Genomic DNA, 66,751 nt, shown 5'->3' with positions numbered 1-66,751 from the left:
AGCCATCGCCAAAGGTTCAATTGCCAACGCAAATAGCAGGGGGATAGGGGGCACCCCTGCCTCGTCCCCCGGTACAGCCAAAAGTATTCCAACCTCCTCAGATTTGTGGCCACACTCGCCACCGGGGCTTCGTACAGTAACCTAACCCAACTAACGAACCCCTCCCCGAACCCAAACTTCCTCAACACTTCCCACAGGTACCCCCACTCCACCCTATCGAAGGCCTTCTCCACATCCATAGTCACCACAATTTCCGCTTCCCCCGCCACTGCAGGCATCATGATTACATTCAGGAGCCTCCGCACATAGGTGTTTAGCTGCCTTCCCTTCACAAAATCCGTCTGGTCCTCATGGATCACCCCCCGGGACACAGTCCTCAATTCTGGTAGCCAACACCTTCGCTAACAGCTTTGCATCCACGTTGAGGAGCGAGATTGGCCTATACAACCCACACTTTAAAGGGTCCTTGTCCCGCTTCAAGGTCAGCGCCCTGAAAGCTAGACAGGGGTCTAGCGGGGGGGAAGGGTTGCTGCTGCTCTGGCCGAAAGGGAATGGGACACAGAAGAGGTGGTCAGGACGGGGGTCTCCCCTCTGGGGGACTGGAGGGTGAGGGAGGCGTGGACACGGGACTGGCCCAGAAAAGGAGATGGCTAGTCGGCGGGGGGGGGGGGTTTGAGAGCCCCTCCAATCCGGCTGATAACGTGTAATGTGAGGGGCCTGAATGGGCCGGTGAAGAGGGCTCGAGTGTTCGCGCACTTAGAGGGACTGAAGGCGGACGTGGCCATGCTCCAAGAGACACACCTGAAGGTGGCGGACCAGGTCAGGCTAAGAAAGGGATGGGTAGGACAGGTATCCGCTCGGGACTGGACGCGAAGAATAGAGGGGTGGCAATATTGGTGGGAAAGCAGGTGTCATTTGAGGCCAAGACTATTGTAGCGGACAATGGAGGGCGATATGTAATGGTGAGCGGTAGGCTGCAAGGGACGAGGGTGGTGTTGGTAAACGTATATGCCCCGAACTGGGATGATGCAGGATTCATGAAGCGCATGTTGGGGCGCATTCCGGACCTGGAGATAGGGGGTCTGATAATGGGAGGGGACTTCAATACAGTGTTGGATCCAGCACTGGACCGCTCCAAATCAAGGACTGGAAAGAGGCGGCGGCGGCCAAGGTACTTAGGGGGTTTATGGATCAGATGGGGGGAGTGGACACAAGGCGGTTTGCAAGGCCGCAGGCCAGGGAATTTTCTTTCTTCTCCCATGTACACAAAGCCTACTCCCGGATAGATTTCTTTGTTCTGGGTAGGGCGCTCATCCCGAGGGTGGAGGGGACAGAGTATTCGGCTATAGCCATTTCGGACCATGCCCCGCACTGGGTGGAACTGGAGCTGGGAGAGGAGAGGGACCAACGCCCGCTGTGGCGGCTGGATGTGGGACTGCTGGCGGACGAGGTGGTGTGAGGGAAGGTGAGGGGGTGTATCGAAAGGTACTTGGAGGCCAACGACAATGGGGAGGTGCGGGTGGGGGTGGTATGGGAGGCGTTGAAGGCGGTGATCAGGGGAGAGCTAATTTCCATTAGGGCTCATAGGGAGAAGGCAGAGGGTATGGAAAAGGAGAGGTTAGTGGGGGAGATTTTGAGAGTGGACAGGAGATACGCAGAGGCCCCAGAGGAAAGATTACTTGGGGAAAGACGACGGCTCCAGACGGAGTTTGACCTGTTGACCACAGGGAAGGCGAAGGCACAATGGAGGGAAAGCGCAGGGGGCGACCTACGAGTATGGGGAAAAGGCTAGTCGGATGCTGGCACACCAGCTCCGTAAGAGGAGGGCAGCGAGGGAAATAGGGGGGAGTCAAAGATGGAAGGGGAGCCACGGTTCGGAGTGCGCCAAAAATAAACGAGGTATTTAAGGCCTTTTATGAAGAGCTGTACAGATCCCAACCCCCAGCGGGGGAAGAGGGGATGAGACGATTCCTAAATCAGCTGAGATTCCCGAGGGTGGAGGAGCAAGAGGTGGCTGGTTTGGGGGCACCAATTGGGTTGGAGGAGCTGAGCAAGGGTTTGGGGAGCATGCAGGGGGGGGAAGGCCCCGGGACCGGACGGATTCCCGGTGGAGTTCTACAGGAAGTACGCAGACCTGTTGGCCCCGCTACTGGTGAGGGACCTTTAATGAGGCAAGAGAGGAGGGGGACCCTGCCCCCGACAATGTCGGAAGCGACAATTTCTTTGATCCTAAAGCGGGACAAGGACCCACTGCAATGTGGATCGTACAGGCCGATCTCGCTCCTCAATGTGGATGCAAAGTTGCTGGCAAAAGTGCTGGCCACGAGGATCGAGGACTGTGTCCCGGGGGTAATCCACGAGGACCAGACGGGATTTGTAAAGGGCAGGCAACTAAACACCAATGTGCGGTGGCTCTTAAACGTGATAATGATGCCATCGGAGGAGGGAGAGGCGGAGATAGTGGCAGCTATGGACGCGGAGAAGGCCTTTGACCGAGTAGAGTGGGAGTACCTCTGGGAGGTGCTGCGTAGGTTTGGGTTCGGGGGTAGGGTTTATCAATTGGGTTAAGCTCCTTTACAGAGCCCCGATGGCGAGTGTAGTGACGAACCGGCGGAGGTCGGAGTACTTTCGACTGTACCGAGGGACAAGGCAGGGGTGCCCCCTGTTGTTCGCATTAGCGATCGAACCATTGGCCATGTCATTGAGGGAGTCTAATAAATGGAGGGGGGAGGTCCGAGGGGAGAAGAGCATCGGTGTCGCTATATGCGGATGACTTGTTGCTGTACGTGGCGGATCCAATGGAGGGGATGGTGGAGGTCATGCAGACTCTAAGGGAGTTTGGGGAGTTTTCGGGCTATAAGCTCAATGTAGGGAAGAGTGAGCTCTTTGTATTACAGGCAGGGGGACCAAGTAAGAGGGATAGGGGACCTACCACTGAGGAGGGCGGAGGGGAGCTTTCGGTATCTGGGGATCCAGATAGCCAGGAGGTTGGAGAACCCTACATAAACTGAATCTGACGAGGTTGGTGGAGCAAATGGTCAAAATGGTGGTCCTTCCGAGGTTTCTGTTTGTGTTTCAGTGCCTTCCCATCGTCATCACTAAGGCCTTTTTTAAGAGAGTAGGTAGGAGTATTATGGGGTTTGGGTGGGCGAATAAGACCCCGAGGGTAAGGAGAGGGTTCCTGGAACGCAGTAGGGACCGAGGAGGGTTGGCGCTGCCAAACCTGGGGAGCTACTACTGGGCAGCAAATATGTCGATGATCCGCAAGTGGGTTATGGAGGGAGAGGGGGCGGCATGGAAGAGGATGGAGATGGCGTCCTGTAAAGGAACGAGCCTGGGGGCGTTGGTGACGGCACCGCTGCCGCTCTCGCCGACAAAGTATACCACGAGCCCGGTGGTGGCGGCACGCTAAGGATCTGGGGCCAGTGGAGACGGCACCGGGGTGCAATGGGAGCATCGGTGTGGTCCCCGATCAGGGTAACCACCGGTTTGTCCCGGGGAAGATGGACGGGGGGGTTCCAAAGCTGGCATCGGGCGGGGATTGGAAGAATGGGGGACCTGTTCATCGACGGGACATTTGCATGCCTAGGGGCACTGGAGGAGAAGTTAGAGTTACCCCTGGGAAATGCCTTTAGATATATGCAGGTGAGGGCTTTTGTGAGGCGACAGGTGAGGGAATTCCCGTTGCTCCCGGCACAAGAAGTTCAAGATAGGGTGATCTCGGGTGTATGGGTCGGGGAGGGCAAGGTGTCAGAAATACACCAGGAGTTGAAAGAGGGGGAAGCGCTGGTAGAAGAGTTGAAGGGTAAATGGGAGGAGCTGGGGGAGGAGATCGAGGAAGGTCTGTGGGCTGATGCCCTCGGTAGGGTTAATTCCTCCTCCTCATGTGCCAGGCTCAGCCTGATACAATTTAAGGTGGTCCACAGAGCGCACTTGACGGGGGCGAGGTTGAGTAGGTTCTTTGGGGTGGAGGACAGATGTGGAAGGTGCTCAGGGAGCCCGGCGAACCATGTCCATATGTTTTGGTCATGCCCGGCACTGGAGGGGTTCTGGAGAGGAGTGGCGGGAGCAATATCTCAGGTGGTGAAAGTCCGGGTCAAGCCAAGCTGAAGGCTAGCAATATTTGGAGTAGTGGACGAACCAGGAGTGCAGGAGGCGAAAGAGGCCGGCATTCTGGCTTTTGCGTCCCTAGTAGCCCGGCAAAGGATCTTGCTAATGTGGAAGGAGGCGAAGCCCCCCAGCCTGGATAAATTATATGGCTGGGTTCATAAAGTTGGAGAGGATTAAGTTCGCCTTGAGAGGGTCTGCGCAGGGGTTCTACAGGCGGTGGCAACCGTTCCTAGACTATCTCACGGAGCGTCAGAGGAAGGTCGGTCAGCAGCAGCAACCTGGGAGGGGGGGGGACTGCCTGGGAGGGTGGATGAGCAAGAGATAACATGAAGGGTTGGGGAAACTGGCACGTACGGGTGAGGGCCAGTGTACAATGCTGTGTAAATATATCATTTTGCCATGTATATATCTTGCTCTGCGGGATTTCTCGTTTTTTTTTGTTACGGGGGGGGGGGGGGGGGGGGGGGGGAGTTATTGTTTGTAAGGGAGAAAAATTGTGTTAAAAATCTTTAATAAATATATATTTTTTTTAAAGATCAGCGCCCTGGACACCGTCCAGGGTAGGACCCCCCTCCCCCCGCCTCATTGAAAGTCCTCACTAGTATTGGGCCCAACAGGTCCATGTACTTCCTGTAAAATTCCACCGGGAACCCATCTGGCCCCGGTGCCTTCCCCGCCTGCATACTCCCCAGCCCCTTAGTCACCTCCTCCAGCCCTACCGGTGCCCCAAGCCCCGCCACCTGCCCCTCCTCTACCCTCAGGAACCTCAAGCCGGTCCAGAAAAGGACACATCCCCCCCCCCTCCGTCGGGGGCTCAAGACCTATACAGCCCCTCATAGAAGTCTCTAAATACTGTTGGCTTTTTAACACATTTGTGGCATTGTGCTATGCCATCTGGGGTAATGTGCTGCGCGCTTTTTTATGTGTTTTCTAAAATTCCCGCAAGCATACATCTAAACATTGGCTTGCTATTTGTAAATCCTGCATTTGTTAGTTTGTCGTGCAGTGCTTTGGGATGTCGCTGGGACAGGAATAATTCTGTCGTGAACACATTAGAATAAGTTTGGAATATTCTGTTGTGCCTACAAGGAAAGTGCTCTATGACATGCAATAGTCATTAATATTAAAGGTCAAGGAAGTGGGAGTCTTGCAGGCTTTGAGAATGCCTTGTGGCTTGCTAGCTCCTTGCTTGAAATTGGAAGAATTGAATTGAGACAATTAGGAAAATGCCATTTCTTGCAGCCAGCTTATTAACTTTACCTGCATGAATACTGGCCACTGTCTGCAGCCTAAGAGGTCACCAATTAATTTGAGGTGTCCGGTATACTCGATAGAACTTTTGATCTGTTTAGTTTGGAGTTGTGTGCTCACACACATGAGATTGGTCAGCTGCGCATTTCCTAAGCTGAAAATGCATGGAGTAATTTTCTCATTGTATTGTAAATATTGTATGTGGCTTGTTGCCCTGCCCTGACTGTATCTTGTCCACTGGTGATATTATGAGAAGCTGGAGCAAAACAATTTTCTCCCTTGTGATCCTGCCTTCATACTGCACCATGTGTGTGCTGTTTTGTTACTTTCTTGAAAATAAACTTTGGTTACACAAAAAATTGTTTTAAAAACAAAAAAATTGTTTTGACTGCGCAATGCAACTCAACGGAGCATCACTACAAGAGTTCCTCAAGAAGCATCCGGAGCCCAACCATTTTGGTAGCTTCTTCAATGACCTTCCATCAGGTATAATATCAGGAGAGAGCTCCTTGCTGCTGATTCCAATGTTTAGCTCCATTCACAACTTATCAGTTAATAAGACAGCCTATGCTCATCTATAGCAGGACATGAATAAAATTTAGGCTTGACAAGTAACATTCGTGCCATGTCGGTACCAGGTAATGATAATTTTAAACAAGAGAAAGCCGATAAATCACCCCTCCACTGGTTAAGGAGCTTCTGCCACTGGAAGCAGTTTCTCTTTATTTACTTCATCATAATCCTTCACGATTTTGAATACCATTAAAATCTCTCCAGCTTCTCTCGTCTTTATGTAGTTGAAGTCCCACATCCCACCATTAAAGTAAATCTCCCATGCACTCATTAAGGCCTCACACATCCTTCCTAAAGTGTGGTACTCAGAATTGGTCAAAATATTCCAGTTAGGCCCCAATGATTCATCAAAGGTTTAGCATAAATTCCTTGCTTTTGTATTCTACGCTTGTTCATAAAGCCAAAGATCCCACACATTTTTAAAAAGTCTTCCCAACTGTCACCTTCAAACATTTGTGTATGCACACCCCCACATTGTGAAAACTTTGTTTATTGCTTCCATTATCTTGAAACCTGCCTGCTTTCCTGAGCACGCATTGTGTTTGCGCATGCAAATTAAGATGGTCTTCTAAAACAACTTTTCTTTGAATGCGGTGTACTGATCTGGTCATGGTAACTCAGGAGGCAGCAAGAGGAAAAACAATTAGGCAGAATTGCAGAAGGGATCAAATCAGTAATTTGTTTTGATGTAGAATTTTTATATACTTTCCGAAACTAAGCACAATGCACACTTCTTCCAACTTTTTCTACAGTGCATAAAAAGTTAAAGCCACATTCAACGTCACCAGGATTCAAAGACTTTTGGAATTAAGCATCACATTCAGTTTCTATAACAGTTAACCTCAGCTCTTCCACTTGATTACATTCACAATTATTGCACAGTCAGTATAACATTCAAGTCTAGATCATACACAAATAAATGTTCTCAGTCGAAAGGAAATGGGTAATTTGATCCTCACCCTTTCATTCAACCTATAATTCCCATGCCCCATCACAGCATCGACAAAGAAATCATAAACATGTTGTTATACTGATTTACTAGAAGGGGAACATTTTACTTAAGAAAACCTCAATTGAAAATTTATAATATCCTGGAAAATCTCAGCAGGTCCGGCAGCATCTGTAGGGAGAAAAGAGCTAACGTTTCGAGTCCAGTGGACCCTTTGTCAAAGCTTAGCTGAGCTTTGACAAAGGGTCACCTGAACTCGAAACGTTAGCTCTTTTCTCTCCCTACAGATGCTGCCAGACCTGCCGAGACTTTCCAACATTTTCTTTTGGCTTCAGATTCGAGCGTCTGCAGTAATTTGCTTTTATCTATAATATCCTATTTGGACTTGACACGTTAAGTCTGATTAATGAAACAGCAAATGTGGATTTTCTTCAAGTTTCCCCTAATTTATAGCAATTTCTAAATAGTTAATACAAAGGTACAAGTGTTTAATTTGCCATGCTCATATCGTTTACTTAATGTATAAAATTAAATGCCACCATCTGCAAACTCGTTTATTGCAGGTCCGAGACATGTATTTGGTCCACTGACTGACTTGCATCCAATAGTGGCACAATGTTCAAGTCCACAGAATATGGTTAATAATTTGCAGATACAGTACTTAATTTATATTTAAAAAGATCACTAATATTCTGCCGAAGTTCCAGCAGCCTCATGTCAAAAATAAATTTTGCAATACTAATTTTTAGAAATGTGTCAGCCATAAACTGAATTTTTGGAGGTCGGAAATCTCAGGTCAACATAGTTTGAATCCTATGATGTTAAAAATGTTGTGAACATTTAAAACAGCTCACCTTTTAATGAGGCTAAGGTTCTGTTATATTGCTAAATTTTAATATTCATACATTTTAATATTCATTTTAAGAAAGACTCAGTGTTTTGGCTATAAACTGTTTCCTGTCGATTCTTTCACCATTATTGCAGGGGTTGGTCCAACACGGGTCCAGATATATCCTTTCTCAGGTCTGGTTGGAATAACTGGAAACGGAGTAGATCGTGATTTGAAGTATTCTGAAGGTGCATGACAGATAAATTCAAAATGCTCCATTTTTCTTGGTAGGTCTTCTTCTGGTCCTGAAGTGAAAGCATAACAATTTTAAAAATAAAACCTAAACACATGTTTTCCAACTAATACTGAACACTCAAAGAAAACTCAAATACTGGGATCAACCTGTTTAAAAAGGTACAGAAAATGCTGGAAAATCTCAGCAATTGTAATTTGTTAATTCTCAAATTGCCGTCACACATATTAGGGTCATTATACCTGTTACAGTATGCTGTAGATCAGTTTTCAAAAATAATAGGTGGCGAATGTTGATATAAAACAATTTATTTTTAGGAGAATGCTGCAATGCCAGCAAACTGTCCTTTTATACTTTTCATCTTGGAGTGCCTACTTCAAAATTAGCATAGTGATGGAAACAATTTCATTTTGGAGTAGATCGATTTTAAATTTAACATTTGGCGTTACATCAGTTTTGAATCGGTCTCAAGACGGGAATGGCCGTGGCGCAGCGGAGTTCATCCTAGTCGCAGGTGAGCATTGCCAGAACGCTGCAGAGCATGGTCCAATCACCGAGGAGCATTCGAGCCAGGGCTTGAACCAGCTGCCCCTCCGCCCCGAGGTGAATCCCAGGGCCCTATGGGCACCCAAGCAGGAGAGGGTGCTGGGTACCAAACCGGATTTGTCGCATGGAGTTGGGATGGTGGCCATAAGCTCCCCAGAGTTCCACTTCTCTGATGAGGTTGCGTCTGGAAGTCAGCACACGGACAGGGGAGCATGGCTGTGCATGTGCCGCCAAGTGCGCCGGGGCAGATCACGGAGGGCACCGGGGGGGGGTGAGAAAGAGAGTGAGGGTGTAGCCACCTGAGTTGGCCACTTCCCGACTTAAAATGGAGAACAGCAAAGGCTGAAGGAAAATTAACCCTTTGTGTACTTACAGTGATGTATATCACCAGAGTAGTGAGCAGTCAGGCCACCATTAGTGTACTGGCCCTTGGCTGAACTCCCACCCAGACAGGCTGGGGTTGGGAGCAAAAACTAGCAGGTGCAAGTTCACTGTATATTAGACTTTGCAAAAACCCAGACAGCATCGATACAAGCAGCCATCTGCATAGTAATGTAGCAGCCATCTACATAGTAATGAGCGATCCCCGTGAACAATCGAAACATTTGAGGTAAACAAGGCCAAGCCAAACTCCTCGGCGCCAGCAGGAGCCAACACAAGAGGTTAATGGACACTTAAAGACCGCCCAACGATCAGGGAACAGCTCCAGTATTGGAGAAATCAAACCAAGCGATTGGAACGAAGTCCAATCACTTGAAACCAAGTACGAGGTCCGCCCCGAAAGGCGGGAAGCCCCTGGGGACTATAAAGTAAAGCCCCCCAGTTCAAATCGTCCTTCTTGACAGGGTCACTCAGCAACGCGAAGCAACCCTTGACAGTGACCTGTCCGGCGGCCTCCAAGAACGTAAGTTTCAAGTCAACGCTCGCTACGAGATAGGTGCTCCTAGCTACCAGTCCATACCAGCTTTTGAATCTCGCAGACTCAGAACCCGAACGAAAGGCCATTTGTTCCCCTGACCTGGTGGGCCAGTCCGAAGCTAAGTATCGGCCTGTTCGTGATAGAAATAGCTTAGAAAGTAGAATTTATGCATGAGTAGCGATTTACTGTGTACTAATTGGTGTATTGAGTTATTGATCATTACTTGAACCTCGTGGCAGTATCATAAACATACCTGGCGACTCTAGAGCAAAGGTTATAAAACAGAGCCAACTGAACCAACCAAAGTTAGCAACAAGGGAGGGAGAGGGAGAGGGGACAGGACCATCGGCAGAGTACAGCATTGTTCAACACCAGTGACACAATAAACACCCTTGATCACAAGCACAATGACGCCTCTGTCACTTTCTTCTGTAATGCAGCTCGACCTCATAGTCATAGATGTTTACAGCATGAAAACAGGCCCATCGGCCCAGCTGGCCCATGCCGCCCAGTTTCTATCACTAAGCTAGTCCCCACTTGCCTGCATTTGGTCCATATCCCTTGATACCGACCCTGCCATGTAACTGTCTAACTACTTTTTAAAGGACAAAATTGTACCCACCTCTACCACTGCCTCTGGCAGCCCGTTCCAGATGCTCACCACCCTGTGTGTGAAGACATTTCCCCTCTGGTCTCTTTTGTATCTCTCTCCTCACCGTAAACCTATGTCCTCTAGTTCTAGACTCCTCTACCTTTGGGAAAAGATGTCAACTATCTAGCTTATCGATGCTCCTCATTATTTTACAGACCTCTATAAGATCACCCCTAAGCATCCTGCGCTCCAGGAAAAAAAGACCCAGCCTATCCAGCCTCTCCTTATAACTCAGATCATCAAGTCCTGGTAACCTTTGCCTGGTAACCTCTGAAACTGTTGCCCATCTCTCCAGGCATCTCCCCCCCCCCCCCCCACTCCTCCGAGCACTCACCCACCCTCAGGTCGTAGATATGTCCCCGGAGCTGTGCCCCATCCCCTGGGTGTTCAAATATTGGCTACTGCATGTGTGATGTTGCCTCCCGCAGTGTTCAAGCACAGTGTCCATGCATCAAGGTGTGTTTGGGATGCTAGGCAATGGCTCCCACATGCTACATGGCCCACCCACCCACAGGAATCCATTTGGGTTGTGTGAAGTGCTCACATAACCATGAATGCCGATTCCCTATTAGCAATAGCCTTCAGCCGCACGGCCAGAGGCCTCAGCAGTCTGTGGGCTTATGGGTGATCTGTGGGGTAGACTGGCAGGGGCTAGTGTTGCCCCTGAAATGGGTACACATGATCCAGGGGTTGGCATGCTGGTGCCGTGTCTCTTCTCCCCCCCACCCCCCCAGCCGAATGTCTCCCACCATCCCCTGCAGAGCACTGGGGCTCTTTGCCTGTGATCATAAATGGCTACTCACCTCCTCGGATCCCCGCAGAAGCCCTTCCGCCAGGTTCACTTTTTCAAAAGAAGTACTAATTGCCGCCAGCATGAGCACTTTCTGGGGAAACCGATGAATGCAGGGAGGCCACTGGAATGGGGTCGCTCCTGTTAATTGTATGGAAATAGGGCTTATGAAGTGATAATTGGTCTCTCGCCACCCTATGGCAAGATCCCGATTTCACCTATGGGAGCAGGCCGGCTGCATTGCAAACTGTTTGACGACTGGCGTGGTTCTCATTTTAGGCCTCTCCCGCTATTCACTGGCCTTGTTTTGCTTGAGCGAGAGCGTAACGAGGCCGGAGAATCGTGCCCCACAGTTCATCCCTACTTTTATATTCAACTCCCTTCTAATAAAGAAAAATATTTAATTTGCCTTTCTAATCACTTGCTGCACCTGCATACTACTTCTGCGAGATTCAAGATCCAGATCTGCTGCGCTCTTTCTCCATGTTCTTCCTGGTAAAGTAGGTAAGTTCACATTTTCCCGCACTGTACTCCATTTTCCAAATTTCTGCTCACTTAACCTATCTATATCCTCTGGCAGGTTCCTTATGCCCTCTTCACAACCTATTTTCTTAGCTATCTTTATGCCATCAGCAAGCTTTGAACTATAGACAGAAACAGCTTATTACATACCAAGTATATAAGTTGCTGCATCAAAATGGTCTTTGGAGCTTCCCTGAGTTGGGATAAGCCACGTGATCACTGCACTCTTCTCGCAGTATTGATCCTGCACAAATCCTCGGATCTGAGCGTAGTAAATCTTTTCATCATCTGCATCCATAACAGAGACTATATCTCCAACTTGGTAATAGATACCCTAAAACATATTGAAAGAACGTATACCCTTAAGTAAAACAGATTTTAATGCTTTTGAAAATCCAAAGCCAAGTAAATAATGACCCAGTGGGTAAATATAATGGGGAGTCACAGATTCTGAATAGGTCCTGGGTGTGATCACTGGTTTGTGTTGTGTAATCTGATCTTGGCTGTAATATTAACATTAGAATTGGCTTTGTGCCCTTTGGAGTAGTTGAGGGTGGCAGTGGGGAAAGTAAGTTCAGCCTCCTCTTCCTGAGCACAATTCAGTGATTGCTTCAAAATGCACTCATGCAGATTCTATGAGGACAAGACCAGTTTGGTATTTATGCCATTTCATGATCAACCACACTACACCACTGGACACCAATTTACATGTGAAAACTGGTTGGCTAGCATCAGTTGAACCACATCTACTATGAGTCAATGGATTAGGAATGAAGACCAGGAATTTCAGGGAGCATCTCACCCTAAAACTACTAGAAGGACAAGTTCCCATAGGGTAAGGTGTAGGATAAACTAAGATAAAATAATGCTCAAGAAACTGGGGAAGTACACAATTTCTAGAATGCTAATTTCTGAAATTTCAGCAACATTTCAAACTAGACAAAATACATTATTTAAAGATTACAAAGTAGTAAATTGTTGATCTAAAAATTTGGAAGGAGTGGCAACTACCAAGCAGAGAAACTATAGAATTATTTATTAACAATATAACTATGTATAGAGAATGATAATAATGCTACCAATAGGGCAGCACGGTGGCTCAGTGCTTAGCACTGCAGCCTCACGGTGCCGAGGACCCGGGTTCGATCCCGGCCCCAGGTCACTGTCCGTGTGGAGTTTGCACATTCTCCACGTGTCTGTGTGGGTCTCAGCCCCAAAACCCAGAAGAGGTGGATTGGCCACACTAAATTGACCCTTAATTAGAAAACAATAATTGAGTACACTAAATGCATATTAAAAAAATACTACCGATGACTTTGGCTCGGAAAACCCACGCTCAGCCCCAGGATTCAAGCGCTGCGGCCCAATTGGCCTAACAAGTCACATGGCCCTCCCAAGAACCCTCCCCTTAAAGGGGCACACTACCAGAGTTGAGAATTAACCATTAACAATTAAATATATTGTTACGAATGGGAGGTTTAATATGATTATGCTTTGGATTGTGTTCAAGGCAAAATGGTGAATGGAGAGTCAAGTAAACTGCTACGGGTTCTGCCTGACAAATCTGTGCGGCTTGGTTACCATGGAAACCAGGGCGCCAGGTTGTATGTTAGGTTTAACACCTGAAAACAAAAGCAGATGCTGATGTTTCTGCTGGTGCAGACTTTGTCTCAGGGACTTCGAAGAGACAGAGAGATAAGGTTGCTGTGGTCTGCAGAGTAAAAAGGCTGACTTCTGAGTTAGCTACAAGGCAGAATGCTGGGGAAACATGTCCACTGGCTGAAAAGACACTGAAAGATTTGCTTTAGTGGGCAGAGAGAAGAAATTCCTGAGTGGGTCATACTGCTGAAAATTGTTTTGGGAGTGCCAAAAAGAGAGTGGACCTTCAATGATTACTGGACACTGTGACTTGGCAAAACGGGAAGGTGTGAACCCGTTGGAAACTGGGAGACACTTTAGCCTGTTTGCTGAAGACTGCAATTCTGTGGCAAGTGTGCTATGCAGTATATATGCAGCATGGACATTGTTTGTTGCAGTAAAAGTCTCAAAACTTAAATCTGATTGAGCAATTGCTTTAAGTCCTGGGAATCAAAATATTTTTTTAAACAAGTTATCGATCTCGGGATCGCAACAATGTAACTTTCCATGAATAGGTCTTGCACTAGCTGATTCATGCAAATAGTTTCCCCAAATATGCCGTAAGCATTTTCTCCAGTAGATGTTTTCCATATAGATACATAAAACAAAAAACAAAATGACATACTGCTAAAATGTTCTTACCCCGTAGAAAATTGATTCAGATGTGATTATCGTAGAGACAGATTTTGGTGCTTTAATTGGCTGCAAAATACCACAGCAGTTTCTGTAAATGAAAATTCAAACTATTCCCAACAAACATTCAAAATACTATTCTAAATTCAATAACTTTAATGGAATGAAATGTTCTAGATGCTTCACAAGTGTATTAAACAAAAGCTGACACCAAACCATAGAAATATTAGAGCAAATGAAACATAGGAACAGGAGTAGGCCATTCATCTCCTCATGCCTGGCCCGCCATTTAATGAGGTCATGGCTGATGTGGCCGAACACTGCCTTTTGGTGCCTTTGGCCCATATCCCTTAATATCTTTGCTTATCAAAAATCTATCTATCTCAGATTTAAAATTAACAACTGTTCTAGCTTCAACTGCTGTTCCTAGGAGAGAGTTCCAAATCTCTACCACCCTTTTTAAAAATTACTTTAGCAGAGTTACAAAGCCAGAGCTCAGAGTGTGGACAGAGGCAGACCCCTAATCCAGCTACTTGCCTGCTCCAAAAACCAATTCAAATTGAATCCAATTCATGGTCCCCACAACAGAGACATACCAGATCCAGGCCTTACACCTGACCTCACGCTCATCTTAGCCAAAAGGCAAAGAAGCGATATCTCTACCACCCTTTGCATGAAGAACTGCTTCCTAACATCCTAGCTTTTAGACTATGCCTCCTAGTTTTAGAATCTCCAACCAGTGGAAATAGTTTATCTCTATCTCCATTGTCTTTCCCTGTTAATGTCTTGAATACTTCGATCAGATCACCCCATAACCTTCTACATTCTGGCAAAAACAGGCCTAATTTGTGTAATCTCTCCTTGTAACGTAACCCCTGTAAATCCAGGTATTATTTTTGTAAACCAACCTTACACCACCTCCAAGTTCAAAATATCCTTCCTAAGGCATGGTGCCCAGAACTGCTCACAGTACTCCACATGGGGTGTAATCAGAGTTTTGTATAGCTGCAGGATAACTTCCGTGTCTTTATATTCCAATCCTCTAGTTATAAAGACTAGCATTCCATTAGCCTTTTTGAATCCCCAAATTTATTTGGACATCCATTGTACTTAACCACTTTCCATTTAGAAAGTACTCTGCTCTATCCTTTTTTGGTTCAAAAAGTATATCCTCACACTTGCTCACATTGAATTCCTCCTGGCATAATTTTTCACGTTCACCTAGTCTGTCAATATCTCCTTGCAATTTTATGTTATCATCTGGGCTTTCTACAATACCACCTAACTTTGTATCATCAGCAAATTTGGATATATGACTTTCTATGCCATCATCCAAGTCATTAATAAATAATGTGATAATAATAAGATGCCCTTATGTTGGTCAGAAAGGTAGGATTTTGAGAGGGAGAGAAGCAAGAGAGAGAGAGAGTGAGAGAGAGAGAGAGAGAGGAGTGAGACACCAATGGTGGATTAATTAAAATCAGGGATGCACAAGGGGGCAGAATTAGCAGAGTACAAATATCTCAAGAGGAGATTACAGACAGGGAGGACTGAGGCCATGGAGGATTTAAAACAAGGAATCAAATTTTAGGATCTTTGTCAGAGTCAATTTGGGTATCATTTGACTTTAATGAGAGCCATTTTTGTGCTATGACATTGGGGGGGGGGGGGGGGGGGTAACCTGATTGGAGGCATTCAACCATGGAATTCCAGGAATGATGGGTCTGGATTTAAGAGATGACAACACGTTCAGGAATTTGTGAGGAAAGGAACGCTGGAGATGGAGTGATAGCTTGCAAGGACTGAGGAGTCAATTCACCGTAGACTCTACATGCACGTACGTATAAGGTTACAAACAAAGAAACAAAATCTGCACATTTGTATGAAACATTCAACCAATCATGCTGATTCCCCCTCAAGAGTGCAGGAAATTTGATTTGAATTCACATTGGCTTTTTGTGTATTATCCAACCTATCAACTGTTGAGAAATGTGAAGCTGGGAATTGGAGATGGGCCATTAAAAGCCCGACAACTAAAGTTTGGGAAATGGCAATGAAGAGCCCAAAACAGGAGGGGGAAATTATTCCATGAGCAAATGACTGTGCACCCCAGACTGAGCTACAGGACCATCCATCATGCAAGTATATCAGTGCTATGGAAAATGCAATATCTAATACTCTTCTTTTACTATTCTGAAAGCCAGTAGGTCCTTTATAAATGTCAGTGCTCCAAGTCAAAACCAAATCATTGAGATTCCACAAAGCTGAATTGTTATTGCCATGTGCTTTTTACAGGAATTGCTCCATTAGTTGATGTAATGGATTTAAGAGAGAAGCATGAGTAAAACCCACTGCATCATGTCAAATGGTCCATGAGAAACAGGGTGAAATGTACTCCCCCAATAACACAATGCTAAATGATACAACGGCCATCAACTGAGAGTTTACTGGCAAGTTCAGTTCCTGGAACTGTCCAAACAAATAACTGTTGCTGTCATGGTACAAGGACCATGAGAGTAGGTTCTCACTGCAAAACTATTTTTTCTGAAGTTTTTCATCAAAAAAAGAGATTTTAATAAATCACAGGAACAGATATAGACAAGTTAGTCCTTCATACACATCCTGGTTCTTTTAAGTTCTAATTTTAATAAGGGATCCATTACTTACCAGAATGCAAAAAAAAAAATCCAATCAGCAATTCAGGATGGAGATTTACTTCAAAGAACACAAATAAGGCATCAAAAATTAATGAGTATGGCACAGAGAAAGGTTGTCAGAAAGTATTGTACATTAGATCATTTTTTCAATCTATGATGAAATGGTATAACATAGATCAAGGATAACCGCCCCATTGCTTCAAGAATTTCCCCCTCCGTCCTCCATAATTTTAAATATTCAAAATTGCATCTTTGAACCGCCTTACATTTTTCAATTTGAATATATGCCTACGTCCCTTTCCTTTAGTAGAAACTTTCTTTTCAGCAGGTGGCATGGACCTGTATTTTGTGTTCCGTAACCTTGCAGAGCGCCTGTGGATTTCTTGCTTTGCCTGTCAAAACACAAAAAATAATGAAAATGAACAAGTAACTTCAGAGTTACTCCGAAATTAATATATTTTGGGTATGCATTACTAAATACCATATTTCAACAGAATATTAAAGATAGCCCAACACAGTTAACAAATTAACTAATTAAAATAACATCTGGGCTCATTTAGTGATAAGGGCATCTCCAAGTTTGAGTTCATCTGTCGTTGCTTAGAAGGAATATGTTATTAACGTCATCTGTGCAATTAATAGAGCTCAAGAAACACCAACATAGATCAAGTAGTTTGCTGAAATCTTTTCAAGAGTGGGCTCAGCAAAAATAACTACATAGAAATACTAACAAGGTGGCTCTCAAAAAAACGAAATAGGGGACAAGACAAGTCACATTGCGTCAGGAGAGGTCCCTCAATGGGCTAAACGCTTCCCAACTTCTAAGTCCACGCTGAGTTAATTTGAACAGAAAGTGGATTAGCAGAACTTGCCACGGCCTGCAGGATGGGATTGGCAGTTGTCATTGAGCAATTTTGACTGGAAAATGTTTGATAAGAACAAGTTACCCCTGAACAATAGCTCTAATGAAACAACATAGACATGAAATGTTAACTTAGTTTCTCTCGCCACAGATGCTGCCAGACTGACTGAGCGCTTCCAGCGTTTTCTATTTTCATATCAATTATAGTTTCCTTAATGACCAAATAGCCAGTTAATACTTAACCATTGAGAATTTTAATAGCATTTCAACATCATATCGTAGGAGTTAGCAGTTTAGCTTAGTTATAATACGGAATCAAAGGATCTAACTGTTAGTGGATGATTAGATTTGGAACTATCCAATCTTTTTGACTTTAATCAATGCGGCTGTACCAACCATAACTGATGTTTAAGAATATTTTGCCTAGCCCACCTTTTAAATGCCCATGATTGTAATCCACTTTTGTTACACACACTTTGTATATATTTTTAAGTGTTAACCACTGCATAGTTCTCTGTATTAGGTCGATATTGCTTTGTTTAAAATTATAAATAGCTTTGCAATCGGTCCTAAAAGTAAAATAACCACTTTAAACACAACAGCCACAGTATCTCCCAGCAAGAGGCCTTCCAAAAAGCACAGGCATTTAAAAACTGATCTAATCAACAACACTCCCAGACACTACAAGTGCCTGATTTAATTAGAAATTCACACTAAATACACGAAGTCTGAGACAATGAGCGAATCGTGTTTCTTATCCTGAAGAATTGACATCAGGAGATGGCCATGCATCCACCGTATATGCCTCACCTAGTCAACCATAATCTAATCATGGATTACATGGACCAATCATAGTTCAGCGATACCACTGGTCAGGTTGCGGCTGTAATTTGGAAAGAGTTAATAAGACCTGCTTTTCGGTGATACCAGGCACAGAAAGAAGATACAAGTTAAAAGAAAGAAGAATATTGGAGAAAGAGAGCGACCCAGCTGACCGAGATTCAAAGTTCCACTGTGGAGTAGCTGCATCTACTATTTGGTTTGTCATTTCTGCTGTCATTTTGATAACTCAATAAATTGGTGAATCTTGTCTGAACACACTTGTATCCAGAGTGGTCTCATACTTGGTCAGGCCCAGAGTCTTACAATTAAAGTTAAATTGGATTTCTGAATCCTACAATATTGCTCATTTCTGCCCTGTCTTTCATGAATAACAAATATTTAAGTTTGAATTAAGCTCCAGCACAAAATGAGCCCATCAAGTTTGTGCTTGGTTCTATGTTACACGTTGACGCAAGTGGAAAGAGGGATGAGGTCTTGCATCAAGAATTCAGGGAGTTAGGTAGTAGACTAAAAAAGCAGGACCTCGCGGGTGGCAATCTCTGGATTACTCCCAATGTCACATACTAGCAAGTACAAAAATAGGAAATTAGCGCAGATGAATGCATGGTTTGAGAGCTGTTGCAGGAGGGAGGGTTTTAAGATTCCTGGACCATTGGGACTGTTTCTGGGGAAGGTGGGACCTGTACAAGCTGGACGGTCTACATCTGAACTTGAGCTGGACTAACATCCTTGCCGGCGGGTTTGCTAGTGCTGTTGGGAGGAGTTTAAACCAATTCGGCAGGGGAAGGGACGCAGACTGTTAGCAGAACAGGGACACAGCATAACACAGAAAGACAATCAAGTCAGAGGGAATACAGGCTATTAAGTTTCAAGGTAGTAAGCAAGGCAGTATGGCCCCTACTTTAATGCCAGGAGTATTACAGGTAAAACGGATGAGTTAAGGGCAAGGATTTACACGTGAAATTGAGATATGGTAGCCATCACGGAGACGTGGTTGAAAGAGGGGCAGGATTAGCAGCTCAACATCCCAGGATAGATAATCTTCAGGCGAGGCAGTGAAGGAGATAAAAGAGGGGGCTTGCATTATTAGTTAAGGAGTCAGTGGGCGTCATGGTGGAGCAGTGATTAGCACTGCTGCCTACGGCGCGGAGGACCCGGGTTCGATCGCGGCCCCGGGTCACTGTTTGTATGGAGTTTGCACATTCTCCCTGTGTCTGCAGAGGTTTCACCCCCACAACCTAAAGATGTGCAAGGTAGGTGGATTGGCCATGCTAAATTCCCCCTTAATTGGGAAAAGAATAATTGGGTACTCTAAATTTATTTTTAAAAGTTTAGGAGTCAGTCTTTGTAGTAAGGAGAGATATCTTGAGAGGGGACATCAAATGAAGCTTTGTGGATAGAGCTTAGGAACAAAAACTGCCACATTGCTCGGTCTACTTATTATAGACCCCCAGATAGTCAACATGAAATTGAGGAGCAAATATGTGCACAATTCGCAGAGGTGTATGAATATAATAATAGAGTAATTATATTAGGTGATTTCAACTTTCCCAACATTAATTGGGATAGTCAATGTGTTAAAGGCTTAGATGGAATGCAGTTTTTTAAAAAAATGCATACAGGAGAACCTTTTAGCTCAGTATGCAGATGGTCCAACAAGGGACGGTGCATTGCTGGACCCAATTCTGGGGAATGAAGCTGGACAGGCGGTTGATGTGATGGTGATAGCGACCACAACATGGTACAAGTTAAGTTTGTTACGGACAATGAAATGGACAAGTTGCAAAAAAAGGTTGTGGATTGGTGGAGAGCGGATTTCAGTAAAATAAGGCAGGATCTGGCCAAGATCGACTGGAAAGAGTCACTTGTGGGGAAATCTACAGAAGAGCAGTGGGGATCCCGGCTCTGGGTCACTGTCTGTGTGGAGTTTGCACATTATCCCCGTGTCTGTGTGGGTGTCACCCCCACAACCCAAAAGATCAACAAAAAGGAAGGACGGTGAAAGAGGGAAAATCAACCATGGATATCTAAGGCAATAAGGGAGAGTATCAAATTGAAGAAAAAAGCATACAAAGTGGCAAAGATCAGTGGGAGACTAGAGGACTGGGAAATCTTTAGGGGGCAAGGGAAAGCTACTAAAAAAGCTATAAAGAAGAGCAAGATAGATTATGAGAGTAATCTTGCTCAGAATATAAAAACAGATAGTAAAAGTTTCTACAAATATATAAAACAAAAAAAGAGTGGCTGAGGTAAATATTGGTCCTTTAGAGGATGAGAAGGGAGGTTTAATAATGGGAGATGAGGAAATGGCTGAGGAACTGAACAGGTTTTTTGGGTCGGTCTTCACAGTGGAAGACACAAATAATATGCCAGTGACTGAGGGAAATGAGGCTATGACAGGTGAGGACCTTGAGAGGATTGTTATCACCAAGGAGGTAGTGATGGGCAAGCTAATGGGGCTAAAGGTAGACAAGTCTCCTGGACCTGATGGAATGCATCCCAGAGTGCTAAAAGAGATGGCTAGGGAAATTGCAAATGCACTAGTGATAATTTGCCAAAATTCATTAGACTCTGGGGTGGTCCCGGCGGATTGGAAATTAGCAACCGTGACACCACTGTTTAAAAAAGGAGGTAGGCTCTTCCGGTTGCGGCGATGCGGAGCTAAGCCGCACGTTTCAGCAGCTCCCGCGACAACGGACTTTCGTGCTCTCCAGAGGAGCCCCAAAGGAGCTTTTTTCGATTTATTCCCGTGTGGGAAGGTGCAGTGAGGTCCCCCTCACAATATATGGCAGAGATCAGCGGTGAAACGACGAGGAAAGAGGCCCTGCAGCAGAGACAAAAACGAGGGGAAAACGGCAAGATGGCGGAGAGCGAGCAGCGTGGGGGCCAGACCAGCAGGAGTTCCTCAAGCGGTGTGTGGAGGAGCTGAAAAAGGAGGTGCTGGTGCCAATGCTGTTGGCGATCGAGGGGCTGAAGGAGACCCAGAAGACCCAGGCGGTGGAGCTTCGTGAGGTGAATGATAAAGTGAATACCAACGAGGACGAGATCCTGGGCCTGGCAGTAAAAATGGAGGCGCACGAGGTGGTGGGCCGAGAGAATTGAGGTCCTGGAGAACAGGTCGAGGAGGAAGAACCTCCGGATTCTGGGTCTTCACGAAGGAGTGGAGGGAGCTGATGCCGGGGCGTACATGAGTACGATGCTCCATTCGCTGATGGGTGCGGAGGCCTCTCCGACCCCCCTGGAGCTGGAAGGGGCTCACCGGGTCCTGGCGAGGAGACCCAAGGCTGATGAGCCACCAAGGGCGATAGTGGCAAGGTTCTATCGCTTCGCGGACAAAAAAAGTGTGCTGAGATGGGCCAAGAAGGTGCGGAGCAGTAGATGGGAGAACGCGGTGATCCGAGTATACCAGGATGGGAGCACGGAGGTGGCAAAGAGGAGAGCTGGCTTCAACCGGGCCAAGACGGTGCTGCATAAAAAAAAGAGTCAGGTTTGGCATGCTGCAGCCTGCGCGACTGTGGGTCACTTATCAGGACCGACACCATTATTTTGAAACGCCAGAAGAGGCTTGGACCTTTATTCAGACGGAAAAACTGGACTCGAACTGAGGGGATGTGGTTGTATATGGGGTTGTAAATATGGGTAAAGAATATTTCATGGGTGGGACGATGGATGGGGATGTGGGTAGAGTTCTGGTTAAAATTCCTAAAATTTCCTTTTTTCTTTTCTGTACACATGATGATGCTGGGGAATGTGGGCGTTGGTGCTGGAGGGAGGTGAGACTCAGGGATGAGTGAACTGGGATAATGGCCGCAACAGGAGCTGCGCCATAGGGGGCGGGGCCGGTTCAGGAAAGCGCGGGCTTTTTCCCGCGCCAAAAAGGGGGGGGGGGGGGGGGTGGAGGAAGGTAAGGAGGAGGAGAGACTCCCACACGGGGAGATCAACGGGAAGGCGGGGGAAGCCGGGGTCAGCAGAAGTCAGCTGACTCACGGAAGTAATATGGGGGGAGCAAAAGAGCTAGATGTGGATCTAGCGGGCGGGGAACTGGAGGGTGCGGGAGGCGCAAGCACGGGACTGGCCTAAGATAGGGGATGGCTAGTCGGCGGGGGGTGGGGGTGGGGGTAGGTAACCCCCCAATCCGGCTGATCACGTGGAATGTGAGAGGCCTAAATGGGCCGGTTAAGAGGGCCCGAGTGTTCGCGCACCTAAAGGGACTGAAGGCAGACGTGGTCATGCTTCAGGAGACACATCTGAAGGTGGCAGATCAGGTCAGGTTAAGGAAGGGATGGGTGGGACAGGTGTTCCATTCGGGGCTGGATGCGAAGAATAGAGGGGTGGCAATACTGGTGGGAAAGGGGGTGTCGTTTGAGGCCAAGAACATAGTAGCGGACAAGGGAGGCCGATACGTGATGGTGAGTGGTAGGTTGCAGGGGACGGAGGTGGTACTGGTGAATGTATATGCCCCAAACTGGGACGATGCTGGATTCATGAAACGGATGTTGTGGCGTATTCCGGATCTGGAGGTAGGGAGTTTGATAACGGGTGGGGATTTTAACACGGTGCTGGACCCAGCATTAGATCATTCCAGATCTAGGACAGGGAAGAGGCCGGCTGCGGCCAAGGTGCTTAGGGGGTTTATGGATCAGATGGGGGGAGTAGATCCGTGGAGATTTGCCAGGCCTTTGGCCAGATAATTTTCTTTTTTCTCCCACGTACATAAGGCCTACTCCCGGGTAGATTTTTTTGTTCTGGGCAGGGCATTGATCCCGAAAGTGGAGGGAACGGAATATTCGGCCACAGCCATTTCAGACCATGCCCGCACTGGGTGGAGCTGGAGCTGGGGGGGGGGGGGGGACCAACGCCCGTTGTGGAGGTTGGATGTGGGACTGCTGGCAGACGAGGAAGTGTGCGGAAGTGTATTGAAAGGTATCTGGAGGTTAACGACAACGGGGAGGTGCAGGTGGTAGTATGGGAGGCGCTGAAGGCGGTGGTCAGGGGAGAGTTCATCTGCATCAGGGCTCACAGGGTGAAGAGAGAGGGCAGGGAAAGGGAGAGGTTAGTGGGGGAGATTTTAAGGGTGGACAGGAGCTATGCAGAGGCTCCTGATGAGGGACTACTCAGGGAGAGACGAAGTCTCCAGACGGAGTTCGACCTGTTGACCACAGGGAAGGCAGAGGCACAGTGGAGGAAGGCACAGGGGGCGATATATGAATATGGGGAGAAGGCGAGCCGGATGCTGGCACACCAGCTCCGTAAGAGGATGGCAGCGAGGGAAATAGGTGGAGTCAAAGATGGCAGGGGAACTACGGTGCGGAGTGCAGGGAAAGTGAATGAGGCTTTTAAGGCCTTTTACAAGGAACTGTATAGGTCCCAGCCCCCAGGGGGAAAAGAGGGGATGTGGCAATTCGTGGATCAGCTGAGGTTCCCAAGGGTGGAGGTGCAGGAGGTGGCTGGTTTGGGGGCGCCAATTGGGGCGGAGGAGCTGGTTAAAGGACTGGGGAGCATGCAGGCAGGGAAGGCCCCGGCGCCGGATGGGTTCCTGGTGGAGTTCTACAGGAGGTATGTAGACCTGTTAGCCCCGCTGCTGGTAAGGACCTTCAATTAATCAAGGGAGGGGGGGACCCTGCCCCCAACAATGTCGGAGGCGACGATCTCTTTGATCTTGAAGCGGGATAAGGACCCACTGCAATGTGGGTCGTATAGACCGATCTCGCTCCTTAATGTCGCTGCTAAGTTGCTGGTAAAAATGTTGGCCATGAGGATTGAGGACTGTGTCCCAGGGGTGATTCACGGGGACCAGACGGGATTCGTAAAGGGTAGGCAGTTAGATACTAATGTGCGAAGGCTCCTAAATTTGATAATGATGCCATCGGTGGAGGGAGAAGCGGAGATAGTGACAGCCATGGACGGGGAGAAGGCCTTCGATCGGGTAGAGTGGGAGTATCTCTGGGAAGTGTTGAGGAAGTTTGGGTTCGGAGGAGGGTCTATCAGTTGGGTTAAGCTCCTGTATAAAGCCCCCGTGGCGAGTGTGGTCACGGACCAGCGGAGGTCGGAGCATTTCCGGCTGTATCGAGGGACGAGGCAGGAGTGCCCCCTGTCCCCTCTGCTGTTCGCATTAGCAATTGAACCTTTGGCCATGGCGTTAAGGGAGTTGGGGAAATGGAAGGGGGTGGTTCGAGGGGGAGTGGAACATCGAGTGTCGCTGTACGCAGACGACCTGTTGCTGTATGTGACGGATCCAGTGGAGGGGATGGTTGAGGTAATGCAGATCTTACGGGAGTTTGGAGACTTTTCAGGCTACAAGCTCAATGTGGGAAAGAGTGAGCTCTTTGTGATCCATCCGGGGGACCAGGGAAGAGGGATAGACGACCTACCGTTGAGGAGGGCGGAAAGGAGCTTTCGATACTTGGGGATTCAGGTAGCTAGGAGCTGGGGGGCACTGCACAAACTTAATTTGTCGCGGTTGGTGGAACAGATGGAGGAGGATTTTAAAAGGTGGGACATGTTGCCACTCTCGCTGGCGGGTAGCGTACAGTCGGTTAAAATGGTGGTCCTCCCGAGATTTCTTTTTGTATTCCAATGCCTCCCAATTGTGATCACCAAGGCCTTTTTTAAGAGGGTAAGCAGGAGCATTACGGGATTTGTGTGGGCGAGCAAGACCCCGCGGGTAAGGAGGGGGTTCTTGGAGCGTAGCAGGGATAGAGGAGGGTTGGCGTTGCCGAATTTGGGTGGTTATTATTGGGCAGCCAACGTGGCAATGATCCGTAAGTGGGTGATGGAGGGAGAGGGGTGAGAGGTTGGAGATGGCGTCCTGCAAAGGAACGAGCCTGGGGACGCTGGTGACGGCACCGCTGCCGCTCTTGCCGACAAGGTATACCACGAGCCCGGTGGTGGCGGCAACGCTAAAGATCTGGGGGCAGTGGAGACGGCACAGGGGTGCGACGGGAGCCTCGGTGTGGTCCCCAATCAGAGACAACCATCGGTTTGTCCCAGGAAGGATGGACTGAGGATTTCAGAGCTGGCATTGGGAAGGGATTAGAAGAATGGGGGACCTGTTCATTGACGGGACGTTTGCGAGCTTAGGGGCGCTGGAGGAGAAGTTTGGACTATCCCCAGGAAACGCTTTCAGGTACATGCAAGTGAGGGCGTTTGTGAGGTGGCAGGTGAGGGAATTTCCGTTACTCCCGGCACAGGGGATTCAAGATAGGGTGATTTCGGACGTATGGGCCGGGGGGGCAAGGTGTCGGCGATATACCAGGAGATGAAAGAAGAGGGGGAGGCTTTGTTAGAGGAGCTGAAGGGTAAATGGGAGGAGGAATTGGGGGAGGAGATTGAGGAGGGACTATGGGCTGACGCCCTAAGTAGGGTTAATTCCTCTTCCTCGTGTGCCAGGCTTAGCCTGATACAATTTAAGGTGGTTCATAGAGCGCATATGACGGGGGCGAGGCTGAGCAGGTTCTTTGGGGTGGAGGACAGATGTGGGCGGTGCTCAGGAAGTCCGGCGAACCATGTCCATATGTTTTGGTCATGCCCGGCACTGGAGGGGTTCTGGAGGGGAGTGGCGGGAACAGTATCTAAGGAGGTGAAAGTCCGGGTCAAGTCAAGTTGGGGGCACTATTTGGAGTAGTGGACGAGCCGGGAGTGCAGGAGGCAAAAGAGGCCGGCATTCTGGCCTTTGCGTCCCCAGTAGCCCGGCGAAGGATCTTGCTAATGTGGAAGGAGGCGAAGCCCCCCAGCATGGAGGCCTGGATAAATGATATGGCTGGGTTCATAAAGTTGGAAAGGATAAAGTTTGCCTTGAGAGGGTCTGCGCAGGGGTTCTACAGGCGGTGGCAACCGTTCCTAGACCATCTCGCGGAGCGTTAGATGAAGGTCGGACAGCAGCAACAGCAACCGGGGGGGGGGGGGGGGTTCCCTCTGGGGGGCAAGAAAACACATGAATGATCCGGAAACTGACATGTACGGGAAGAATCCAATGTACAAAGTTTTGTATCTTATTGACTTGTCATGTTCATGTCTTGCCACGCAAGTTCTTTTTCTTTTCTTTGTTACGGGGGGGGGGGGGGGGGGGGGGGGGGGGGGGGGTGTTGTTTGTAAGGTGGAAAATATTGTTATTGAAAAATTCTTAATGAAAACATATTTAAAAAACAAAGAGGTAGGCAGAAAGCGGGTAATTATAGGCCAGTTAGCTTAACTTCGGTAGTCGGGAAGATGCTGGAATCTATCATCAAGGAAGAAATAGCGAGGTATCTGGATGGAAATTGTCCCATTGGGCAGATGCAGCATGGGTTCGTAAAGGGCAGGTCGTGCCTAACTAATTTAGTGGAATTTCTTGAGGACATTACCAGTGCAGTAGATAACGGGGAGCCAATGGATGTCGTATATCTGGATTTCCAGGAAGCTTTTGACAAGGTGCCACACAAAAGATTGCTGCATAAGATAAAGATGCATGGCATTAAGGGTAAAGTAGTAGCATGGATAGAGGATTCGTTAATTAATAGAAAGCAAAGAGTGGGGATTCATGGGTGTTTCTCTGGTTGGCAATCAGTAGCTAGTGGTGTCCCTCAGGGACCAGTGTTGGGCCCACAATTGACATAGATTATTTGGAGTTGGGGACCAAGTGCAATGTGTCCAAGTTTGCAGACGACACGAAGATGAGTGGTAAAAAAATGCAGAGGATACTGGATGTCTGCAGAGGGATTTGGATAGGTTAAGTGACTGGGCTAGGGTCTGGCAGATGGAATACAATGTTGACAAATGTGAGGTTATCCATTTTGGTACGAATAACAGCAAAAGGGATTACTATTTAAATGATAAAATATTTTAAAATGCTGCTGCGCAGAGGGTTTGCTAGTGCATGAGTCGCAAAAAGTTGGTTTACAGGTGCAACAGGTGATTAAGAAGGCAAATGGAGTTTTGTCCTTCATTGCTAGAGGGATGGAGTTTAAGACTAGGGAGGTTATGCTGCAATTGTATAAGATGTTATTGAGGCCACACCTGGAGTATTGTGTTCAGTTTTGGTCTCCTTACTTGAGAAAGGATGTACTGGCGCTGGAGGGTGTGCAGAGGAGATTCACTAGGTTAATCCCAGAGCTGAAGGGGTTGGATTACGAGGAGAGGTGGAGTAGACTGGGACTGTACTCGTTGGAATTTAGAAGGATGCGGGGGGATCTTATAGAAACATATAAGATTATGAAGGGAATAGATAGGATAGATGCGGGCAGGTTGTTTCCACTGGCGGGTGAAAGCAGAACTAGGGGGCATAGCCTCAAAATAAAGGGAAGTAGATTTAGGACTGAGTTTAGGAGGAACTTCTTCACCCAAAGGGTTGTGAATCTATGGAATTCCTTGCCCAGTGAAGCAGTTGAGACTTCTTCATTAAATGTTTTTAAGGTAAAGACAGATAGTTTTTTGAAGAATAATGGGATTAAGGGTTATGGTGATCAGGCCGGAAAGTGGAGCTGAGTCCACAAACGATCAGCCATGATCTCATTGAATGGCGGAGCAGGCTCGAGGGGCCAGATGGCCTACTCCTGCTCCTAGTTCTTATATGCAGGTTAGGTGGATTGGCCACGCTAAATTGCCACTTAATTAGAATAAAAATAAATAATTGGGTACTCTAAATTTTTTTAAAAAGAGCAGAGGGGGGCATTCAAAAAGTAAATGGAGGACTTCCGGTTACGGCTGTGTGGAGCTAAGTCGCACATGCGGCAGCTCCCACTAAAAATGGACTTTTGGGCTCTTTTCAGGGCCCCCAACGGCATTTTTCCGACGTTTCCCGGTGTGGGAAGCAGATTGCAATAGTTCCCCCAACAGTGTATGGCTTGGACCAGGAGCGGGGCGACTAAAAAAGTGGTGGTGAACCCAAAGAAGATGCGAGGGAAGAAGAGCAAAATGGCGGCGGGCGGGACCAGGCAGCGTGGATGCAGTGGGCGCAGGAGCAGCAGGTTATCCAGCGCTGCTTCAGGGAGATTAAAGTGGACCTGCTGGAGCCGATGAAGGCTTCTATCGACAAGCTGCTGGAGACCCAGACGGCCCAGGGGGTGGCGATCCGCGAAGTCCGACTAAAGGTCTCCGACAACGAGGACGAGATCTTAGGCCTTGCGGTAAAGGTGGAGGCGCACGAGCCGCTCCACAAGAAATGGCAGGAGCGGTTCGAGGAGATGGAGAATCGGTCGAGGTGGAAGAATCTGCGGATTCTAGGCCTCCCGGAGGGGCCGGACGTGGGGGCCTATGTGGTCACCATGCTAAACTCGCTGATGGGAGCGGGGTCCTTCCAGGGGCCCCTGGAGCTGGAGGGGCCCATAGAGTGCTGGCGAGGAGGTCCAAGGCTAACGAGCCGCCGCGGGCAGTGTTGGTGCGGTTTCATCGGTTCGCTGATCGGGAGAGCGTGCTCAGGTGGGCCAAGAAGGAGAGGAGCAGTAGGTGGGAGAATGCGGAGGTTCGAATATACCAGGACTGGAGTGCGGAGGTGGCGAAGAAGAGGGCCGGGTACAATCGGGCGAAGGCGGTGCTGCACAGAGGAGGGGGGGGGGGGGGGGGGTGAAGTTTGGCATGTTGCAGCCGGCGCGAGTGTGGTTCACCTACAAGGACCAGAACCATTATTTTGAGTCTCCGGAGGAGGTGTGGGCCTTTGTCCAGGCCGAGAAACTGGACACAAACTGAGGGTCGGGATGGGTGATCTGGGATTGCTGTTGGGGTGTTACACTTTGAGGGGGGGGTTCTTTGCTCTTATTTCTGTTTGGTTCGATGAGGGTGGTTAGGGTGGGTTGGGCACTGTTTTGGTTGGGTCTGTTGGGTGGACTCTTGGAGGGGGGTAAGTAAATGGAGTAGGGGTGGATGGCCGGTAGGGGTGGATGGGGCTCCGCGGCGGAGGGTGAGGCCTGAGTCGGGGGTGAGGGGACTGGGCCTGTAAAAGGACCGGCGACAGAGGTGGCGGGGCCGGGCAGGTGGAAAGCGCGGGCCTTTTCCTGCGCTGAAGGCTGGAGGGGGCGGGGAACGAGGGCTGTTTCCCGCGCTTGGGATGGAAGGGGGAGGCAGAGAGCCTGTGGATGGGTAATGGAGGAGGAGGGTATGTCCCACAATGGGAGGAGTCAAAGGAGAGGCGGGAGTAGCCAGGGTCAGCAGGAGTCAGCTGACTTGCGGGAGTGCAATGGGGGGAGTAAAGCAGCAAGGAGGGATCCTAGCTGGGGGGTGTGGGGGGGAACCGGATTGCTGCTGCTATGGTCAAGGGGGAGCTGGAGTGAGTAGAGGGGTTTGGGACGGGGGTCTGCCGCCGTGGGGAACGGGCCGGGCGTGGAGTGCGGGTGCGTGGCTGGCCAAGGAGGGGTTATGGCTAGTCAGCAGGGAGGGGGGCGGGTAGCCCCCCGATCCGGCTGATAACCTGGAATGTAAGGGGACTGAACGGGCCAGTCAAGCGGGCCCGGGTGTTCGCGCACCTGAAGGATGCGGTCATGCTCCAGGAGACACACCTGAAGGTGGCAGACCAGGTAAGATTGAGGAAGGGGTGGGTAGGGCACTCAGGGTTGGATGCCAAAAATCGGGGGGGTGGCGATCTTGGTGGGAAAGAGGGTGTCGTTCGAGGCATCGAGCATTGTGACAGACAATGGCGGCAAGTACGTAATGGTAAGCTGCAAGGGGAGATGGTGGTGCTGGTCAATGTGCATGCCCCGAACTGGGATGATGCGGGTTTTATGCGGCGCATGTTGGGTCGGATCCCGGACATGGAAGTGGGGGGCCTGATAATGGGGGGTGACTTTGACACGGTGTTGGATCTGGCACTGGATCGCTCCAGGTCTAGGACAGGTAGGAAGCTGGCAGCGGCTAAGGTGCTGAGGGGGTTTATGGACCAGATGGGACGGGTGGACCCTTGGAGATTTGCAAGGGCGGGGGCTAGGGAATTTTCATTCTTCTCGCATGTTCATAAGGCTTATTCCCGGATCGACTTCTTTATTATTAGGGCGCTGATAGCGAGAGTAGAGGATACCGAGTACTCGGAGATAGCCATTTCGGATCACACCCCGCATTGGGTAGACCTAGAGCTGGGGGAGGAGAGGGACCAGCGCCCGCTGTGGCGCTTGGGGGTGGGGCTGTTGGCGGACGAGGTGGTGAGTGAGTGGGTCCGAGGAAGCATAGAGAGATACCTGGAGGCCAACGATAACGGGGAGATCCGAGTGGGGTTGGTATGGGAGATGCTGAAGGCGGTGGTTAAGGGAGAGCTGATCTTCATTAGGGCCCACAAGGAGAGGAGAGAGCAGAGGGAGAGGGAGAGGCTGGTGAGGGAGATGGTGAGGGTAGACTGGAGGCATGCGGAGGTGCCAGAGGAGTGACTGTTGAGGAAGAGGCGTAGTCTCCAGGCCGAATTCGACCTGTTGACCACCAAGAAGGCGGAGGTGCAGTGGAGGAAGGCCCAGAGGGCGATTTATGAGTATGGGGAAAAGGCAAGTTGGATGCTGGCGCATCAGCTTCGGAAGCGGGACGCAGCTAGAAAGATCGGGGAGTTCAGGATAGGGGAGGGAGTGTGGTACAGAGTGGGGTTGACATCAATGGGGTCTTTTATGAGGAATTGTATCGGTCGGAGCCCCCGCGTGAGGAGGGAGGGATGGACCGCTTTCTGGACCAAGTGAGGTTTCCGAAGGTGGAGGAGGGACTGGTAGCAGGATTGGGGGCCCCGATTGGGCTGGAGGAGCTGGCCAAAGGGATAGGGAGCATGCAGGCAGGGAAGGCACCGGGGCCGGACAGTTTCCCGGTCGAATTCTACAAGAAATATGTGGATCTGTTAGGCCCGTTGCTAGTTAGGACCTTGAATGAGGCAAGGGAGGGGGGGGCTTTGCCCCCGACGATGTCCCGGGCACTGATCTCCTTGATCCTGAAGCGGGACAAGGATCCCCTGCAGTGTGGGTCTTACAGGCCGATTACGTTGTTAAATGTAGAGGCCAAGGTGCTGGCAAAGGTCTTAGCCACGAGAATTGAGGATTGTTTGCCGCAGGTGATCCACGAAGACCAGACGGGATTCGTGAAGGGGGCGGGCAGTTGAACGCGAATGTGCGGAGGCTCCTGAACGTTATGATGCCGGCGAGGGAGGGGGGGCGGAGATAGTGGTGGCGATGGACGCTGAGAAGGCCTTCGATATTGTAGAGTGGGGGTACTTGTGGGAGGTGCTGAAGAGGTTTGGGGAGGGGTTTGTCAGGTGGGTTAGGTTGTTGTACGAGGTCCCGATGGCAAGTGTGGCCACGAACAAGAGGAGGTCTGAGTACTTTTGGTTGCATCGAGGGACGAGGCAGGGGTGTCCCCTGTCCCCCCTGCTCTTCGCACTGGCGATTGAGCCCCTGGCTATGGCACTGAGGGAGTCGAGGAACTGGAGGGGGTTGGGGCGGGGCATGGAGGAGTATAGGGTGTCGCTCTATGCGGACGACTTGCTGCTATATGTGGCGGACCCGGTGGGGGGGAATGGCGGAGGTAATGAGGATCCTCAGAGAGTTCGGGGATTTCTCAGGGTACAAGCTCAACATGGGGAAGAGCGAGTTGTTTGTGGTTCAGCCAGGGGACCAGGAGAGGGGGATTGGCGAGCTCCCACTAAAAAGGGCGGAGAGGAGCTTCAGGTCCTTGGGGGTCCAGGTGGCCAGGAGCTGGGGGGCCCTGCATAGACTTAATTTCACGAAGCTGGTGGAGCAAATGGAGGAGGAGTTCAAGAGGTGGGATGTGTTTTTGTTCCTGTTCCAGTGCCTCCCCATGTTTATCCCGAAGGCCTTCTTTAGGCAGGTCAATAGGAGCATAACGGGGTTTGTGTGGGCGAGAGGGACTCCGAGGGTGAGAAGGGTGTTCCTGGAGCGGAGTAGGGATAGGGGGGGGGGGCTGGCACTGCCCAACCTCTGTGGGTACTACTGGGCTGCCAATGTGGCAATGGTGAGCAAGTGGGTGATGGAGGGGGAGGGGGCTGCATGGAAGAGGCTGGAGACGGCGTCTTGTGAGGGTACAAGTCTGGAGGCGCTGGCAACGGTACCGCTGCCGCTCCCTCCAATGAGGTATACCACGAGCCCGGTAGTGGCGGCTACCCTCAAAATCTGGGGGCAGTGGAGGCAGCACAGGGAGGAAGTTGGGGCCTCAGTGTGGACCCCAATATGGGGGAACCATCGGTTTGTCCCAGGGAGAATAGATGGAGGGTTTTCGGGGTGGCACAGGGCAGGATTAAGAAGGTTGGGGGACCTGTTTGTGGACGGGAAGTTCGCGAGCCTGGGTGAACTGGAGGAGAAGTACGGGCTCCCCCCCGGGGAACACCTTCAGATATTTACAGGTAAGGGCATTTGCCAAGCGGCAAGCGGTGGAATTGCCACGACTGCTGCCATGCACAGTACAGGACAGGGTGCTCTCAGGGGGTGGTGGGTTGGAGTGAGGAAGATCTCGTAAACTTACCAGGTGATGCAGGAGGAGGAGGAGGCCTCGGTGGTGGAGGTGAAAAGTGGGAGGTGGTGTTGGGAGAGGAGATCGAAGAGGGGACGTGGGCAGATGCCCTAGGGAGGGTGAACTCTTCCTCTTCGTGCGTGAGGCTCAGCCTCATACAGTTTAAGGTGCTGCACAGGGCATACATGACCGGGACAAGGATGAGCAGGTTCTTTGGGGGTGAGGACAGGTGTGTTAGGTGCTCAGGGAGCAAATCACACTCATATGTTCTGGGAATGCCCAGCGCTGGAGGAATTTTGGAAGGGCGTGGCGAGGACGGTGTCGGGGGTGGTAGGATCCAGGGTCAAGCCGGGCTGGGGGCTCACAATATTTGGGGTTGCAGGGGAGCCAGGAGTGCAGGAGGCGAAGGAGGCCGGTATTCTGGCCTTTGCGTCCCTGGTAGCCCGGCAAAGGATTCTTCTTCAGTGGAGGGATGCGAGGCCCCCAAACGTGGAATTCTGAATCAACGATATGGTGGGGTTTATTAAATTGGAGAGAGTGAAATTCGCCTTAAGGGGATCGGTACAAGGGTTCTTTAGGCGGTGGCAACCGTTCTTGGACTTCCTGGCAGAACGGTAGACATTGGTCAGTAGCAGCAGCAGCCCGGGGGGGGGGGGGGGGGGGGGGGGGGGGTCCTATTTTATTTTTGTTTATTTACACTGGGGGGGGGGTCTGAGGGGGTGTATATATTTGCTTTGTGTTAACTCGGGGTGTTAATTTATCATTTATGTATAGGGGGAGAGAGGCACGGGGGTTGTTTTACTTTGTTCTGTATTTAATTTTATTGGGTTTCTTTTTCATTCTGTTGTTATTTTGTGAAAACCCTAATAACATTTTTTAAAATGTTTTTAAAAAGTAAATGGAGGGGGTACAGGACTAACATGTTCCCTCTAGGATAATAGGAAGGAGTAACAATCCCAGAGAACCACTGATGACCAGAGGCATTCAGGGTACGATGAGAAGGAAAAGAGAGGCTTTTAACAAGTACAAAGGGAGCAAATCAACGGAGGCATTAATTGAGTACAGAAAGTGCTGGATGGAACTCAAGAAAGCTATTGGGAGAGCAAAGAGGGGCTATGGGAAAGCGCTGGCTGGTAAAAGTAGGGAAAATCCCAAGATATTCTATAAGTATATCAATGGGAAGAGGTAAACAAGGGAAAGAGTAGGGCCCATTAGGGAACAACAGGGAAATCTGTGGGTGGAACCAGAGGACATTGGTCAGGTGTTTGACAAATACTTCATATCTGTCTTCAAGAGAATGAGGAGGAAGATATATACCTCTGGGACAGAGACGTGTGAGGATCTTGAGCAAATTGTCATAGGGAGGGACAAGGTATTGGAGATATTGGCAGGCTTAAAAGTGGACAAATCTCCAGTCCAGATGAATTGTGTCCCAGTGTGCTGTGGGAGGCGAGGGAGGAGATTGCAGGGGTCTGACACAAATTTTTAATTTTCTCAGGCCTCGGGAAGTTGCCAGAGGCCTGGAGAACAGCTAATGCGGCCCCACTATTTAAGAAAGTTGGTGAGGTAAGCCAGGGAACTACAAACCGGTGGGTCTTACATCAGTGGTAGGGAAACTATTGGAGACAATTCTGAAGGATAGAGTCCATCTCCACTTGGAGAGGCAAGGCTTGATCAGGAATAATCAGTATGGCTTTGTCAGAGGGAGGTCATGCCGAACAAATTTTCTGAGCACGTGTCCAGGTGTGTAGATGAGGTAGTTTACATGGATTTCAGCAAAGCTTTTGGGCAAGATCCCACATGGGAAACTTATAAAGAAGGCAAATGCACATGGGATACAGGGTGACTTGATACGGTGGATTCAAAATAGGTTTAGCTGTAGGAGACAGAGGGTGATGACAGAAGGCTGCTTTAGTGACTGGAAGCCAGTGTCCAGTGGCATGGCACAGGGACCTGTGCTGGGTCAGCTATTGTTTGTCATTGATATAAACAACATAAATGACCACGTGGGGGGTAGGATCAGTAAATTTCCGGATGACACAAAGATTGGTTGGGTGGTTAACAGTGAGGTTGGGTGTCTTGGATTACAGGAAGATATAGACGGTATGGACAAGAGGCAGATGGTATTTAACCCTGAAAGGTGAGAGGCGATACACTCTGGAAGGAGTAATGTGATAAGGAATGACACTGGGAAGTTCCGAGGAACAAAGGGACCGTGTTTGTCCACAGATCTCCAAATGCAGAACGACAGGGTGGTGAAAAAGGCATATGGGACATTTGCCTTTATTAATCGAGGCACAGATTACAAAAGCAGGGAGGTCATGTTGGGCTTTTATAGAACTTTGGTGAGGCCACAGCTGGAGTACTCTGTGCAATTCTGGGCGCCAGATTACAGGAAGGATGAGATTGCACTGGAGGATGTTGCCTGGGAGGGAAGCATGGTTACATAGTGGTTAGCACTACTGCCTCACAGCAGCAGGGACCCGGGTTCAATTCCGGTCTTGGGTGACTGTCTGTGTGGAGTTTGCACTTTCTCCCCATGTCTGCTTGGGTTTCCTCCCACCATCCAAAGATGTGCAGGTTAGGTGGATTGGCCATTCTAAATTGCCCCTTAATGTTCAAAAGATGTGTAGGTTTTGTTAAGAGGTTATTGGGATAGGGTGGCGGAGCAGGCTTGGGTGGAGTGCTCTTTCAGAGGGTCGGTGCAGACCCAATGGGCCAAATGGCCTCCTTCTGCACTGTAGGGATTCTATGGTGGAATATTTAAGTTATGAAGAGAGGTTGGATAGGCTTGGGTTGTTTTTGTTGCAGCAGAGAAGACCGAGGGGCGAGCAGATCGAGGTGTACAAGATCATGAAGGGCATGGACAGAGTGGATAGGCAGCAGCTTTTCCCTTTAACTTTTAAAAAATAAATTTAGAGTGCCCAATTAATGGTTTCCAATTATGGGGCAATTTAGCGTGGCCAATCCACCTACCCTGCACATCTTTGGGTTGTTGGGGGTGAAACCCACCCAAACATGGGGAGAATGTGCAAACTCCACACAGACAGTGACCCAGCAATTTAGCGTGGCCAATCCACCTACCCTGCACATCTTTGGGTTGTTGGGGGTGAAACCCACCCAAACATGGGGAGAATGTGCAAACTCCACACAGACAGTGATCCAGAGCCGGGATCAAACCTGGGACCTTGGTGCTGCGAGGCAGCAGTGTTAACCACTGTGCCACCCTGCTGCCGGTGTTCCCCTTAGTTGAAGGGTCAGTTACGAGGGGACATTAGTTCAAAGTGAGGGGCAGGTTTAGGGGGATTTGAGGAAAAACTTTTTAACCCAGAGGGTGGTAACGGTCTGGAACGCAGTGCCTGAGAGGGTGGTAGAGGCAGGTTGCCTCATTCTTTAAAAGTACCTGGAAGAGCACTTGGCCCATCATAATGTTCAAGGCTATGGGCCATGTGCTGGCAAATGGGATTAGCTAGTCAGATCAGGTGTTTTCATGTGTTGGTGCAGACTTGATGGGCCGAAGGGCCTCTTCTGCACTGCATCATTCTTTGATTCTTTAGAAACAGTTCGGAGAACGTTCACTCGACTGATTCCTGGAATGAAAGGGTTATTTATGAAAAGTTGAAGAGGTTGAATGTGAGGTGACCTTATTGAAACAGCCTGAGGAATCTCAACAGGGTGAATACTGGGGAGGCATTTCCACTTGTGGGACAGTCTAGAACTAGGAGGGTCAGATTTAAATATAAGGGGTCTCCTATTTAAGACAAAAATGAGATGAAGTCTTTTGAACTCTTCTCTAGAGAGCAGTAGCGATAGGATACATACATACCTCAGTAACAAGGGAGTCAAAACTCTTAGGAGGAAGGGAGTTGCAGATAGGAAAGTGGAGTTGAGGCCGCAGTCGGATCAGCCATGATTTAAATGAATAGGGGAGAAGAATTAAAGGGTCGAATGACTTCCTCCTGTTCTTAATGTACATGTTTGTATCTCCCTGGTCAATGTGCTGCAGCAGAAATGATCCCAGGATCCCCTCCCGGTGTCTTCCGTTTCCCAGCCAGCTCCCAGTTCCAGGAACCTCTGGACAGAGGGGGAAGGGCCTGGCCTGACCGGCGGCTCACAACCCACTTCTCCTGGAGCCAGTTCCAGCCGCCGCCTCACCTGTTTGCCGCCGTTGCTCTGCTGAGCGGCCGGGGCTGCTCCGGACCCCGAGCTGGAGCCGGACACCGAGCCGGGGGTTTTACCGGCGCAGTTGTTGCAGACGATCTCGCCCTGATTGCTCTTCCTCCACATGGTCGAGGAGTTGGCCTTGCACACGCTGCAGGACGGCTTCAAACCCAGCGGCATCTCCGCGTCTTCACCGAGCACCACTCACCCAACCAAAAATAACCGGCGCCCCAAACCGAAACCGCAAAAACAGGTTTCGCCCTCCCAAGATAGAGTGCCGGGAGGCCGCCGCGCCCCCTAACGGCGGGAGGACCGAGAGGCCGCCACCGCGCCCCCTAACGGCGGGAGGACCGAGAGACGCCGCCGCCGCGCCCCCTAACGGCGGGAGGACCGAGAGAACGCCGCCGCCGCCGCGCCCCTAACGGCGGGAGGACCGAGAGGTCGCCGCCGCCGCGCCCCCTAACGGCGGGAGGAGCGAGAGGCCGCCGCCGCCCCGCGCCCCCTAACGGCGGGAGGAGCGAAAGGCCGCCGCGCCCCCTAACGGCGGGAGGAGCGAGAGGCCGCCGCTGCCGCGCCCCTAACGGCGAGAGGACCGAGAGGCCGCCGCCGCGCCCCCTAACGGCGGGAGGACCGAGAGAACGCCGCCGCCGCCGCGCCCCTAACGGCGGGAGGACCGAGAGGCCGCCACCGCGCCCCCTAACGGCGGGAGGACCGAGAGACGCCGCCGCCGCGCCCCCTAACGGCGGGAGGACCGAGAGAACGCCGCCGCGCCCCTAACGGCGGGAGGACCGAGAGGTCGCCGCCGCCGCGCCCCCTAGCGGCGGAGGGAGGAGTGAGAGGCCGCCGCCGCCACACCCCCTAATGTTGGGAGGACCGACAGTCTCCCCTTCCCATCCCTCCTTGAAGTTAATGGTTCACACATTCTTATTTTTATAAATTTAGAGTACCCAATTATTTTTTCCACTTAAGGGGCAATTTAGCGTGGCCAATCCACCCAACCTGCACATCTTTGGGTTGCGTTAGGGCAGCACGGTAGCACAGTGGTCAGTACAGTTGCTTCACAGCTCCAGGATCCTGTCATAATATACACCAGTATATCATGGTGCAGACACACACTGATGGACACACAGCAAAACCAATCAACACACACAACACCACAGCCAATCACCAGTTAGAGCACACTCACTATAAAGATAGAGGGCATCAGTTTTCCCGCTCATTCGGGATGCAGCCTCTCAGAAGGACAGAGCTTGCAGCTTACAGCACAGATCTTCACCATGTGCTGAGTGCCTAGACTGGTTAGGACAGGCATAGGTCTTTTAGTTTAATCTAACATCGTGTTAACCCACAGTGAAAGTATGTTCAACAGTTTCTAGCTTAATAAAATAGTGTTGTTCTATTTTAAGTGTTGGTGGCCTGTATGTGTTCCATGGATCCAGAGCACCCAACACATCAGGTCCCAGGGGCGATTCCCAGCTTCGGTCGCAGTCTGTGTGGAGTCTGCACATTCTCCCCGTGTCTGCGTGGATTTCCTCCAGGTGCTCTGGTTTCTTCCCATAGTCCAAAGATGTGCGGGTTAGGTGGATTGTCCATGATAAATTGCCCTTAGTGTCTCAAAAAGGTTAGGTGGGGTTACTGGATTACGGGGCTAGGGTGGAGGTGTGGTCTTAGGTAAGTGGTTAAGTGGGGGTTACGGGGATAGGGTAGATACGTGGGCTTCAGTAGGGTGCTCTTTGTAAAGGCCTGTGCAGACTCGATGGGCCAAATGGACTCCTTCTGCACTGTTCATTCTATGGTTCTATGAAACCCACGCAGACATGGGGAGAATGTGCAAACTCCACACGGACAGTGACCCAGGGCCGGGATTCGAACCCTGGGTCCTCAGTGGCCTAGTCCCAGTGCTAACCACTGCACCACCGTGCTGCCCCGTTCATACAAACAAAGAACAAAGAAATGTACAGCCCGGGATCAGGCCCTTCGGCCCTCCAAGCCCGTGCCGACCATGCTGCCCAACTATAGGCGCCCATGATGTGGTGTTGTCCCGTTGCAGGAGTACCGTCCCAATGCCGGACTGGCTGGCGTCAGTTGAGGTCTTTGTTTCCCGTGTGGTATCGAAAAACGCCAGTACCGGGGCGGTGGTGAGCTTGACCTTGTCAATCATGTTTGTCACTTCCTCAAAACATTCAATCAAATTAGTGGGACATGACCTCCCTTGTACAAAACCATGCTGTCTGCTGCTAATAAGACCATTCACTTCCAAATGTGCATAGACCAGGGGCGGGATTCTCCAACCCCACGCCGAAGTGGCCGCGCCATCGTGAACGCCGTCGAGGTTCACGACGGCGCGGAACGGCCTTGGTCCCGACCGATTCAGGCCCTGACAAGGGCCAGTATCGGGGCCGCATCATCTACCCGCGCCAGGCCTTGTTGCCCGCGTAAAAGCGGCGCCGAATAGATGCCGCGGCCAGCGCCGCATCACGGACGTCATCCGCGCATGCGCGGGTTGGCCGGCGCAAACCCGCGCATGCGTGGTTGCCGTCCTGTCCAAATCCGCCCCGCAAGAAGATGGGGGACGGATCTTGCGGGGCCGCGGAAGGAAGGAAGTCCTCCTTCAGAGAGGACGGCCCGACGATCGGTGGGCACCGATCGCGGGCCACCCCACATTGCAGGTGAAGCCCGGTGCAGGATCCCCACAGGCCCCCCCCAGCATTCACGCACCGCCCACGACTGCAACGACCAAGTGTGGATGGCGCCGGGAGGAACCCGCCGTTTTGGCCTGGCCGCTCGGCCCATCCGGGCCTCAGAATCGCGGGGGTGCCGGAGAATCGCCATTTTGGGTATCTCCGGATATTCTGCGGCCCGCGAAACTTGACCGGCCCTTTCCCGCAGCTTGGGAGAATCGCGGGAGGGCATCGGACCGGCGTCCCCGGAAATTTTGGCGGCCCAGGCGATTCTCCCAACCGGCGTGGGAGTGGAGAATCGCGCCCCCTATCTCTGAGAATCTTTTCCAACAACTTCACTATCACTGACATCAAGTTCACTGGCCTATAATTATCCTTGCAACCCTTCTTAAATTTTTTTTAAAAATATTTTTTATTCAAATGTTTACATATTTTCAACAAAACCCCTCCCCCTACAGAAATAAGAAAAAAACAAAGAACACATAAATAAACATCTTAGAGCTATGTCATGTATTCCCCCAATATACAAGCCCACCATTAAACGATAACAAACACAGTAGTAAATAAAAAGTACCACCCCCCCCCCCCCCCGGGTTGCTGCTGCTGCTGACCACCTCCTAACGCTCCGCTAGAAAGTCTAGGAACGGTTGCCACCGCCTGAAGAACCCTTGCACAGATCCTCTTAAGGCAAATTTTACCCTCTCCAGTTTAATAAACCCTGCCATGCCGCTGATCCAGGATTCCACGCTCGGGGGCCTCTCATCCTTCCACTGTAGCAGAATCCTCAGCCGGGCTACCAGGGACGCAAAGGCCAGAATACCGGCCACTTTCGCCTCCTGCACTCCCGGCTCATCCGATACCCCAAATAGTGTGAGCCCCCAACTTGGCTTAACCCGGGTGTTTACCACCTTAGACACAATCCTCGCAACGCCCCTCCAGAACCCACCCAGTGCTGGGCACGCCCAGAACATGTGGGCGTGATTTGCTGGGCTCCCCGAACACCTCACACACCTGTCCTCTACTCCAAAAAACCGGCTCAGCCTTGCCCCAGTCATGTGCGCCCTGTGCAGAACCTTAAATTGTATCAGGCTAAGCCTGGCGCCCAGGGCGTCCCCCACGTACCCCCATCCATCTCCTCCCCCAGCTCCTCCTCCCATTTACTTTTCAGCTCCTCCACCGAGGCCTCCTCCTCCTCCTGCATCTCCTGGTAAATCGCCGAGACCTTGCCTTTTCCAACCCACACCCCCGAGAGCACCCTATCCTGGATCCTACGTGCTGACAGCAGCGGGAATTCCCTCACCTGCCGTCTTACAAACGCCCTTACCTGCATGTACCTGAAAGCATTTCCAGGGGGGAGCCCGAACCTTTCCTCCAACGCCCCAAGGCTCGCAAACGTCCCATCTATAAACAGGTCCCTATCCTTCTAATACCTGCCCTGTGCCAGTTCAGGAACGCCCCATCCATTCTCCCCGGGACAAACCGATGGTTCTCTCGGATCGGGGACCACACCGAAGCCTCTGCCTCCCCCCATGGCGTCTCCACTGCCCCCAAATTTTGAGGGTCACCGCCACCACTGGACCCGTGGTGTACCTTGTCGGCGGGAGCGGCAGCGGTGCCATCACCAGCGCTCTCAGGCTCGTGCCCACACAGGACGCCATCTCCAGCCTCTTCAACGCCGCCCCCTCCCCCTCCATTACCCACTTGTGTATCACCGCCATATTGGCAGCCCAGTAGTACCCACACAAATTCAGCAACCTGTCCCTGCTCCGTTCCAGAAACACCCTTCTCACCCTCGGGGTCTTTTTCGCCCATACAAACCTCATGATGCTCCTGCTGACCCGCTTAAAAAAGGCCTTAGGGATCAGGATGGGGAGGCACTGGAATATAAAAAGGAACCTTGGGAGCACCGTCATCTTCACCGACTGTACCCGACCCACCAGGGAGAGTGGCAGCATATCCCACCTTTCAAACTCCTCCATCTGCTCCACCAGCCTCGTCAAGTTGAGTTTGTGTAGGGCCCCCCAGCTCCTGGCCACCTGGACCCCTAGGTACCGAAAACTCCTTTCCGCCCTCTTCAGTGGAAGCTCGTCTATCCCCCTTCCCTGGTCCCCTGGGTGTATCACGAATAGCTCACTCTTCCCCATGTTGAGCTTATACCCGGAAAAGTCTCCAAACTCCCTGAGGATCCGCATCACCTCCGGCATCCCCCCCACCGGGTTCGCCACATACAGTCACAGGTCGTCGGTATACAGCGATACCCGGTGTTCCCCCCGCCCCCGCGCACCAGCCCCCTCCAGTTCCTGGACTCCCTCAAAGCCATTGCCAAAGGCTCAATTGCCAACGCAAACAGCAGGGGGGATGGAGAGCACCCCTGCCACGTTCCCCGGTACAGCCAAACGTATTCCGACCTCCTCCGATTTGTGGCCACACTCGCCACCGGGACTTCGTACAGTAACCTAACCCAACTAACAAACCCCTCCCTGAACCCGAACCACCTCAACACTTCCCACAGGTACCCCCACTCCACCCTATCGAAGGCCTTCTCCGCACCCATAGCCGCCACTGTCTCCGCTTCCCCCTCCACTGCAGGCATCATGATTACATTTAGGAACCTCCGCACATTGGTGTTTAACTGCCTTCCCTTCACAAAACCCGTCTGGTCCTCGTGGATCACCCCCGGGACACAGTCCTCAATTCTGGTAGCCAACACCTTCACTACAACTTCGCATCCACGTTGAGGAGCGAGATTGGCCTATACGACCCACACTGTAAAGGATCCTTGTCCCGCTTCAAGATCAGCGAGATCAGCGCCCTGGAGATCGTCGGGGGTAGGACCCTCCCCTCCCTCGCCTCATTGAAAGTCCTCACCAGTAGTGGGCCCAACAGGTCCATATACTTCCTATAAAATTCCACCGGGAACCCATTTGGTCCCGGTGCCTTCCCCGCCTGCATATTCCCCAGCCCCTTAGTCAGCTCCTCCAGCCCTACCGGTGCCCCAAGCCCCGCCACCTGCCCCTCCTCTACCCTCGGGAACCTCAGCCGGTCCAGAAAACGACACATCCCCTCCTCCGTCGGGGGCTCAGACTGATACAGCCCCTCATAGAAGTCTCTAAATACCCCATTTATTCCCACCGCACTTCGCACCGTGTTCCCCCCTTTATCCCTAACACCCCCAGTCTTCCTTGCTGCCTCCCGCTTCCGAAGCTAGTGTGCCAGCATCCGGCTAGCCTTCTCCCCGTATTCATACACTGCCCCTTGTGCCTTCCTCCACTGCACCTCCGCCTTCTTGGTGGTCGAACTCGGCCTGGAGGCTTCGTTGCTCCTTGAGTAGTCCCTCCTCGGGGACCTCTGCATACCTCCCATCTACCCTTAAAATCTCCACCACCAACCTCTCCCTCTCTCTCCTCTCCTTCCCGTCCTTGTGGGCCCTAATGGAGATTAGCTCTCCCTTAATCACCGCCTTCAGCGCCTCCCAGACCACCTCTATCTGCACCTCCCCATTATCGTTAACCTCTAGGCATCTTTCAATGCACCCCAGGATCCGCCCGCTCACCTCCTCATCCGCCAGCAAACCCACCTCCAGGCGCCACAGTGGGCGCTGGTCCCTCTCCTCCCCTAGCTCGAGCTCCACCCAGTGCGGGGCATAGTCTGAGATGGCGATGGCCGAATACTCCGTGTCCTCCACCCTCGGGATCAGCGCCCTGCTCAAAACGAAGAAGTCAATCCGGGAGTAGGCTTTATGGGCGTTGGAAAAGAAAGAGAATTCCTTGGCCCCCGGCCTAACAAACCTCCATGGGTCCACTCCTCCCATCTGGTCCATAAACCCACTCAACAACGTGGCCACCGCCGGCCTCTTACCCGTCGTGGAACTAGAGCGGTCCGGTGCTGGATCCAATACCATATTAAAGTCCCCACCCCAAATTATCAAGCTCCCTGCCTCCAGGTCCGGAATCCGGCCCAACATGCGCCGCATAAATCCGGCATCGACCCAATTCGGGGCATACACATTCACCAAGACCACCCACACCCCTGCAGCTTACCGCTGACCATCACATACCTACCTCCATTGTCTGCCACGATGCTCAGCGCCTCAAACTACACCCGCTTCCCCACCAAAATCGCCACCCCTCGATTCTTTGCGTCCAACCCCGAGTGGAAAACCTGCCCTACCCAGCCCTTTCTCAGCCTAACCTGGTCTGCCACCTTCAAATTTGTGTCCTGGAGCATGACCACATCTGCCTTCAGTCCCTTCAGGTGCACGAACACACGGGCCCTCTTGACCGGCCCGTTCAGGCCTCTCACATTCCAAGTTAGCAGCCGGATAACCACCCCCACCCCGCCGATTAGCCATCTCCCTTTCTAGGCCAGCCACGTGCCCGCGCCTCCCGCGCCCTCCGTTCCCCCCAGCGGCAGACCCCCGCCCCGACTCTCTCTTCAGGCTCCAGCTCCCCTTTGGCCAATGCAGCAGCAACCCAGTTCTCCCCCCCCCCCCCCCCCAGCTAGGTCCCCCCCGAGCTGCGTTGCTCCCCCCATAGCACTCCCGTAAGTCAGCTGACTCCTGCTGACCCCAGCTTCTCCCGCCACTCCATCGACCTACCCAATGTGAGAATCTCCCCCCCCCCGTCCTCTCCATCAGCGGGCGTTCCTCTCCAGCACCACCCCTCCACCCCTCCGATCCCGCCCCCTTCCTTCACTAGCGCGGGAAAAAGCCCGTGCTTTCCACCAAGCCGGCCCCACCCCCTCTGGCGCAGCTCCCTTGGGCCTGATCCCAGCCCCCCCCCACCTGGGGCCTCACCTCTCCCCTCCCTCCTCCCCCCCCCCCCCAATGGGGTCCCCTCTTCCAACCACCGACGCCCACACTCTCACCAAACCCCCACTCCGAACCATTTCACCTACCCCACCCAGCACCCAAAAAAACAAACAGTACCAAACAGAACATCCCCCCAAATCACAACAATCCCATCAATCCCCCCTCGACAACCCCTCGCAACCGACCCTCAATCCGAGTCCAACTTTTCGGCCTGGATAAAGGTCCACGCCTCCTCTGGCGTCTCAAAGTAGTGGTGGCGGTCCTTGAAAGTGACCCACAGTCGCGCCGGCTGCAACATTCCAAATTTCACTCCCTTCCGATGCAGAGCCGCTTTAGCCCGATTGTACCCGGCCCTCTTCTTGGCCACCTCCCCGCTCCAGTCCTGGTATATCCGGACCTCTGTATTCTCCCACTTGCTGCTCCGCTCCTTCTTTGCCCACCTTAGGACACACTCCCTGCCCACGAAGCGGTGGAAGCGCACCAGCACCGCCCGCGGCGGCTCGTTGGGCTTGGGCCTCCTCGCCAGGACTCGGTGGGCCCCCTCCAGCTCCAGGGGCCCCGGGAAGGCCCCCGCACCCATCAGCGTGTTCAGCATTGTGACCACGTATGCTCCAACATCCGACCCCTCCACTCCCTCCGGGAGACCCAGAATCCGCAGGTTCTTCCTCCTCGACCGATTCTCCATGTCCTTGAACTTCTCCTGCCATTTCTTATGCATCGCCTCGTGCGCCTCTACCTTCACTGCCAGGCCCAAGATCTCGTCCTCGTTCTCCGAGGCCTTTTGCCGCCCATCCCGGATCGCCGCCCCTTGGGCCTTCTGGGTCTCGAGCAGCTTGTCTATCGAAGCCTTCATCGGCTCCAACAGCTCTGCCTTCAATTCCGTGAAGCAGCACTGGAGAAACACCTGCTGTTCCTGCGACCACTGCACCCACGCTGCCTGGTCCCCACCCGCCGCCATCTTGGTTTTCCTCCCTCGCACTTTTTGCTGCTCCAAAACTACTTTTTTCACCGCTCCACTCCTGGTCCAATCCACACAGTGCCGGGGAAATGTTACTGTCACCTTCCCACACTGGGAACCATTGAACAAATTCCGCTGGGGGCCTTAAAAAGAGCCCAAAAGTCAGTTTCTGGCGGGAGCTGCCGAACGTGCGACGTAGCTCCACATAGCCGCAACCGGAAGTCCGCAACCCTTCTTAAATAACGGTACAACATTGGCTATCCTCCAATCCTCTGGGATCTCACCTGTGGCCAATGAGGACACAAAGATTTCTGTCAGAGGCCCAGCGATTTCATCTCATGTCTCCCTCAACAATCTGGGATAGATGCCAACTGGCCCTGGGGACTTGTCTAAGTTACTGCTTTTTAACAGACCTAACACTTCCTCCCTCGTAATAATGACCTGTTCTAAAGTGTTTACTCATCCCTGTGAGACACCACTGATCAACGTGTCCCTCTCCTTTGTGAATACCGATGCAAAATACTCATTAAGGACCTCACCTACTTCCTCTGGTTCTACACATAATTTCCCTCCTTTGTCCTTGAGTGGATCAACTCTTTCTCCAGCTACCCTCTTGTTCCGAATATACATATAAAATGCCTTGGGATTCTTCTTAATCCTGTCTGCCAAGGACATTTTGTGACCCCTTTTTGCCCTCCTAACTTCCTGCTTGAGCTCTTTTCTACTTTCCTTGTATTCCTCAAGAGCTTTATCTGTTTTTAGTTGCCTGTACCTCACATATACATCCTTTTTCTTTTTGAAAAGATTCTCAATTTCCCTGGTCATACATGGTTCCTGAATCCTACCTTTCATGTCCTTCCTTTTTACCGGCACATGCCTGTCCTGCACTCCCATCAACTACTCCTTAAAAGACTCCCACATGCCAAATGTGGAATTATCCTCAAATAACCTCTCCCAAACAACAGACTCCAAATTCTGCCTAATCTGGTTTAGTTAGCCTTCCCCCAATTTAGCACCTTAACCCTAGGACAACAGTTTTCCATGAGTATCTGGAAGCTTACGGAATTGTGGTCACAGTTCGCCACATGTTCTCCCACTACAACTTTGATGACCTGGCCAGGCTCGTTCCCTTGTACTAGGTCCAATATAGCCCCCTCTCTAGTCGGAGTATACACATATTGTTCCAAAAAACCTTCTTGGACACACTTAACAAATTCCTCACCATCCAGACCCCTAGCCCTAAGGAATTTCCAGTCAATATGAGGAAAATTAAAGTCCCCCAATACAACAACCCTATTATTTCTACATCTATCCAGAATCTGCTTACATATCTGTTCGAAGAGCTGAATTGCCTATTTCTGCTCCTAATTCCTAAGTTCCTATGCCCAGAACTGTCCACAGTACTCCAGCTGACATCTAACAAGTGTCTTATACAAGCTCAATTTAACCTTCTTGCACTTAACTTTAAGCTCCATTGATAAAGCTGAATATACTGTGAGCTCTATTAACTTCTCTCTCAACCTACTGCCAACTTTAATGATGTATGCATATAAACACCCAGATCCCTCTGTTCCTGAACCCCCTTTAGAGTAGTACTCTTTATTTTACACAGTTTCTCCATGTTCTTGGATGGGGAACTCTGAAGGAGTTCCAGGACTTTGACCCAGTGACACCGAAGGAATGGGGATATAATTCCAAGTCACATTGGTAAGTGACTTGGAAGCGTACTTCCAGGTGGTGGTGTTCCCATGTATCTGCTGCCCTTGTCCTACTATGATGTGGAGATGCCGGTGTTGGACTGGGGTGAGCACAGTAAGAAGTCTTACAACATCAGGTTAAAGTCCAACAGGTTTGTTTCGAATCACGAGCTCTCGGAGTGCAGCTCCTTCATCACCTGGACTTTAACTCGGTGTTGTAAGACTTCTTACCTTGTCCTACTAGATCAGTGTTTTTTTCCCAGGACCCACTTTTGCCAACCAGCCGACCTTTGGGATCCATGCCTTTGTGACCCACACCAGCTGACCTTCAAGACCTATGCCACGTTCAAAGAACCTACTCATTCTGGCCACCGTCACGTGCACCCTATGGACTTCTAATTAGGCTAAGCCTAGCACACGACGACGATGCCTCCATCTGCTCCCATGCTGACCCCTCCCCCACCACTCATTTCCTAACCATGGCAAGATTCGCTACCCAATAATAGTTCATTATATTTAACAAGGCCTCCCCAAAGTATTTGGGCGGCACGGTAGCACAGTGGGTAGCACTGTTGCTTCACAGCTCCAGGGGTCCCAGTTTCGATTCCCGGTTTGGGTCACTGTCTGTGCGGAATCAACGTGGGTTTCCTCCAGGTGCTCCAGTTTCCTCCCACAAGTCCCGAAAGATGTGCTGTCAGGTAATTTAGACATTCTGAATTCTCCCTCTGTGTACCCGAACAGGCACCGGAATGTGGAGACTGGGGACTTTTCACAGTAACTTCATTGCAGTGTTAATGTAAGCCTACTTGTGACAATAAAGATAAGTGCACGAGTAAACCAACAAATAAAATCTTTAAAAAGATCTGACACCTGCTTATCAACCAACCTCTGAAGTAGCTATACACTCTATTGCACCTCTTCAGCTGCAACCATTGTTTATTTTGCCATTTTAATAAACACCACTGATTTATCCTATTTTAGAGTCTATCGTCCCAGCACTTTCCTTAAGTCATCAACACTGTGACTTTGTGTGTCCAACTTTATTACAATGAAAACATCTGAGGTTTCTAATCTCTTCCACTCCTAAATTTCCCTTTTAACCTGAGTCTATAACATCTCCAACTATGTCTCCTGTGCCATGACCGCCTGTGGATTTTTAATTTCCCCGGTTTCTATCCTTCACAGGCTGAAAGTAATGTCAAAAACCAAACCTTGATTTATGAATGAATTCAAAAGAGCCTGCCATTTCTGCTGCCAGTCTCGCAGTCTTGACTCTTTGCTCTCCCACGACTTCTCACTACTGCAGGAAGTGAATCTTTAAATTCCTCCAGAATAATCATTTCCCCAAGAGCTTCACACGTTCAGTCTATTTTTAATGCTTTATCCACCTATCAAAATTATTTTGTTTGGTTTTCAAATTCTATATACGTCTGACCTGGTTCCTTCCTTATATATTTTTTTTATTTTTTAAAAATATATTTTATTGAAATTTTTTTTCCCAAACAACAATTTTTCCTCTTAGAAAACAAACGCAACAGTAACAATACAGAAATTTTTAACAATACACAAGTAACAAAACCCCCTTATCTATTGACCTAAACTAAACTAACCCCCCCCCCCCCTCCCACCCTCCCCCCCTCCCCCTGGGTTGCTGCTGCTGGTCATCTGTCTTCCCTCTAACGTTCCCCTAGGTAGTCGAGAAATGGCTGCCACCGCCTGGTGAACCCTTGAGCCGATCCTCTCAGGGCAAACTTTATCTGCTCCAGTTTAATGAACCCCGCCATATCGTTTACCCAGGCCTCCAGTCCGGGGGGTTTCGCCTCCTTCCACATGAGTAGGATCCTACGTCGGGCTACTAGGGACGCAAAGGCCACAACGTCGGCCTCTTTCGCCTCCTGCACTCCCGGCTCTTCCGCAACTCCAAATAGAGCTAACCCCCAGCCTGGTTTGACCCGGGCCTTCACCACCTGCGAAATCACTCCCGTCACTCCCTTCCAATACCCTCCCAGTGCCGGGCACGCCCAAAACATATGTGCGTGGTTTGCCGGGCTCCCGCCACACCTCCCACATTTGTCCTCCACTCCAAAGAACCTGCTCAATCTTGCTCCCGTTATGTGTGCTCTATGTAGCACCTTAAATTGAATCAGGCTAAGCCTGGCGCATGAGGAAGAGGAATTTACCCTGCTTAGGGCATCAGCCCACATACCCTCCTCTATCTCCTCCCCTAATTCTTCTTCCCACTTTCCTTTTAGTTCGCCCACCGACTCCTCCCCCTCTTCCCTCATCTCTCTATAAATCTCTGACACCTTGCCCTCTCCGACCCACACCCCTGAAAGCACCCTGTCCTGTATCCCCTGTGTCGGGAGCAACGGAAATTCCCTCACCTGTTGTCTAGTAAACGCCCTCACCTGCATATATCTCAAGAAATTTCCCCGGGGCAACTTATACTTTTCCTCCAATGCTCCCAAGCTCACAAAAGTCCCATCTATAAATAAATCTCCCACCCTCCTAATTCCCAACTGGTACCAGCTCTGAAATCCTCCATCCATTCTTCCTGGGGCGAACCTATGGTTGTTCCTGATAGGGGACCCCACCAGGGCTCCCCGCACCCCTCTCTGTCGCCTCCACTGTCCCCAGATATTCAGTGTTGCCGCCACCACCGGGTTTGTGGTAAACTTTTTAGGTGAGAACGGTAGCGGCGCCGACACCAGCGCCTCTAAACTCGTCCCTTTACAGGACTTTCTCTCCAGTCTTTTCCACGCCGCTCCCTCACCCTCCATCATCCATCTACGTATCATTGCCACATTGGCGGCCCAATTGTAATCGTCCAAGTTCGGTAGTGCCAATCCTCCTCTGTCCCTACTACGCTGAAGGAACCCCCTCCTTACTCTCGGGACTTTCCCTGCCCACACGAAGCTCGTGATGCTCCTGTCTATTTTATTAAAGAAGGTCTTGGTGATTAATATAGGGAGACATTGAAATACAAATAAGAACCTCGGGAGGACCATCATCTTAATTGCTTGCATCCTGCCCGCCAGCGATAGAGGCTGCATGTCCCACCTCTTGAAGTCCTCCTCCATTTGTTCTACCAGCTGTGTCAGATTAAGTCTGTGTAAGGTTCCCCAGCTCCTAGCGATCTGAATCCCCAGGTATCGGAAGTTTCTTTCAACTTTCCTTAGCGGCAAGCCTTCTATCTCTCTACTCTGGTCCCCTGGATGTATCACAAATAATTCACTCTTCCCCATGTTTAGCCTATACCCCGAGAATTCCCCGAACCCCCTCAAAATTCGCATAACCTCTATCATCCCCCCGCTGGGTCCGACATGTATAACAATAGGTCATCCGCATATAACGAGACTCGGTGTTCTTCTCCCCCTCTAATCACCCCTCTCCATTTCCTGGAGTCTCTCAACGCCATGGCCAGAGGTTCAATTGCCAACGCGAACAACAATGGAGACAGGGGGCATCCCTGTCTTGTTCCCCTATATAGTCGGAAATACTCCGATCTATGTCGACCTGTAACTACGCTTGCCGTTGGAGCCCCATAAAGAAGTCTAACCCAGCTAATAAACCCGTTCCCAAACCCAAACCTCCTTAACACTTCCCATAAATACTCCCACTCCACCCTATCAAATGCCTTCTCTGCGTCCATTGCCGCCACTATCTCTGCCTCCCCCTCCACTGGGGGCATCATTATCACCCCTAATAGTCGTCGCACGTTAACATTCAGTTGTCTCCCTTTTACGAACCCTGTCTGGTCTTCGTGCACCACCCCCGGGACACAGACCTCTATCCTCGATGCCAGTACCTTTGCCAGCAATTTGGCGTCCACGTTCAATAGTGAAATAGGTCTATTTCAAGTGAAATAGGTCTACTGCAACGGATCTTTGTCCCTCTTCAAAATTAGCGATATCGTCGCCTCCGACATCGTCGGGGTTAGAGTCCCCCCTTCCCTGGCCTCATTGAACGTCCTCGCCATCAACGGGGCCAACAAGTCCACATATTTCCTGTAATATTCCACCGGGAACCCGTCTGGCCCCGGGGCCTTCCCTGCTTGCATGCTTCCCAGTCCCTTAATGACCTCGTCCACCTCAATCGGTGCCCCCAGGCCTACCACCTCCTGCTCCTCCACTTTCGGGAACCTCAATTGGTCCAGGAACTGCCGCATCCCCTCCTCTCCCTCTGGGGGTTGAGACCTATACAGTTCCTCATAAAAGGTCTTGAACACCTCATTTATCTTTCCTGCCCTTCGCACCGTGTCTCCCCTTTCGTCTCTAATTCCTCCTATCTCCCTCGCTGCTGCCCTCTTTCGCAATTGATGAGCCAACAGGCGACTAGCCTTTTCCCCATATTCATACCTCCTCCCCTGTGCCTTCCTCCACAGTACCTCCGCCTTTCTGGTGGTCAGAAGGTCAAACTCCGTCTGGGGTCGTCTCCTCTCCCTGTACAATTCTTCCTCCGGAGTCTCTGCAAATTCCCTGTCCACCCTTAAAATCACCCCCAGTAATCTTTCCCTTTCCTTGGCCTCTGTTTTCCTTTTGTGGGCCCCACTAGAGATCAGCTCTCCTCTGACCACCGCTTTTAGTGCTTCCCAAACCACTCCCACAGGGACCTCGCCGTCGTCATTGGCCTCCAGGTATCTCTCAATACACCCCTGCACTCTTGCACACACTCCCTCATCCGCCATCAGTCCCACATCTAAGCGCCAGAGTGTTCTCTGCTCCCTGCCCTCTCCTACTTCCAGGTCCACCCAATGTGGGGCATGATCCGAAACCGCTATGGCTGAGTACTCAGCTTCTTCCACCCTAGAGATCAATGACCTTCCCAAAACAAAAAAATCTATCCGGGAGTACACTTTATGGACATGGGAGAAGAAGGAAAACTCCCTAGCCCTAGGTCTAAGAAATAGCCATGGATCCACTCCCCCCATTTGGTCCATAAACCCCTTAAGTACCTTGGCCGCTGCCGGCCTCCTTCCGGTCCTTGAGCTGGATCTATCTAGCCCCGGGTCTAGCACCGTATTAAAGTCCCCTCCTAGAATCAAGTTTCCTACCTCCAGGTCCGGTATACGCCCCAGCATCCGTCTCATAAATCCCGCATCGTCCCAATTTGGGGCATACACATTAACCAACACGACCTCCATTCCCTCCAGCCTACCACTCACCATTACATATCTACCTCCGCTATCTGCTACGATGTTCTTTGCTTCAAATGCTACCCGTTTCCCCACCAAAATGGCCACCCCTCTGTTCTTTGCGTCCAGTCCTGAGTGGAACACCTGTCCCACCCATCCTTTCCTTAGCCTAACTTGGTCCGCCACCTTTAGGTGCGTCTCTTGGAGCATAACCACGTCTGCCCTTAGTCCTTTCAAATGCGCGAGCACTCGGGCCCTTTTTATCGGTCCGTTCAGGCCTCTCACGTTCCACGTGATCAGCCTCACTAGCGGGCTACCTGCCCCCCTCCCGTGTCGACTAGCCATTACCTTCTCTAGGACAGTCCCATATCCCGCCTCCGCGCTCCCGCTCGCTCCCCCAGCGTTGCACACCATCCCCGCCCACCCACTCTTTAGCCATTTCCTTTTGGATTTCCGCAGCAGCAACCCAGTTGTCCCCCCCCCCCCCCCCCCCCCCCCCCCCCCCCCCCCCCGTCCGTCCCCCCCCCCCCCCGGGCTAGATCCCTATCTAGCTTGATTGCTCCCCCCATGTCACTTCCGTAAGTCAGCTGACTTCAACTGACCCTGGCTACTCCTGCTCACTCCTCGACCCCCCCCCCGTGTGGGGGGAACTCCCATCCGCCTTGCGCCTGTCTTCCCGCCTTATTCTTTCTGGCGCGGGAACATCCGTTTACCTGACCCGCCTCTTATGGCGCAGCTCCCTTTCCCCTCCCCCTCCCCTTCCCCATTCTCCGACTGTGTCCCGTCTTTCCCCCATCACCGGCACCCACATTTCCCCAATGTCTCCCCCCTTCCCAGTTTGCTTCTCAATTAACTTCACCCATAACATTAACAAAATCAATAACAATAACATTTCCTGCAGCATCAGTCCCTCAGTTCCCATCCAATTTCTCTTCTTTGATGAAGGACCATGCTTCATCCGCCGTCTCGAAATAATGGTGTCTCTCCTGATACGTGACCCATAGTCTTGCCGGCTGCAGCATCCCAAACTTCACCTTCCTTTTATGCAACACCTCTTTGGCTCGGTTGAAGCTCGCCCTCCTTCTCTCCACCTCCGCACTCCAATCCTGGTATATCCGTACCACAGCGTTCTCCCATCTGCTACTCCGCACCTTTTTAGCCCATCTCAGGACCTCTTCTCTGTCCTTAAGGCGGTAAAATCGCACGATTATCGCCCTCGGTGGTTCTCCCGCTTTTGGTCTTCTCGACGGAATCCGATTTGCCCACTCCACCTCCATGGGGCCCGTAGGGGCCTCAGCACCCATCAGTGAGCTCAGCATCGTACTTGCGTACGCTCCACAGTCCACTCCTTCCACACCCTCAGGGAGACCAAGTATCCGAAGGTTCTTCCTTCGCGCTCCGTTTTCTAGGGCCTCAATCCTATCAGCACACTTTTTATGAAGTGCCTCGTGCGTCTGAGTCTTAACCGCCAGGCCCAGGATCTCGTCCTCAATATCTGTCACCTTCTGCTCCACCACGCGAAGCTCTGTCTCCTGGGTCTTTAATGTCTCCTTGAGCCCCTCAATTGCCTGTAGCATCGGGGTCAGCACCTCCCTCTTCAGCAGCTCCACGCACCATCTCACGATTTCATCCTGCTCAGGCCCCCATGTCGCCTGCGCTTTCTCCGCCGCCATCTTGAACTTCTCTCCCTCTGACCTTTTGGTCGATGATTCCTCGGGCTGCAGCCGCCGCCGCCGGTTTTTTCCTCCTTCGTTTGGGGGGGGGACTCCCTTCTCCCACACCCCACACCGGGCTGGGTCGACAGAAAATTCCCCGTTGGGGCTCTTAAAAGAGCCCGAAGGTCCGTCGGAGCTGGAGCCGCCGAAACGTGCGGCTAGCTCAGCATCAACGCAACCGGAAGTCCCTTCCTTATATTTTTTAACCTGCTGTCTGTAGGCTACTAGCTCTAGTTCACATGCACTTAAAATGGCTTTTCTCACCTTATCATTATCCCTAGATATCTCCTCTGACAATGATACAAATACTTCACTGGCTCTGCCTACTAATTGTGACTGAACCAATACCTACATGAGGCACAGATAGGCGCTTCTGTGGACGTGTTTAGAGACTCCAGGATGGTATGTTGCCTCCCCGGTGCCAGGATCAAGGATGTGGAGATGCCGGCGTTAGACGGGGTAAGCACAGTAAGAAGTCTTACAACACCAGGTTAAAGTCCAACAGGTTTGTTTCAAATCACTAGCTTTCGGAGCACTGCTCCTTCCTCAGATGAATGAAGAGGTATGTTCCAGAAACATATATCCCGACAAAGTCAAGGATGCAAGGCGGACTTCCGGTGGCGTGGGCGAGCAGGGCGGCCGCAGCAACAAGAGCTCCCGCCGGTGGCTGCGATTCGCGGCAATTTCGGGGAAATCCCCGAGTCCTCACGCACCCCCCGACTATCGTCGGCCTTTGGGGCCGCTACGAGCAGCCAGCGGGGCCGGTTTAAAAACCGGCGAAGAACCCCGCGCGGGTGTCGGGCGGCGGGGGGCTGAGGCGCCGGGCCCGGCGCGGCAGGTCAGAGTAGCGGGGGCGGAGCTACGTGGAGGCCGAGGCGGCAGGCCCGAGGCCAGGGCACCATGTAGGGAGGGTGCTCCACGTCGGATGGCTCCCACCTAGGAAGAAGAAAGAAGGTTGAAGCCTGGTCCCAGGTGAATGCAGAGGAGAAAGAAAGAAGATTTATGGAAGTTTGGTAAAAGTTTTTTTTTCTCTCTCTCCCCCCTTTTCAAAAAAAAAGAAGAATGTCAGATTGATGAAGGGCAGGAGGGTGAAGGGGGAGAGAGGAGAAAGGAAAGAAGATAAAAAACAATAAGCCGCTAAAGGATGCGAAGAGCAGTGTCGAAGAAAGGAGGAAACGTGGGTTCGCCGCCGAAGGAGAAGACGAGCAAAGGTGTTGACAGGATGGCGGAAGCCGAGCTGCAAGGCGGGGCCGCACTATTTACGGTGGAGAAGATGACCGAGGTGATGGCGGTGGAGCTGGAAAAACATTTGGTGAGGCACATGGAGGCCTTGAGGAAAGAGATGGCGGTCGTGTTGAGGTCATGGGTGGAGGAGGCAATCGGCCTGATGAGGGTGGAGGTGGCAAAGGCATTGGCCGAGATGAGAGAGCAGGGCGGGAAGATGAAGGAGGTGGAGGAGGTCATGACACGACACAGCGACCAGGTCACCTCGATGGGAGACGAGCTGCGGAGGGTGGTGGAGGTTAACAGAGGGCTCCGAGCAAAGCTGGAAGACTTGAAAAACCGCTCAAGGCGGCACAATTTGAGAATTGTGGGCTTGCCCGAAGGGACAGAGGGCCAAGGCCAACGCAATACTTCGCTAAGAAGTTGGCGGAGCTGATGGGGGAGGGTGAGAGCCCCACCCTGTACGAGCTAGACCGAACTCATCGGTCATTAAGGCCGAAGCCCAAAGTGAACAAGCCGCCAAGGGCAGTAATTATCTGCTTCCATACGTTTTGCATGAAGGAGAAAGTATTAAGCTGGGCGAAGCAGGAGCGTGAGGTGCTGTGGGATGGTACTGCGGTTCGGATCTACCAGGACTTGACGGTGGAGTTGGCAAAAAGACGAGCGGCGTTTGGGCGAGTGAAGGCGGCTTTGTACAAGAAGGGGGTGCGATTTGGTGTGGTGTACCCGGCGAAGTTGAGAGTAACATATAAAGCCAAAGACTTTTATTTTGAGACAGCGGAGGCGGCTGAGGCGTTCGTGAGGGCAGAAGGCTTGGGACAGACGTGAAGAGCGGAACTGGAAGAGAGACTGTGGACTGTGTTTGAGCGGCTGGAAAATGTACAAATGTTACAACTTTCTTTTTACTGATTTGTATTGAAATTTACTTCTCTTTGCATTGTTACAGAGTTCAAGTTAATGGCGTTCTGTGTTGCGACGGTTAAATGTTATGTTAGTGAATTGTAGGGGTTGGATTGTTGGATTTGTTTTGGTGTTTCTTTCTCTGGGACTGGGTGGAAGGGGGCGAGAGGTCTTGGCGGGGGGAGCCACTCGCGCTAGCTAACTAAAGTCAGTTAGTGAACGGGGGTGAGGTGAGAGGAGGACTGCGGACGTTGGAGCCTGGGTAGCAGGCTTCAATGGGCCTACGAGGCGAGCAAGAGGGGGCGGAGGGATGGATGTTGGGGGATGTTTTTGTAGGGGGGGTTCTTGGGAGGGAGGGAAGGGGTTCGATGTTAACAATGGACAGGGGCGGGTCAGGCTTATGGGGCAGGGCCCGGTGGTATGGTGATGGTGGATAAGAAAGGTGGGGGGGGGGTGAGAGACCCCCAGTAAGGATAATCACGTGGAACGTGAGAGGGCTAGGAGGTCCGGTCAAGAGGTCAAGGGTGCTTGCACACCTTAAAAGTTTGAAAGCCGATGTAGCAATGCTGCAGGAGACTCACTTGAGGGTGAAGGACCAGGTGAGACTTAAAAAGGGCTGAGTTAGCCAAGTGTTTCACTCCGGATTTGATGGAAGGGCTCGAGGGGTAGCTGTGCTGGTCAGCAAAAGGGTACGCTTCCAGATGGAGAAGGTGGTGGCAGATCAGATGGGTAGATATGTGATTGTGACAGGGGCACCGGAGGGGAGATTAGTGGCACTATTAAGTGTATACGGTCCCAATTGGGACGATGTGGGATTCGCGAGGTAGGTGTTTGGGGCTATTCCCGACTTGGACACGCATGAGCTGATTGTGGTGGGGGGGGGACTGGAACTTGGTGCAGGAGCCAAGGTTGGACAGATCACGGCCGTGCTCGCTGGTCCCATCAGGGGGGGCGAAGGCGCTAGCTGGGCTAATGGTGGAAATGGGAGGGGTGGATCCTTGGAGGTTCCTGCACCCAAGGGAACGGGAGTATTCGTTTTTCTCAGCGGTCCAGAAGGTATACTCGCGGATCAACTTTTTTGTGGTGGGGAAGGCTTTGCTGGCTGGAGTCATGGGGTCGGAATACTCTGCAACTGCAGTGTCAGATCACGCTCCACATTGGGTGGATATGGTGCTGGAGAAGGGGGCAGCGCAGAGACCGGGGTGGAAACTGGATGTGGGGCTTTTGGGCAACCAAGTGTTCTGTGAGAAAATTGAAAAGATAATTAAGGAATATGTAGGTTTCAATTGTATGGTGAGGTGTTGAAGGCAGTCGTCTGGGAGGCTCTAAAGGCGGTGGTGAGAGGTGAGGTAATTTTGTTTAAGGCCAGGGTGGATAAAGAGGAGAGGTTGGTGCGGCAGAGGGTAATAGGTGAGATGTTGGAGGTAGATAGGAGGTATGCAGAGGATGGGGACCCGGCGAAGCTGGAAAACAGGAAGGAACTACAGGCGAGCTTCGACCGACTGTCCACCAGGAAGGCGGTGCGCCAACTGAGACGAGCAAGGGGTGCAGTTTATGAACATGGAGATAAGGCCAGGTCAGCTCTGGAGGGAGGCAGCGGCAAGGGAAATTCTTCAGGTGAAGGATTGGGCAGGGAAGTTGGTGGTGGCCCCAGTGCTGATTAACAAGGTTTTTGAGGAGTTTTATGAGAGGTTGTACAAGTCAGAACCACTCGGGGGAGACCGTGAGATGCAGGAGTTTCTAGATGGGTTGGAGTACCCGAGGCTCGGGGAGGGGGACAGGGCTACATTAGAAGGAGTGATAGTGGAGCAGGAGATAAAGGATGCGATTGGGAGGATGCAGTCGGGGAAGGTGGCAGGGCTGGATGGGTTTCCGGTGGAATATTATAAAAAATTTAAGGATAGGTTGGCACCACTGATGGTGGGGATGTTTGAGGAGGCGATAGGGAAGGGGGTGTTGCCGCAAACCTTGGGGCAGGCATTGATTTCCCTGTTACTAAAAAAAGATAAGGATCCGACGGAGTGTGGGTCGTATCGGCCCATATCACTTCTGAATGTGGACGTAAAAGTGTTGGCGAAGGTACTGGCGGGTAGGCTGGAAGAGTGCCTCCCGAAGGTGATAGGGGAGGATCAGACGGGGTTCGTGAAAGGGAGGCAGCTGTTTTCGAACATTAGGAGGGTTTTGAACGTTGTTATGGCACTGACGGAGGGGAAGGAAACAGAGGTAGTTGTGGCATTGGACGCCGAGAAGGCGTTTGACCGGGTAGAATGGGGGTACCTGATGGCAGTGCTGGAGCGGTTTGGGATTGGACCAAGGTATGTGAACTGGGTAAAGCTATTATATAAGGAACCGAAGGCGAGTGTCCGCACAAATAATATCAGTTCGAGATACTTTTCTCTCCACCGTGAGACGAGACAGGGATGTCCTGTGTCCCCCCTGCTGTTTGCACTTGCGATTGAGCCGTTGGCCATCGCATTGAGAAGTTCGGGAGCATGGAAAGGAATGGTGCGGGGGGATAGAGCATAGGGTTTCCTTATATGCCGACGACTTGCTGCTGTATGTGTCGGAGCCCAGTGCGCTAATAGGAGGAATATTGGAGCTACTGCGGGTATTTGGGTCTTTCTCGGGGTACAGGTTGAACCTGGACAAGAGTGAGTACTTTGTGGTGTCTCGGCCGGGGGTGGGGGCAGGGCTGCCATTCCGTAGAGCAGGGACTAATTTTAGGTATCTGGGGGTGCAAGTTGCCCGGGAGTGGGGGAGTCTTCGCAGGTACAACATCACTAGTTTGGTGGGGAGAGTGAAAGCCTATCTGGCAAGGTGGGATGGCCTTCCTCTGTCACTGGCGGGTCGGGTACAGAGGGTTAAAATGAATGTGTTGCCGCGATTCCTGTTTATTTTTCAATGCCTACCGATTTTCCTGCCAAAGTCTTTTTTCAGGGAGATTGAGGGAAGGATTACCTCATTCATATGGGGAGGGAAGGTGGCTAGAGTGAGAAAGGTGCTGCTACAGAGGGTTTGGGTCTCCCGAACCTGTTGCACTACTACTGGGCGGCGAATGTGGAGAAAGTGCGGAGCTGGGTCAGAGGGGTGGATTCTCAGTGGGTCAGAATGGAGGAGAGTTTGTGCAGGGGGTCGGGGCTGAAGGCACTTGCAACAGCGCCGCTCCCAATAGCTCCGGGGAAATATTCAGGGAGTCTGGTAATAATAGCTTCATTGAAAATCTGGAGGCAGTTTCGCCAACACTTCGGGTTGGGTTTAGGGTCAAGGGAAATGCCGATTCGGGGGAACCACAGATTTGAGCCAGGGAGGTGGGATGGAAGTTTTCGGAAATGGGAAGAGAAGGGGATTAAGACGCTAAAAGATTTGTTTCTTCGGAGTCGGTTTGCAGGATGGAGGGAGCTGGAAGCGAAGTATGGGCTAGAGCAGGGAGAAGTGTTTAGGTACATGCAGGTTCGGGATTTTGCCAGGAAGGAGATACAGAGCTTCCCAGAGGAACCGGCCTCCACATTGCTGGAGGAGGTGTTGACGACAAGGGGACTGGAGAAGGGTGCAGTGTCAGGGGTGTACGGAGCTATTCTGGAAGAGGATAAGGCACCACTGGAAGTGATCAAAGCAGAGTGGGAGGAAGAGCTGGGAGTGGTTATAGAGGAGGGGGTCTGGTGTGAGGTGCTCCGGAGAGTGAATGCCTCCACCTCATGTGCGAGGTTGGGGCTGATACAGCTGAAGGTGGTATGTAGAGCGCATCTCACGAGGGCGAGGATGAGCCGATTTTTTGAAGGAGTAGAGGATATGTGTGAGCATTGCAGGGGGGGGCCCGCGAATCATGTTAATATGTTTTGGTCCTGTCCAAAGCTAGGGGAGTACTGGAAGGAGGTATTTAGGGTAATTTCCAAGGTGGTGCGTGTGAAACTGGACCCGGGTCCCCAGGAGGCCATATTCGGGGTGTCGGACCAGCCAGGGTTGGAAACGGGAGCGGAGGCAGATATCATAGCCTTCGCCTCGTTGATCGCACAAAGGCGGATCCTGCTGGGATGGAGAGCAGCCTCTCCACCCAGTGCCCTGGCATGGCAGGGGGGACCTGTTGGAATACTTGACCCTTGAGAAGGTTAAGTTTGAACTGAGGGGAAGCTTGGAGGGGTTCTACAAGTCATGGGCACTATTTATTATGCACTTTCAAGAACTGGATAACATCGAACATTAGTTGGGGGTGGGGGGTTGGGGGGGGGGGGGGGGAAGAGGGGGGCTGTGTAGATTAAGGGTGACTACGGGTAATTCCTGATTCCTTTTTGTCATTTGTTTATGTAAACATGCGGGCTGATGTTTGGGGGTTGGTGGGCGGATGGGATTGTTGTTATAATGGGGATTGACATATCTTGCTGATTATTGTTTATTGTTGAAGGGTGTAAATGTGGGAGAAAATGTGAAAAATGAGAATAAAAATATTTATTTAGGGGTATTGGAGGGGAGTGACGGGAGTGATCTCGAAGGTGGTGAAGGTCCGGGAGGTCAAGCCAGGCTGGGGGTTCGCTATATTTGGAGTGGCGGATGAGCCGGGAGTGCAGGAGGCGAAAGAGGCCGATGTCGTGGCCTTTGCGTCCCTAGTAACCCGGCGTAGGATTTTACTCATGTGGAAGGAGGCAAAACCCCCCGGACTGGAGGCCTGGATATACGATATGGCGGGGTTCATAAAACTGGAGCAGATGAAGTTTGCGCTGAGCGGATCGGCTCAAGGGTTCACCAGACGGTGGCAACCGTTCCTCGACTACCTAGCGGAATGTTAGAGGGAAGATAGATGGCCAGCAGCAGCAACCCAGGGGGAGGGGGGGGGGGGGGGGGGAGTATTAATTCGTGTTATTTGGTTAGTTTACCATGTTAGTTAAACAATGTTATATTGCAGTTATCATGTTACCTTTTTTTTTTGATTTGTAAGGGAAAAAATTGTGTTTGAAAACTTTAATAAAATATATTAAAAAAAATATATATTTATTTTTAAAAAAGATGCAAGGCGATATTTTGAATGCGAGCATTTGCAGGTAATTAAGTCTTTACAGATCTAGAGAGAGGGGTAACCCCAGGTTAGAGGTGTGAATTCTCTCAAGCCAGGACAGTTGGTAGGATTTTGCAAGCCCAGGCCAGATGGTGGGGGATGAATGTAATGCGACATGAATCCAAGGTCCCAGTTGAGGCCGTACTCGTGTGTGGAACCTGGCTATAAGTTTCTGCTCGGCGATTTTGCGTTGTCACACGTCCTGAAGGCCGCCTTGGAGAACGCTTACCCGAAGATCAGAGGCTGAATGCCCTTGAGTGCTGAATGTTCCCCAACTGGAAGGGAACATTCTTGCCTGGAGATTGTCGCGTGATGTCCGTTCATCCGTTGTCGCATGTCTGCATGGTCTTGCCAATGTACCACGCTTCGGGACATCCGTTCCTGCAGCGTATGAGGTAGACAACGTTGGCCGAGTCGCACGAGTATGTACCGCGTACCTGGTGGGTGGTGTTCTCACGTGTAATGGTGGTATCCCTGTTGGTCTGGCACGTCTTGCAGAGATTGCCATGGCAGGTTTGTGTGGTGTTGTGATCACTGTTCTGAAGGCTGGGTAATTTGATGCAAACAATGGTTTGTTTGAGGTTGCTCGGTTTAGAACATAGCACATAGAACATAGTGTTTGGGGAGGAGGAACCAGAAGGACTCTCAGGGTTGTTAATATATACTGTATAATATGTATAGGTCGTTGCTACAGATAATTATATATTGGACTGTTAAATTATATTTTTGGAGAGTGTTACTTGTGATAAGGCAGTTGCCAATTAGGGTTGGTTTTCATTTTTGTTATTTATTATTTATTCATTTTTTTTGTTTGTTTGTTTGTTTATAAAATAGGTCATTGTTATTTGTGTTGTTATAAAGGGCGGAGAGGAGTTTCAGATATTTGGGGGTCCAGGTGGCCAGCAGCTGGGGGGCCCTGCATAGGCTTAACTTTACAAGGCTGGTGGAGCAAATGGAGGAGGAGTTCAAGAGGTGGGACGCGTTGCCGCTGTCCCTGGCGGGTAGGGTGCAGTCAATCAAAATGACGGTGCTCCCAAGGCTTTTGTTCCTGTTCCAGTGCCTCCCAGTGTTTATCCCGAAGGCTTTTTTCAGGCAGGTTAACAGGAGTATAATGGGGTTTGGGTGGGCGCGAAGGACTCAGAGGGTGAGAAGGGTGTTCCTGGAGCGGAGTAGAGATAGGGAGGGGCTGGCGCTGCCCAACCTCTGTGGGTACTACTGGGCCACCAATGCGACAATGGCGCGCAAGTGGGTGATGGAGGGGGAGGGGGCTGCATGGAAGAGTCTGGAGACGGCGTCCTGTGTGGGTACGAGTCTGGGGGCGCTGGCAACGGCGCCGCTCCCTCCAAGGAGGTATACCACGAGCCCAGTGGTGGTGGCAGCCCTCAAAATTTGGGGGCAGTGGAGGCGGCATAGGGGGGAAGTTAAGGCCTCGGCGTGGACCTCATTACGGGGGAACCACCAGGAAGAACAGGTGGAGGGTTTTCGGGGTGGCACAGGGCAGGCATACGAAGGTTGGGGGACCTGTTTGTGGACGGGAAGTTCGCGAGCTTGGGTGAGCTGGAGGAGAAGTACGGGCTCCTCCTGGGGAACACCTTCAGGTACTTACAGGTAAGGGCATTTGCCAGACGGCAGGTGGTGGAATTCCCACGGCTACTGCCACACACAGTACAGGACAGGGTGCTCTCGGGGGGGTGGGTGGGAGTGGGGAAGATCTGCTAGGTGCTCAGGGAGCCCAGCAAATCACACCCATATGTTCTGGGCATGCCCAGCGCTGGAGGAATTTTGGAAGGGCGTAGCGAGGACGATGTCGAGGGTGGTAGGATCCAGGGTCAAACCGGGCTGGGGGCTCACAATATTTGGGGTGGCAGAGGAGCCGGGAGTGCAGGAGGCCCCCAAGCGTGGAATCCTGGATCAGCGATATGGCAGGGTTCATTAAATTGGAGAGGGTGAAATTCGCCTTGAGAGGGTCGGTACAAGGGTTCTTTAGGCAGTGGCAACCATTCTTAGACTTTCTGGCAGAACGATAGACATTGGTCAATGGCAGCAGAAGCTCGGGGGGTGGGGTGGGGGGTTTAAACTTTATTTTTGTTTATGTTATTTACACTGCAAGGGTCTGAGGGGGTGTATACACCTGTTGTCTTAAGTCGGGTTGTTAATGTTAATTTATTGTTTAGGTACAGGGGGGGGGGGGGAGGGGTTTGGGGGGTTGCTTTTTTAGATTGTGTTTTGTACTTAACCCTGTTGGGTTCTTTTTTCTTTCTCATTTTGTTATTGATATTTAATGAAAACCTTTAATAAAAATTATTTAAAAAAAAAGAACCTTAAACTCTCAGACAGGACAGAAACTACCAAACAATCCACATACTAATGAGCCATCTCCGGGGACAAAAGGGAAACATTTAGATACACAATGTTAGGACAGACTCCCCGGCGCCAGAAGAAGCTAAGACAAAGCAGACTGACAGTCACCAGGACACGCCCAGCGATCAGGGAACCACCCCTCTATTGGGGGAAAATCAATACAGATGATTGGGAAAGACCCAATTAGTTGAGGCCAAGTTCAAGGCCCGCCCAAAAGCGCGCAAAGCCCTTTTGAGTATAAAAGGTATCCCCCAAGGGAGAACGCCCTCCTTTGGCTTTGGCTCTCATCGAAGAGAGAGACCAGCCTGGCAGCTGCATCAGACCAAGTAAGTTCCAAGTCAATGCACACTACAAGATAGACCTCCTAGTTGCTACCCTGTAAACAGCTCAACCCAGCAGCCTCAGAACTAATACGGCCATTGTTCCTCTGACTGAGTGGGCACCCGAAGCTAAGTATAGGCTTTAGTAATAGTGGTAGTTTAGTTTGTAGAGTTTATGCAGGAGTAGATTTGACTGTGTGTAAATAAATGAGCATTGCTTTTGAACTTACTAAGTGATGCATCGAGTCATTGATCAATATTCGGTTCTGAACCTTGTGGCGGTGTCGAAAGATACCTGGCGACTCTTGAGCAAACGTGATTAAACAGAGCCAAATTAAGAGGCAACCAAAAGTTAGCAACAGTTGTGTCCTGTGTTGGTCTTCTGAGGAGGTCGGTGCGGTTGTTGCTGTGGCGCATTGGAACTGTGATCGATGAGTCGAGCGCCATATCCCGTTCGTACGAGGGGGATATGGCGCACGACTCATCGATCAACAGTTCCAACGCGGCACAGCAAAAAATGAGGCCAACGTCGTCTACCTCATATGCTGCAGGAAAGGATGTCCCAAAGCGTGGTACATTGGCGAGACCATGCAGACGCAGCGACATGATGAACGGACATCACGCGACAATTGCCAGGCAGGAATAGGAGGATAGTGCAGCTAAATACGTGGCTAAACTGGTGGTGCAGGAGGGTTTCAGATTTCTGGACCATTGGGATCTCTTCCGGGGCAGGTGGGATCTGTACAAGGACGGGTTACATCTAAACTGGAGGGGCACCAATATCCTGGCTGGGACGTTTGCTAGTCAATCATAGGATTTTTTTTTCATAGAATTTACAGTGCAGAAGGAGGCCATTCAGCCCATCGAGTCTGCACCGGCTCTTGGAAAGAGCACCCTACCCAAGCCCACACCCCCACCCTATCCCCATAACCCAGTAACCCCACCCAACACTAAGGGCAATTTTGGACACTGAGGGCAATTGTAGCATGGCCAATCCACCTAACCTGCACATCTTTGGACTGTGGGAGGATACCGGAGCACCCGGAGGAAACCCACGCACACACGGGGAGAACGTGCAGACTACCCAGAGAGTGACCCAAGCCGGGAATCGAACCTGGGACCCTGGAGCTGTGAAGCAATTATGCTAACCACTATGCTACCGTGCTGCCCTCAGGAGGATTTAAATTAGTATAACAGGGGGGTGGGAACCAGAGCATTAGCTTAGAAGGTGTAATAACTGAAGGGAAAATAGAGAACAAAAATAAGAGATCATCATCACCCTCAGGCAGAGCAAAAAAAGTGATAAGTGTGAGAAGGGAGGTGGTCAATGCAGGACTGAGGGTGTTGTGCCTAAATGCACGCAGTACACAGAACAAGGTAAATGAGCTTGTTGTGCACATTGAAATTGGCCAGTACAATATGGTGGGCATCACAGAGACGTAGCTGCAAGGGCATCAGGGCTGGGATCTAAATATCCAAGGATAGGTGTCCTATCGAAAAGACAGGCAGATGAGCCTGATCAGGCTGATCAGACTAAAGGGATGATCGTTTAAAACAGAGATGAGGAGGAATCTCTTCAGCCAGAGGGTGGTGAATCTGTGGAACTCTGCCTCAGAAGGCTGTGGAGGCCAAATCACTGAGTGTCTTCAACACAGAGATAGATAGGTTCTTGATTAATAAGGGGATCAGGGGTTATGGGAGAAGGCAGGAGAATGGGGATGAGAAAAATATCAGCCATGATTGAATGGCGGAACAGAACCGATGGGCCGAGTGGCCTAATTCTGCTCCTATGGTCTTATGGGCAAAGGGGGGGGGGTTGCATTGTTAATGAGGAATGAGGTTAAATCGTTAATGAAATGAAAATGAAATGAAATGAAAATCGCTTGTCACAAGTAGGCTTCAAATGAAGTTACTGTGAAAAGCCCCTAGTCGCCACATTCCGGCACCTGTTCGGGGAGGCTGGTACGGGAAGGAGTGATATAGGATCAGAAGGCATAGAATCTCTGTGGGTAGAGTTGAGGAATCGCAAAGGTAAAAAGACCCTGACGGGAATGATATATAGGCCCCTGAGCAGTAGCAGGATGTGGGGCAGAAAATAAATCAGGAGATGGAAGAGGCATGTAAAAAAGGCAATATTACAATAATTATGGGGGACATCAATATGCAGGTAGACTTGGAAAATCAGGTTGGTAATGGATCCCAAGAAAATAATTTGTGGAATGTCCAAGAGATGTTTTTTTGGAGTGGCTTGTGACAGAGCCCACGAGGAAACAGGCAATTCTGGATTTGGTGATGTATAATGAGGCAGACTTGATTCGGGAACTTAAGGTGAAGGAACCCTTAGGGAGCAGTGACCGCAATATGATAGAATTTACCCTGCAGTTTGAGAGGGAGAAGCTGCAATCAGATATAACGGTATTACAATTAAATAAGGGTAACTACAAAGGCATGAGGGAGGAGCTGGCCAGAGTTGATTGGAAAAGGAGCCTAGCAGGGAAGACAGTGGAACAGCAATGGCAGGAGTTTCGGGGGTTATTCGGGAGGCACAGCAGAAATTCATCCCAAGGAGGAGGAAACATGCTAAGGGCAGGACAAGGCATCCATGGTTGACGAGGGAAGTCAAGGACAGCATAAAAGCAAAAGACAAAGCATTCAAAGTGGCCAGGATTAGTGGGAATCCAGAGGACTGGAAATCCTTTAAAAGCGAGCAGAGGACAACTAAAAAAAGCAATAAGGGGGGAGAAGATGAAATATGAGTGCAAGCTAGCTAGTAGTATCCAAGAAGATAGGAAGAGCTTTTGTCAATATATAAAAGGTAAGAGAGAGGCATAAATAGACATTGGACCACTGGAAAATGTGGCTGGAGAAGTAATAATATGAAACAAATAAATGGTAGAGGAACTGAATAGTTACTTTGCATCAGTCTTCATGGTGGGAGACACCAGTGGGATGTCAGAGCTCCAGGAGAATCAGGGGGCAGATGTGAGTGCAATGGCCATCACTAAGGAGAATGTTCTGGGGAAACTGAAAGGTCTGAAGATGGATAAATCACCTGGACCGGATGGACTACACCCCAGGGTCCTAAAAGAGATAGCTGAGGAGATTGTGGAGGCATTGGCGATGATGTTTCAGGAATAATTGGAGGCAGGGAGGGTCCCAGGGGACTGGAGAGTGGCTAATGTAACACTGCTGTTTAAGAAGGGAGGGAGGCAGAAGACGGGAAATTATAGGCCGGTTAGCCTGACTTTGGTCATTGGTAAGATTTTAGAGTCCATTATTAAAGATGAGATCAAGGAGTACTTGAAAGTGCAGGATAAAA

General features: G+C 50.8%; 1 protein-coding gene across 2 annotated transcripts; it reads right to left on the bottom strand.

The window, feature by feature from the left end:
• Nucleotides 1-6,611: 6,611 nt before the first annotated feature.
• On the bottom strand, nucleotides 6,612-36,868 carry LOC140406587 (GATA zinc finger domain-containing protein 1-like). 2 transcript variants are annotated; one of them, XM_072494589.1, is made up of 5 exons: nucleotides 36,580-36,866; nucleotides 16,589-16,714; nucleotides 13,675-13,734; nucleotides 11,545-11,728; nucleotides 6,612-8,017 (listed from the first exon to the last, which is right to left on the bottom strand). In XM_072494589.1, exons 1-5 carry the CDS (start codon nucleotides 36,763-36,765, stop codon nucleotides 7,827-7,829), a joined length of 747 nt encoding a protein of 248 aa, XP_072350690.1. In that variant the 5' UTR covers nucleotides 36,766-36,866; the 3' UTR covers nucleotides 6,612-7,826. The 2 variants fall into 2 exon arrangements, with proteins under 2 accessions (XP_072350690.1, XP_072350691.1); XM_072494590.1 differs by lacking the exon at nucleotides 13,675-13,734 and having other exon boundaries at nucleotides 36,580-36,868.
• Nucleotides 36,869-66,751: the final 29,883 nt, after the last annotated feature.

Source organism: Scyliorhinus torazame, unplaced genomic scaffold, assembly GCF_047496885.1.
Source record: "Scyliorhinus torazame isolate Kashiwa2021f unplaced genomic scaffold, sScyTor2.1 scaffold_677, whole genome shotgun sequence".
NCBI classification, from domain to species: Eukaryota; Metazoa; Chordata; class Chondrichthyes; order Carcharhiniformes; family Scyliorhinidae; genus Scyliorhinus; species Scyliorhinus torazame.
Note: the sequence above shows the minus strand (reverse complement) of the source record. Positions and strands in the feature narration are given on the sequence as shown.

Excerpts from the sequence above, each read along its gene's own strand:
- LOC140406587 (XM_072494589.1), bottom strand. The coding sequence starts at position 36,765 with ATGCCGCTGGGTTTGAAGCCGTCCTGCAGCGTGTGCAAGGCCAACTCC. Across the intron at positions 16,715-36,579 it reads AGAGCAACGGCGGCAAACAG|GCAAAGCAAGAAATCCACAG; the intron begins GTGAGGCGGCGG and ends GTGTTTTGACAG. Across the intron at positions 13,735-16,588 it reads ATATATTCAAATTGAAAAAT|CCAATTAAAGCACCAAAATC; the intron begins GTAAGGCGGTTC and ends GGTATTTTGCAG.